Genomic DNA, 71,547 nt, shown 5'->3' with positions numbered 1-71,547 from the left:
TTTTAAATTCGTCTTTTACATTTATATGCTCGTGTATTTTTCCCGTGGTCCTGATTCCTTCTTGAATATATGTTAGAAAACTGGGATCTTTTCTCTTCATCCTGGAGAACTTCGGTAATTCTTACAGGGCAGCCCTTCTGGCCAGAATTTATTTTCGCTTTTATTTTTGGAAAATGTCTTTACTTCACCTTCATTTCTGAAAGACTTTTGGCTGGATTTAAGATTCCGCGTCTTCTTTCTTTTAACACTCTTCAGATGTCAGGCCCTTGTCCTGGGTCCTCTGCCGGTTCTGAGGAAAGCCATCATCTTTCTATTGTCCCCCTACACAAGTGTCTTTTTACTGCTCCTCTGAGTGTAGTTTCTTGATTTTTCTGCCTGCTTTCAAGACTTCTCTCTCCATGTTTGGTTCCCGTCATTTTGACTATAATGTGCCCAGATGTGCCTTCTCGGTCTTTGTGATTTTTCTGAGCGCACTGGCCTCTTGGGATCCCTGGGCTGACGTATTTCATCGGTTTCAGGAAATATTTGCCCATTAGTTCTTCAGGTGCTTCTCTGGTCTGTTGCTTCTCTTTTCTCCTTCAGGAAGGTCAGCTGTGCGTCCATTAGGTAATCTGATGCCGTCCTGTAGGTCCTCAGTCTCCTGTTCCCATGGCATGAGAGCTGCTCTTAATGAGGATATTCGGGATATGTGAAGTAGGCCTTTTGGGGTTTTAACTGAACGCCCAGAAGCGATGGTCACCAAGGTCTAGGTTGGCTGGAATTCTTCAGGACTGTGTGACCTCTGAAATCTCTGTCCCCTGGGAGCTGCTGTCTACTGGGCCTCATGGTATCTCGCCCTAAATGTGTCCAGTTGAGGATCTGGCCAGGGACCTGACAGGGACCTTCTCTAGCATTAAGGAATTCCCCTCCCATCTGGTACCAACCCATGGATTGCAGCTGTCTCAGCAGCCATGTTCTCTGCTCTGTTTCTGCTGCCCAGGAAGCTGGTCATCTTCACTGGACGTGGTCTCCCTGGGCTGTGTTTGCACACCACCCCCTCCAGCTAGAAGCCACGATAAACATGGAGGTCGCCCTGAGGGCGCCCCTGGGCTCGAGGATCATGGCCCCAAACGACCTTGCTGGGACTTCCCTGGTGGCCCAGTGGTTAAGACTCCGAGCTCGCAACATAGGGGGCCTGGGTTCAATCCCCGGTCAGGGAACTAAGACCGCATGTGCTGCATGCCACCCCGAAGACCCCATGTGCTCAATGAAGGCTCGGTACAGCCGAATAGACGCAAAACAAAGCAAAGCACACGTGCTGCCCACGTCCCGCTGGGCCCACCCTGAGCACACGTCCCAGCTTTCTTTCCCAGCAGCCAGTGACAGTCAGTCCCATTCAGGCTGACATTTCATCTGACGCCCCTTCTTCTTTCATTCTGAGCCCTCCCCAAGACTCAGGAATTACAAAATGGCCTTTGTTTGGAGGAAAGCAACATTCAATGAAAAGTCTCCAAAAAGGTCTCAAAATACAAAGATTATATAATATGACAACAAAAACAGGACAAAGGCTTCTAAACAGAGGAACGTATCCTGTTGAAGGCCTAATGCAACATGAGAAGTTAGAAACCCAGGAGGGCTGTTGGCTTGCATTGCAATTTAATAAGGCAGAAAACCCTCCGGACAATTGTGCCCGAGTGGAGCAATGGCAATAACAAATCGCAATTCAAAGCAACTCTGCAGTTCATAACAGAAAATATAGATATGTTTCAGCTGGAGACTGAGAGTGTGTGTGTGTGTGTGTAATATTCCCAATCTACAGCTCAAGTTAAGGCTGGGATTGAAGGTTTACCACAAAGAATCTATAAAATGGAAAGCGGTGAACATTTCACAGCTTTAACAATTTGTTGTGTGTGATTCTGGGGTTTGCCAGGTGGCTCCGTGGCTCATTGGCTCCACTGGCCAATGCAGGAGACCTGGGTTCGATCCCGGGGTCGGGAAGATCCCCTGGAGAAAGGAATGGCAACCCACTCCAGTATTCTCGCCTGGAGAATCCCATGGACAGAGGAGCCTGGCAGGCTGCAGTCCATGGGGTCGCAGAGAGTCAGACACGACTGAGAGTCAGGCGTGCAAATGCAATCTTAGACCCACTCTGGGTTCTCCCAGATATTTGTGAATGAGTGTGCATAACACAAATCTTTAAGCATCTCTCACAGCAGGCTTCCCTTCGTGCACCACACACACACTCTTCCCCGGCTCCCTTGCTGACCTGAGTTCTTATCCAGCCCATGTGTTGACTGTTTTCACAAACCTTGTTTAACTTGGAAAATGCCGCTGCGTCTCTAAGAAGCATTTTATCTTCACATCTGGCTTTGGGGACCATCAGCTTACCAAGTCCACTCACGCCTGCCAATGTTTCCGCAAGCTTTATTTCAGAAATTTGGTAATCTTTGGCTTCGAAACACGTGTAGAGAAGATCTTTAACATAAGAAGCCCTGCCCGCATTGTTATTTTTAAATAAATGTATGCCACTGTTAAATTTTGTGCTTCTGGGCTTTTTGTTTTCCACAGCTGCCTGGGCATCCTCCCAGTCAGGAAATAAGGTCAGTAAAACAGCTGCAATCATGGAAAAGGGGCCAACAGCCATGAGAGAGAAACAAAGAAAAGGTCTGCTGCTGCCCTAATGTGGTCTTGAGGAAGAAGCAACTCAAGTAAGATGTGAAGTGTGAGATTTCCACGCGATGCTCTTTTTTTTTAAGAGTTTTAATGTGGACCATTTTTTAAAGTCTTTATTTAATTCATTACAATAATGTTTCTGTGTAAAGTTCTGGTATTTTTCCCCTGAGGCATCTGGGATCTTAGCCCCCCTACCAGGGATTGAACCCCCACCCCCTGCACTGGGAGGTGAAGTCTTAACCACTGGACCACCAGGGAAGTCCCCAGAGTTCCTTCAAGGCTCAGAAAACCATAAACATGTTGGCAGCACTTCATGGGTATGTGTACACACGCAAAATGAGTCATGTGTAATGTAACATTTATCTTAAAACATGCTAAGTTCTGAGGCTAATGAACACTCAGGTGGCGGAGTGGAAGAAATTCAACATTTTTCTTCTTGGAAGGCAGCCAAAGTTAGTTGCTCAGTCGTGTCCGACTCTATGTGACCCCGTGGACTGCAGCCCACCAGGCTCCTCTCTCCATGGAATTCTCCAGATAAGAATACGGGAGAGGGTTGCCATTTCCTTCTCCAGGGGATCTTCCCAACCCAGGGATCGAACCCAGGTCTCTCCTGCATTGCAGGCAGATTCTTCACTATCTGCGCCACCAGGGAAGCCCTCATTTTGTTCTAATCTCAACCCTGCTCCTATCTGGTTGTGTAACCATAAGTAAATCTTTGAAATAACCCTCTGAGCTCCCAGCACAGGAGGCCTGATTTCCAATCCCGGTCAGGGATCTGGATACCACACGACACAACTAAGACCCAGCACAGCCAAAACAAAAAAGAAAAGAATAAAGAAATAACATGATTTGTCTTAGTTTCCTTGTTGGAAACCAAACAATTTCTCAGATTTCTGCTATTTTATCCACCCCCACCCCTAGAAGTCTGTAATTCTCTGGGAACTTGCTGTATTTCTTTCAGATAATTACATTCTTTTAGCTGAGTGCTGTAGACAGCAATGAAAGACTGGTTGGTAGGAAATACTCTTCCTGTGTCAAGGCTTATGTTTAGAGTATGCAAACAGCAGGCCAATGTCTGACTCAGTGTCACGGTTACATTCTTACTGTCAATCGAACATTTTAAATTTTCAGTCGGACGCTCTGAGGTTAGTCATATGATGACCTAATTTATAAATGACTTTATTTCATGTTTAAATGTTCCTATACAGACCCTCACGTGAGCAAGTATTGGCATCACTCAGTCATTTAGTCGTGTCTGACTGTTTGCAACCCCATGGACTGCAACCCGCCAGGCTCCTCTGTCCATGGGATTTTCCAGACAAGAATACTGGAGTGGGTTGCCATTTCTTCCTCCAGGGGATCTTCCTGACCCAGGGATCAAACCCATGTCTCCTGTATTGGCAGGTGGGTTCTTTACCCCTGAGCCATGAGGCATACTTTTCATTTAGAACTATATAATCTTCATTTATAACGGCTACACAATAGGCTGGTCAAAAACACCGTGAGTGTTTATCTTTTCACTCTTAAATATTCTTAAATGTGGACGGCACGATTTCTCAGCACTGAAGACAAGGCAGCCCCCACGCTTGTTCTGTTTCCCACTGCCTGGCGTAAGACGTTTATACTAGGCATCACTGTTGAACAAAGCACCTCTAAACGTGGTGGTTTTCAACAATGAACAGTCGTCTTTCATCACAGCTGAGCAGCAATGTGGGACCAGCTTGCCCGAGTCATCTAGTTATGAGGTTGGCAGTGGGGTTGGTCCCTAGAGGACCCACTGGCGGGTCTGGCAGTAAACTTGACATCAGCAAGGCTCCAGCCAGTTGCCCCTAATCACCCAGCTGGCCGGCCTGGACTTGTCCAGGTGCAGACAGAAGGGTGCTCGGCCACAAGACAGGGCAAGCCCAGCACAGGGCACCCTCCCTGTCTGTCTGCCCGCATCTCATGACTGTGCTCGCCCTCGACCAAAGGGGCACATGGCCAAGCCCACAGTCCGTGTGGGACAAGGGCCATCTTGCAGAGTCTGCCCCACGCTGTTCCATTTTCGCTTTGGCCTAACGTCTCTTGCAAAGGTGTTCAACACTCCAACCCTTTCTGAAGGTTCCTCTGTCATCTCGCGGTTGGATGGAGTTCATTCTCCAGAGCGTGGGGTGGGGGGACGAGCCTTCTTCTGACCTGGCCAGCGTGTGCTGGCTGCAGCCCTGAACTCCTGCTCTTCGGAACACAGGCCCCGAGTCCGTGGACAAGGAGGATGCGGCCAGAACACCCAGGCCGGGGCTCAACCCACTCACCTGGCCAAGCTCCATCCCTGGACTGCTGTGTCTAACTCAGAGTCAGCTGCCAGGCGTTCCCTGGTGGTCCGCTGGCTGAGACTCTGCACTCCCAGTGCAGAGGGCCCTGGTTCAACCCCAGGTCAGGCCTGTGCAGGCCACAACCAAAGGTCCCACATTGCAGATAAGGCCTGGCACGGCCAAAGAAAAACAAACAAAAACCAAAGGTCAGCCACCAGCCCCCAGTCTCACTAGATGAGAACAGAACTCTCGAGTCCAGGTGCACCCAGGTGAATCCAGGTGCGAGGGCAGGATCTACACCTCCTGACGGGAGCCAGCCTCGCCGTCCCAGGTCTCCTGCAGAGGCGGACTGCAGCATCGCTCCCACTTGTCCCTCACTACCCAGGTACAGCGAGAGCTGTCCACGCGCTTTTCTGAGTGCCGTCCACCTGTAACAGCGAGGTATTTCCTAGCCTCTGACGTGCTTTAGCTGATGAGATGTTAGCAGAGGAGATGCAGGCAGAGGCTTGGAAGTGCTTACGTGGTTGGGCTGCCGGCTCTGCCTCTGAACGGAGGAGAACACTCCTGGCCAGTCTGTTGGTCCAGGGAAGCCGAGGGGCCTGCGAAAAGAGCTGTCCTTAAAGGGGGGCTCTCAGCTGAGCCGGCCGGGCTAGGAGAGCCACCCTGCCGTGCTGGGCATCGTCTTAAGCCAGTGAGCCGTGAGGTGGTTTGTGGCACAGCAGCGTTGTAGTCATTAAAAACGGAGTTTGTGAGTGTTGGTGACCCTGGCAACACCCTCAAGGGCCCCAGTGAAAAGACGACCTACTTTCTGGCTTGGAACGCGCCCCTCTCAGCCCAGGCTGGAGCCTCTGGGGTCACAGCTGACCGCAGGGTTCCACCCGGGAGCAGCCAGGAGCCCCAGAAGGCTGCAGGCTTCCTTTATTCCCTCCACTCTCTCAGTCTCCATCACTCCCAGGCTCTAATAAAACACCCCTGCTTGGCACAGCGCTAAAGACACAGGAGTCCCTTCATACTTATTGTTTGAATAAATTAATCAGCGAATGCACTGCAAGGCCATTTTCTGAAAGTGTCACGTGAGTTAGAAGGTCCACCATTGATGGTATCTAATGCAGCTAAATATATCCCTGACATTATGGAAAAGAAACAAAATTATAATTTTCGGTGGAATCTGACTGTGATTGCATTTCACTTAACATCTAGCTCTAGAAGTCCAGCACTGACCCGAGCTGTGAGGGTGGCTGCACTGGGACCCTCAGTGCCCTCCAGCCCTTCTGAAGTCAGTACTAAGAGAAATCTGCTCGGCCCAAAAGAGTTTTGTGAGTTCACGTGTGCTCAGTCATGTCTGACTCTTTGCTGCCCCGTGGACTGTAGCCCACCAGGCTCCTCTGTCCATGGGATTCTCTGGGCAAGAACACTGGAGTGGGTAGCCATGCTCTCCTCCAGGGGATCTTCCCGACCCAGGGATCGAACCTGCATCTCCAGCACTGGCAGGGATTCTTTACCACTGAGCCATCTGGGGAGCCCAAAAGAACTCCGTTCCTGCACTAACACCCTCGCTGAATCCCTCAGCAGAGTTGACGCTGCTTGCTTCACTGCGGCGCTCCTCAGAACTTTTAAGATGCTGACTGACGCAGCACATTGTAATGCTCTGAGAGGGGGAACCAGTGCGCTGCCTTGCCTGGGCCAACTTGGCCCTAGGACGCTGAGAACCTCTTGTGCCTAGGGCATTGGTATGATTGACACCAGCCCAGGGACGGCTGGAGAATTTCTGGTAATTTTCAGCGACCTCCCCAGTAATGAATCATCCTGTCAGTTACATTTCAATTCCACCTTCCTGGCCCTGAACTGACCACCCTGGCTGCTGGGGGCCCTTTTTACGGCCGCTGCACACAGGAAGGGAGGAAAAAGATGGGGGAGGAATGGGTAAGAAGCCACCAAACAGGTCAGAAATAATTGCAGTGAAAACACTTCTTGAGCCGAACAAAGTCTCACAGGTCTGTAAGCAAACAGTCCATGGTTATGTGCTATCCACCCCGTGACACTGGGTCTTGGACTACGACCAGCGGCTGGAGCCACACTAACGAGGAAAGCTCTGAAGTGCTCAGGGGATTCGGGGGTTTGGCACAGGCTAAAGTTACAAGATACCCTTTCACTCCTGTTGGCGACAAGCTGTATCCTGCGTTTCACTGCCTGGTTGATGCTGCACACAGACTTGCTGCTGTTGCTGCTGCTGCTAAGTCGCTTCAGTCGTGTCCAACTCTGTGCGACTCCATAGACGGCAGCTCACCAGGCTCCGCTGTCCCTGGGACTCTCCAGCAAGAACACTGGAGTGGGTTGCCATTTCCTTCTCCAGTGCATGAAAGGGAAAAGTGAAAGTGAAGTCGCTCAGTCGTGTCCGACTCTTAGCGACCCCATGGACCGCAGCCCACCAGGCTCCTCCGTCCATGGGATTTCCCAGGCAAGAGTACTGGAGTGGGTTGCCATTGCCTTCTCCGCACACAGACTTAGGGCAAGACAAACGTGCACAGGTTCAACAGAGCACAGCACACCTGTCCCCAGAAGTCACAGAGTCACAGTAAGTTCCCTGCAAACCAGAGGGGGCCATGGAGCCAACGGTGGTAAATTACCCCCCCCCCACAAACTATTACACATTAACACCAGTGAGTAAATGATATCCAGACAGGTCCCTGTTTTTCTCAACTGTGCTCTGCTTAGAGTCATTTTAAAACAAACACAAAGATAAAAACAAGAATGAAAAACACCGGTAGCCCACTTGGTCCTCCAGAGATCACTAGAATAGCAGATGTGATCTTGGATCCAGGCGGGTTAGGTATTAAGCTTGCATGTATGGAAAAAGTCAAGACAGTCCAAACACACAGAAAACATCTTGTAAGTTTGTGAGTGCTCAGTCGTGTCTGACTCTCTGCGGCCCCATGGACTGTAGCCCGCCAGGCTCCTCTGTCCATGGAATTTTTCAGGCAAGAACACTGGAGTGGGTTGCCATTTCCTTCTCCAAGGGATCTTCCCAACTCAGGGCTTGAACCAGCATCTCTTGCATCTCCCGCATTGGCAGGTGGATTCTTTACCACTGAGCCAGCTGGGAAGCACGTTTTCTCCAAGGAGCATGACATAGCTTCTGCCTGCAGTGCCAGCCCCCAGTGACAACACACAGGCATCTTTCACCAAAAGAAAAGAAACCCTGCCAAGTGACACATCAGGTAACTCACCCAGACGGAAAGGCGCGTCTGGGTCTCAGACAGAATCCTCAGGATTGCAAGATGACTTGGGTTTCCCAAAACAGCATGTTGAGGCTTTTTGCAATTCTAGATAAAATTACCAGAGATTATCTTGGAAACCTGACAAAATGACTCTAAAATTGAAGTAAAATAGATATATAAGGATAGTCAAGAAATATTGAAAAACAAGAGAAACTTATCCCAACATGAGCTTGAAAAGTGAGAGCAGTCCTCACTGAGATTGCTTAAACTATAACCTATTATTATTGCTCAGTAAACCATCTCCTGTAGCCTGCCTTTACTACCTGCTCACCCTCCAAGAGGAGAAGGCAATGGCACCCCACTCCAGTACTCTTGCCTGGGAAATCCCATGGACGGAGGAGCCTGGTAGGCTGCAGTCCATGGGGTCTCTAAGAGTCGGACACGACTGAGCGACTTCACTTTCACTTTTCCCTTTCATGCACTGGAGAAGGAAATGGCAACCCACTCCAGTGTTCTTGCCTGGAGAATCCCAGGGACGGTGGAGCCTGGTGGGCTGTCGTCTGTGGGGTCGCACAGAGTCGGACACGACTGAAGCGACTTAGCAGCAGCAGCAGCAGCAGCAGCACCCTCCAAGGTTCATGTAGCTTTAGACAAGGCATGGCAAGACTCCTGAAAGGTAACACCTTGAACATACGGGTCACTATAGCAACAGTTGCTTCATTGGTTTCTCAGGAACAGGAAACTAGTCTTTCCCAGTTCGAATGGGTCAAGATCACAGACCACTCAACTTGGCCTGTGCGAGTGTTCGTCAGATGATGTTCTGACATCAAAGAGCCCAAGAGTCCACCCTCGGATCATGCTGCTGCTGCTGCTTTCTGAACCGCTTCCCATGGAGAAGCCTGCAACCCAGCTACACCTGCAGGGACCACTGATGACCCCCCCATTCCCTGCCTCTCCCTCTCTCCGCCCCCTGCCACCTTAGACTCTCCACCCAAAAGTATCCTGAACCCCTCGCCTTCAGGAACTCGTATCTGAGACTGGTTCTCCCGTCTTCTCACTTGCTGCCTTCCAAATAATCCCTTTCTCTGTGGCAAAACTCAGCATCTCAGCGTCTGACTTGCTGCCTGTTGAGCCAACAAAAAACCAGGTTCCGTAACAAGTTAAAGAGCGTTACGGGGACTTCCCCGGTGGTCCAGTGGCTAAGACTCCACGATACCAATGTGGGGGCCTGGGTTTAACCCCTGGTCAGGGAACGAGACCCCACATGCTGCACTAAGAGTTCACGCACTGCAAGGACAAGTTCACATGATGCAATGGAGACCAAAGATCACGCGCATCACAACTGAGACCCAGATCAGCCAAATAAATAGAAGGAGAGAGAGAGGGTGACGGGGGAGCGAGAGCAGAAGAAAGGATATTACAAAGTTACACGAATTAAAGCAGAACGTTACTAAGACAGGATAAACAGATAGCCTGGTAGGAAAAAAAAGAGTGTAGAGATGCACAGAAGTAAGTAAGGAGAGGTGGTACAGGAAGAAGTCAGAATTTCCAAGCAGACACTGCAGAGGGAGCGTTCAGTACAGGACTGGGACAACCAGCTCAACACTCAGAAGAAACAAAATAAACATGGATACCACATCACTCGTTACAGCAAAACAAATCCCGAGCAGGTTAACATCTAAAGATTTTGAAAGCAGACAAACCCATAAACACACAAGAAATACTGATGCAATTTTAAATAATCTTGCGACAGAAAAAACATTTCTAACCACATTGCAAAGCCCAGTAAAGAACAAAAAGCTCTTTTAACTTTCAGAGTCCATAACTCTGAAAGACAACAGGAGAGGGAGGGGGATGTTTGTAATGCATATTTGTGACATACTTTTCCTACAGGAAAAGTAATTTAATAGCATTTATATCTCAAACCTCAAATAATAAAGCAAACTTACAAAAAAGTTTTCTTTGAAAACAAAGAAGTTGAACAAGAAAAAAGAAAGGACTACAAACGGGCAATAGGAAAAGATGTTCAATTTTGGTAACTATCTCAGAAAATGAAAACAGGATAGTATTTCCTGCCTAACAAAATCGCACAGACGAGTGTCTGTCTCCAAGAGCACACTACCTTGGGTTCTAGGACAAGGCTTATTGAAAGGGTGCTGTGGTTGTTATCTGTTTGGCATACCTTGATTTAGTTAACTATGCTCACATACAAATTTTCCATAAACAACATTTTCCAAAGAGAAAAAAGTTAGGAATTAGCAGGTAAGAAAAGCCAGGCCAAACTTTGGACTGAGGATTTGAACAGGGAGCCCAGAAAGTGACGCAGTGAGAGGCAGGTGGCCCAGGCATGATTAGGGCAGCCTTTCAAGCAGTGGTGGGAGAGCCACCACCAAGCAGGGACGAGACGGCATTGCTCCTCTCACCACAACTGATTATTTGTGTTACCTTTCCTGACTTTCACAATCACGGTGTGGATGGTAAATAAATCCTGTCCTTCGGATCACATGAGTAACTGTTTAGGGGTGAAGGATATCTGGATATCGGGGATTTCCTCCCAAATATTCAGAAAAAAATAAAATCATATGTGACATAAAAAATATTATATATATATATATATATATATGCCTGTGTGCTAAGTTGCTCAGTCGTGTCTGACTCTTTGCCACCCCATTGACTGTAGCCCACCAGGCTCCTCTGTTCATGGGATTCTCCAGGCAAGAATACTGGAGTGGGTTGTCATGCCCGCCTCCAGGGGATTCTCCCAACCTAGAGATTGAACCCAAGTCTCCTGCAGCTCCTGTATTGCAGGCGGATTCTTTACCACTGAGTCACCGGGAAAGCCCCAAATTGTATATATATAAAAACATAATTGTGTATATTTTGGGCTTCCCTGGTGGCTCAGTGGTAAAGAATGTGTGTGAGTGTGTGGTGTGTGTATGTGTAAATCTCGACAGAGAGAAAGTAAATAGGACAAAAAATTAACAACTGGTGAACCTAGGTGAAAGGTAAACGAGAGTTCAATGCAGTATTCTTGTGACAATTTTGCATGCTTGAAGTTCTTTCAAAATAAAAGGAAAAACAGAAACAGTCCCCCAAGTAGAAAGCCAGTGGGATGAGAGTGCCCAGCCCTGCCAAGGAATTCAGGTCTGATAAGGCTCCTGATGATTCACAGAGAGTGGGCTATCGTCAGTACAGACTGTCATCTTGAAGTGATCCTGGCCAAACCTCTGGAATGTGTTTTCCAGCTGGATATATTACAAGTGCTTTTTAAGTGTGGTGAGGCTCCCTAGTGGTCAACTTGGGCTTCCCTCTCTAAGTAAATATATAAATGCAAATTAGATCAAACCAGCTTCATTTTCTTTTCTAAAATAAATTACAGAAATGGTCTGAAGTACAGATACTGTCAAACTGTCGTGCTAGAGAAGACTCTTGTGAGTCCCTTGGACTGCAAGGAGATCCAACCAGTCCGTCCTAAAGGAAATCAGTCCTGAATATTCATTGGAACGACTGAGGCTAAAGTTAAAGCTACAATACTTTGGCCACCTGATGCAAAGAGCCAACTCATTGGAAAAGACCCTGATTTGGGGAAAGATTGAAGGCAGGAGAAGAAGGGGACAACAGAGGACAAGATGGTAGGATGGCATCTTCAACTCAATGGACATGAGTTGGAACAAGCTCTGGCAGATGGTGAAGGACAGGGAAGGTTGGCATGCTTCAGTCTATGGGGTCTCAAGGAATCGGCCATGACTCAATGAGTGAGCGGCAACAAACTTCATTTTCTTTTCTAAAGTAAATTACAGAAATAGTCTTCAGCCCAGTGTATCTTGATTTTGGCAAAGTTTTGGAGAAAGCTTTTCATGACATAGGGGTTTCCCAGGTGGCTCAGTGGTAAAGAATCTGCCTGCCGATACAGGAGACGTAGGAGACACAGGTTCGATTCCTGGAGGAGGACATGGCAACCCACTCCAGTATTCTTGCCTGGAGAATCCCATGGACAGAGGAGCCTGGCAGGCTACAGTCCACAGGGATCACAAAGAGTCGGACAGGACTGAGTGACTAAACTGCTTTTTATACTGAAAGGGGAGGGAGTCAAGTCTTGGTTCCAGGCCTTTCGGAGGGAAATGTGTTCATGTCGCCCTCCCTGCAGCCATTCACCAGTCAGTCAGCTGGTGAGGATGTTTTCTAAGCTATACTACGTAATTTTAGCCTAATGCTCATTACCTGGCCAGGCAGGGCTCCCAGAGACAAGCCATGATGCATCATTTAAGCTTCGGGCAACATTCCCTCAGTGATTAACTTTTAGCCAAAGCGATAGAAAACAAAGGTTAACAGAAACAGACCCAGCATGGAGTCAGACCAGTCCTTCCCCATTACAGGCGCTGTCTTCATATTCACGTGGTGTCTCCAGCCTGTGTCTGTCTCCAAATTCCTCCTTCTTAAAAGGATGTCAGTCATGTTGGATGGGAGCCCACCCTAATGACCTCATCCTAACCGGATTGCCCCTGCACTGACCCTATCTCAGCGTTTGACGAGGCAGCTGGTATAGCAGTCGAGGAATGGGGGCGGGGGTGTCCAAGGCCGGCTCCCTCAAATGTCCATGTGCCACCTGGTCATTCAGCACCGGCCGGCCTGAGACTCAGTACACTCCCGAGTGGCGTGAGGGTTAGATGGGGAAACACGCAAAGGCTTCGTGCAAATGGCAAGCCCACAGCAGCCCCCTGAGCTCAGGCACCACCAGGCAAATCCCACGACTTCTTTTTATTAAACTTCTTACTTTGTATCAGAGTATAGCCAATTAACAACGTTATAATAGTTTCAGGTGGACAGCAAAGGGACTCAGCCATATATGCATCCATTCTCCCCCAGAACTGTTCGTTTTGATATAATTTCAAACTTACAGGAAAGTTCTAATAGAAGTAAAAAAACTCTCATAGACCCTTTACCAGATTCACTGTTTGTATTTACTTTGTCATGACACACCCTCTTCATTTACCCTATTAGAATATATTATACTGTTTTGCATATTTTAAACAAGACCCGGCCTGTGAGCTGGGGTGGGCAGGGTGGAGACAGGGTCTGGAGGCAGGCAAGACCTGACGTCACTTCTTCACAGTCGTCTTTATCATGTTTAGAAACAGGGGATTCAGTTCAGTTCAGTAGCTCAGTCGTGTCCGACTCTTTGAGACCCCATGGACTGAAGCACACCAGGCCTCCCTGTCCATCACTCAAATTCATGCCCATCAAGTCGGTGATGCCATCCAACCATCTCATCCTCTGTCATCTCCTTCTCCTCCTGCCTTCAATCTTTCCCAGCATCAGGGTCTTTTCCAGTGAGTCAGTTCTTTGCATCAGGTGGCCAAAGGATTGGAGTTTCAGCTTCAGCACCATTCCTTCCAATGAATATTCAGGACTGATTTCCTTTAGGATGGACTGGTTGGATCTCCTTGCAGTCCAAGGGACTCTCAGGAGTCTTCTCCAACACCACAGTTCAAAAGCCTCAATTCCTTGGTGCTCAGCTTTCTTTACAGCCCAACTCTCACATCCATACATAACTACTGGAAAAACCATAGCTTTAACTAGACTGACCTTTGTTGGCAAAGTAATGTCTCTGCTTTTTAATATGCTGTCTAGGTTGGTCATAACAGAGGATTACTCATTTACAAATCCAACTGTGTGCTAATTTAGTAAACATACTTAGGAGGTTTCCACCCACTTCCAGAGAAGTGGAGCCATGCAGTCCTTGAAGAGGTTCTCCATGGCTTCCTTCTAGAGTGTGTCTTTGCAGACCCCCAGCTACCCCTCAGTCAGGAGAAGGGCCTCACACTTACTTTCCAGGAAGAGCTGATTTCTCTGCATCCGGCAAAGATGGCCGGGCTCCTCTCTCCACGTTGGTTTCTGTGCCTTCCCGCATCTTCAGCCTTGATCCTGCGGTCCTCTCTCCCCTCTAACCTGTGGAATCTCCCCTTTGCAAGGGTGTCTTGGCTTGTGCTTTTATACAGACATAAAGCTTCTAGCCTAACACATCCTCATTTACCCTGAGGTCTCCCTTTGCCCATCAGCATTTCCCAGGTATGTCTCACAGGGACCATAGTCACATCACAGGCCCAGGGTCGCAAAGTCAAGTGCGGTTAGGAAATGCCTTGTCTCTTTCCTGCGGGAGTCATCAGAGCCTTTAAAGCTTCGTTTTGATTCTCCAAAAAAATGGGTCTGAAATGCAGCACTCCCCACACTGTTCTAACACAGGTTTAGAACTCTGTCTTCTAGACTAAAGTCTGCTTTCACAAGCGCTGGTTAGCACCCAGTGTCTCTGCGTCCAGCTGGTCTGAGATGGACACGGCCGTCTGTCCAGCAAATCCTCTTCCCTTCCTCTTGGTCACAGGGCTGGACTCGGTTTCCCAGCCTCCCTCTCAGCGAGGTGTGACCACATGCTCTCCATCCTCCCAGCATGAGATGTGCCTTTTCCAGCGCCGATCCCCCAAACCTGCTGTGTGCTCGTTCCCACACGCTGTCCCTCTGGCTGGAGATGGACCCCAGCGGACTCAACTCAGCACCGTTGCCACAGAGCAAGTGTCTGAACAGCCAACGGGCAGAGGAGCCCCTGGACGATGCAAACGCCTGCAGGGCCACCGCAGAAATGGGAGGTGCACATGCCCATCTGCGCCAAGCCCTGGGCTGCTGCGGCCGGTTCTCACCATCGCCCAGCCCCCACGCTGCCCATCCTCATCTTCCTGTTATCCAGCCTCCGCTCCCCACCTGCCACGAGATGACCACGACGCACCCGTGATGTTTCAGCCAGGTCCTGGGGTCCGATCTGGGTTCTTAATTCTTCCTGTAACCCGACCCTGCTCCCAGCACTTCCTCCTTGCTGGCCCAACTCCGTTTCGATTGCTGGGATCCTCAGAATATTCTTCTCCTGTTCCTCCATCTCCACCCCCACCTTGGGCGTGTCCCTGGTCCCCGGCTTCTCTCTCTGATGCAGCTTCAGCTCTGATCTCGTGGTATCTACCATCTCATCCAAGAAAAAAGAGGCAGAAAGGAGAGCTTAGAGGTTACCTGTCACCTCACCAGGGTATATTCTTCCAGGAAACAAGCTTGTTTTAGTCACAGCTGTTTATTAGCCTCTAGTTATGTCTTGCACAAAATAGATGCTCAATGAACACATTCATTTTTCTTAATTTATGTATTTATTTTTATTTATGGCTGTGCAGGGTCTTTGTTGTTGCCCGGGGCTTCCTCTAGCCACAGCGAGCGGGGGTTTCTCTTCGCTGCGGTGACCTTTCTGGTTTCGGAGCACAGGCTCTGGGCGTGTGGGCTTCAGCAGCTGTGGCGCCGCAGGTGGGATCTTAGGTGCTCCGCAGGTGGGATCTTCCCGGACCAGGGATTGAACTCGCATCTTCTGCAGTGGCAGGCGGGTCCCTGTTTACTGCATCACCCAGGAAGTCCAGTGTCTGTTAAATGACTAGACAAATGTCGACCCTATGGACTCTACCCCGCCGGTCTCCTCTGTCCTTGGGATTCTTTAGGCAGGAATAGTTAAGTGGGTTGCCATTTCCCACTCCAGGGCATCTTCCTGCCCCAGGGATCACAGCTGCGTCCCTTAAGTCCCCTTCATTGGCAGGCAGGTTCTTTACCACTAGCGCCACCTGGGAAGCTCGACTAGACAAAGGGATGGACGTAAAGGGAGGCATTACTTTTCCAGTGTCAAAGCCCAGTTACCCCCAGAGATAGGGAAGGACAAAATCCAGAGTTCAGCTGGGAGTTTAGAGAGGAATCGAGATCCTGGAGTGTCACTGGGGGGTCAGGGTGCTGCACCACACCCCTTTCGCATGCAATGTGGCATGAGGGTCTCTGCCGCCTGTGTGCACCAGCAGGTGGAAGGAAAGGGCTGGGGCACAAGTACGGAAGAATGTTTCTGGAGAGGAGCCACATGAGCGGTGGGCGGGGCAAGGGCACAGAACAGGAAAGCAAAAGCCCTGCTCTCTGTACAAGCCGACTGTTTCTGAGAAAATCCCACATCTGGGCCTCCTGGTAGCTGAGGGTCTGCTGTGCACCAGCCACTGCTGTGCTCTGGGGACTCAGGGCTGAGAGCTGCCACTCTCTGCCCAGAGAAGCCCACCGTCCAGCAGCACGTCTGACCCAACCCATGGTCATGAGGTCATGCGCTAAATGCCACCCACCAACAGCAGGGCAGGAGAGCCCTGGGCACAGACGGTGGCGTCAGTCACCCTGCCGGAGATGGGCACTAGGACAGGCACACAGAGGAGCTGGCGCCTGGACTCCTCTTGGGTGAAAATCCCCTTACTAAGGGCATCCGTTTACTCTGCAACTGGCACTGAGCTCTGACTCTATGCCAGGCTCTGGGCCACAAGGGTGGGCAGAAACAGACACAGCCCTGCCCTGGCTTCCCCGGGGAGAAGTGCCATCAGCCTCACAATCACACCAACAAATGCACAACCTAAATCCGAAACCAAGGCTAAGATGGAGTGGTGCCAGGCTTTCCTGGAAGAGAAATAAACCGGGTGTGCACCAATGGATCTATGGAGAACGTGGAGGGCAGAGACTGCAGGCTGGACCAGAATGTGAATAACAGAGCTACCGGCCGCCCAAGGGAGACCAGACTATCCAGGTCCACCCTTGGGGGCGAGGTTTGACCACGTGACCAAGTCACGGCCTACAGTATCTGGGATGTGAGTCCTGAGTGTGTCCCTAAAGAAGAGACTTCTTTCCCCTCCTCTTTTTTCACCTTCCTCCCCCACTGGACACGGTGGTGAGTCGTCTTGGAGCCTATGGACCAAGGTGATGCTCTAGGGAAGCTGGAAGTGAGGGGCCCCAGGGCTCTGGTGCTGGAGCTGCCGTAGGAGCCCAGGAACCCTTCCCCAGGTAGGCGTGTGAAAGAGAAACAGACTTCTCCCTTCTTAGGCAGCTATCACTGGAGTGCTTTGTTGGAGCAACTAAACTCATACATCTTGTTTTTTAGAATGAGCCTTATTTATTTGTCTAGGTCAAGTCTTAGCTGCAGCACACAGAATCCTCATTGCATCATGCAAGATTTTTCTTCATGGTACACAAACTCTAGTTGCGGCATGCAGACTCAATAACTGTGATGTGTGGGCTTAGTTGTCCCTTGGAGTGTGGTAAAGAACCTGCCAGCCAATGCAGGAGACATAAGAGATGTGGGTTCGTTGTCTGGGTCAGGAAGATCCCCTGGAGGAGGGCATGGCAATCCTCTCCAGTGTTCTTGCTGGGGAGTCCCCTGGACAGAGGCGCCTGACAGGCTACAGTCCATGAGGTCACAAAGAGTTGGACACGACTGAAGTGACTTCGGAGAGGGCAGTGGCACCCCACTCCACTACTCTTGCCTAGAATCCCATGGACGGAGGAGCCTGGTAGGCTGCAGTCTATGGGGTCGCTAAGAGTCGGACACGACGGAGCAACTTCACTTTCCCTTTTCCCTTTCATGCACTGGAGAAGGAAATGGCAACCCACTCCAGTGTTCTTGCCTGGAGAATCCCAGGGATGGCAGGGACTGGTGGGCTGCCATCTATGGGGTCGCACAGAGTCGGACACGACTGAAGCGACTTAGCAGCAGCAGCAGCGGAAGCGACTTAGTACACATGTGGGGTTTCAGTTCCCCGATCAGGGATTGAACCCATGTCTCCAGATTCTTAACCACCAGAGCGCCCAGGAAGTCCCTGAAATAATACCTCTAAATGCACACATTTGGAAGATACTAATGATCACTTAGCTTTCTTTCGCCAAAGAATTGATGCTTTTGAGCTGTGGTGTTAGAGAAGACTCTTGAGAGTCCCTTGGACTGCAAGGAGATCCAACCAGTCCATCCTAAAGGAAATCAGTCCTGAATATTCATTGGAAGGACTGATGCTGCAGCTGAAACTTCAATACGCTGGCCACCTGATGGGAAGAGCTGACTCATTGGAGAAGACCCTGACGCTGGGAAAGGTTGAAGGAAGGAGGAGAAGGGGACAACAGAGGATGAGATGGTTGGATGGCATCACCGACTCGATGGACATGAGTTTGAGTAAACTCCGGGAGTTGGTGATGGACAGGGAGGCCTGGTGTGCTGCAGTCCATGGGGTGGCAAAGAGTTGGACACGACTGAGTGACTGAACTGAACTGAACAGTCGCTTAATAATCCCACAGACAGTAACAATTAGTCAGGCCTATTGAGAAACGACTTGGACTCTGCCTCAAGAGAGATTTGATTATTCGTGCACTCAGGATCTGAGGAGCTCATTGCTGGGGAAATGAAATCATCTCGGGATGTGGAGAGAAGTTCGGCTTCTAGAAGGTTCGTGACCTTTCAAAACCCCCTCACATCTATTAGATTAAGCTGTGTGCAGCCCCGGCCGCCCCTAGGCCAGGCTGTGTAAGGGGCTCATCATCCCAGGAGTGGGAAGGCAAAGCTTAGCAGACAGACGACACCTCCCTTCTCCACGCTTCCCCGTGACAGGTTCTTACAGCAGGAGAGGCTTTGAAAGAAACGTGGTTCCTGCCTCTGGCTTAGGACACGACAGGGTCAGTATTATCAGTGAGAGGTGACCGTGGCCCAATTTCAAGACCCGTGGGGAGAGGAGTCTGCATTTTTTTTTTAAAGGTTTAATTAATTTATTGATTTTAATTGGAGGATAGTTGCAATATTGTGACGGTTTTTGCCATACATCAACATGAATCGGCCACACACACATGGGTACCCCCCATCCCATCTTCAACCCCCCTCACTTCCCTCCCCACCCCATACCTCTAGGTTGTCCCAGAGCACCGACTTTGGGTGCCTTGCTTCATGCTTCTTTGACGTTGCACTGGTCATCTATTTTATATACGGTCCTGTATACATTTCAATGCTATTCTCTCAAATCCTCCCACCCTCTCCTTTAATGACACCTGCCTCCTCAGGAGAAAACCACGTGGGGAACTGGCTGGCTATCACAGCACCTTCAAGCATCACCTCCCTAATAACATGGGTGTGAGCCGGATGTGTTAGCGGCCAGTCTGCTGTCTCCGGGGCATCCCTGGGGCTTCCCTGGTGGCTCAGACGGTAAAGAATCTGCCTGCGATGCAGGAGCCTGCAGGTTCGAGCCCTGGGTCGGGAAGATCCCCTGGAGGAGGGCATGGTGACCCCACTCCAGTATTCTTGCCTGGAAAAATCCCATAGAGAAGCCTGGCGGGCTGCAGTCAAGGGGGTGGCAAAGAGTCGGACACGACTTAGTGACTGAACAGCAACAACTGCTGTCCCCCAAGAGTCTGAGCTCTCATGGAAGGTCCCGGGGCCTCCGGGAGCCGAGGCCAGCCAGGACACCAGGTAAGCCCTGCTTCCTGCGTCTCCCCAGCTCTGCCCCACCATCACCACCATCAGTGCCCACCCCCTGACCATGTGCTCTCTGCAGGGCCAGCATGCCAAGGTGGACAGGACAGAGCTCGAGGCCTCTGCGGAGGTGTTCGCACCTGGCTGCAGTGTGGCTCTAGGGTGAGCACCGTGTGCCCGGCCGGACCGCAGGGCTCCCAGCGCTTCAGGCCGGAACAGCCAAAAAGGACAAAGAAACGACTGCGTGGCGACGGCTGGGACCTCCCGCGCTCACCACGAGGCTCGGGCACGAGGCCCCCGGGCGCGTGCAACACGCGTGTACACACACACACATGCACACACGCACGCAAGCAGGCACGACCGCGCGCGGTGCCTGCGCCCCGGGGGCGGCCGCGGGCGCGGAGGGCGAGCACCTGCCCGCGCGTAGCTGCCAGGTCGGTTCCCTGCCCGCGGGCCCCGCGCGCCCTCCCTGCGCCGTCTATTTATATGCGCCCCGCCTCGGTCCGTATTGGTCAGGCGCCCGGCCGGTCAGGCGCCATCGCGACGGCCCCAGCGGAGTGAGTGCGGCCGCGCCTCCAGCCGGGCAGCCCCGTGAGTAGCGCGACCCTCCTCGGGGCGGGAGGACCACCTGCGCGTCCCGGGGGCCCTCCGCCCCCTGCGCCTCCGCCGCGCGCGCGCGCGCAGCCCCGCGCCCGGGACCCGCCCGGTCGTGGGGCGCCCTCCTCGCCTGCCCGTGAGCGCCGGGGAGGGGGCGGCTGTGCCTGCCGGTCCTGGGGGTCCTCCTGGAACCCGAGGACAGTGCCCGGCACAGCACACGGTCCAGAGTCTTCACTGCAGATTGAAGATTCTGACCGCCCTGCGTCTCCCTCCCGCCCCGACCCCCGGGGGATTCTTGAGGAGCTCTGTGCCAGCTAAAGGCTCTGGGGAGAATGCAGAGGCCGCAAAGGAAGGAGCAAAGGAGACTCGTCTTATGTAGCTTATATCCATCCTGCTCGGCCTTGAGGCCCCGGTGTGGGGGGCGGTTTATTCCCATGCAGTAAATCCAGGGTTGTCAATACCCCTGGGAGACTCAGTGCACTCAGGCCAGCCCGGAGCCATTTCTGCCAGGCTCTGAACAAGATGGTGATGCTGAAAGGCAATAGGGTTGGGGACTAGTGGGGGAAGCCAGGGGTCGCCAAGGTAACGGGGGTAGGGGTGAGAAAAGCAAAAGCAGCCGAGGAGTTAGAAATGAGGGCGGAAGCGGGTCCAGGGAGGAGGGGGCAGGCAATGGGGAGGCATGTCCCCTATGAGAGGCGGGGTTACTAAAGGCCTGCTGGTGGTCTGAGAGGTGTGTGTGTGTGTGTTAGTCCCTCAGTCGTGTCCAACTCTTGCGACCCCATGGACTGAGCCCACCAGGCTCCTCTGTCCATGGGATTCTTCAGGCAAAAATACTGCAGTGGGTCGCCATTCCCTTCTCCATGGGATTTTCCCAACCCAGGGATCAAACCCGGGTCTCATGCATTGTAGGCAGATTCTTTACCACTGAGGCACCAGGGAAGCTCTGTCTGAGAGGTGGGGTTACTAAGTCCTGCTGGTGGTTGTCGCCATACAAATTAAGAACCCCCTGTTGCCCTGTCTTCCTTTTTTTTTTTTCAATGGATCCTGGAATATATCAGCTTTGCATGTTGACAAGTTACCAAATAAAGTCTGTGAGCTGCCAATTTGCTATCTCTGGCTTCAGGCCCCTAAGAACAGGACCGGGGCCAAGTTCCTGAGCACATGGTGACTGGGAACTGATTTTGAGGGCCGGAGACCTGGATGTCAGAATGTGTCAAGCTGTAGGCAAGGAAATCGAGGTAATGATTCTGCAGGATTTATTTGCCTTGGACAAAGGGATAGTAACTTAAAGAATCAAGCGCCACTTTTGTATGTAGAAAGAAAACATCTTCAAGATATTGGTTAATAACATGCATAAAAGCTATGAACTTGTCATTTAGGGCTAAGCAAAGCACTCATTTAACTGCACAAACCATGTTCAGCAACTCTTCTGTGCCAGGTAATGTCACAGACAGATGTTAATAATACAAAAGGAGAGACTTCCCAGGTGGTCCAGTAGCTAAGAGTTTGCTCTCCCAATGCAGGGGGCCCAGGTTTGATCCCTGGTCAGGGAACTAGACCCCACATGCCGCAGCTAAGACCCAGCACAGCCAAATAAGTAAATAAATAAACAATGTTTTTTAAAAAGAATACAAAAGGGTTAAGATCGGAACGGTGCTCTCCAGTGAAAAGGGAGGAGGGTGCATGCATAAATAAATTGAAGTAACAGCAGTGCTTTTGAACTGTGGTGTTGGAGAAGATTCTTGAGAGTCCCTTGGACTGCAAGGAGATCCAACCAGTCCATCCTAAAGGAGATCAGCCTAGGTGTTCATTGGAAGGACTGATGTTGAAGCTGAAACTCCAATATTTTGGCCACCTGATGTGAAGAGCTGACTTGTTGGAAAAGACCCTGATGCTGGGAAAGATTGAAGGCGGGAGGAGAAGGGGACAACAGAGGATGAGATGGTTGCGTGGCATCACTGACTCGATGGACATGAGTTTGGGTAAACTCCGGGAGTTGGTGATGGACAGGGAGGCCTGGCGTGCTGCAGTCCATGGGGTCGCAGAGAGTCAGACAGGACTGAGCGACTGAACTGCACTGAACTGAACAAGAGTGCAGTCACTGTTGTACTCTCGAGGTAAGAAGCAAGGATGGGCACTGAAGGCTTCTCGGAGAGGCTGATGTCTGGGCTGGATTTTGAAGAGCCAGTTCCATTTTTTGAGGCGGAAGCGGATGAAGGGTGCTCCAGACACAGAGAACAACATGTGAGGCTGACAGCCCTGGAACAGCCAGTGGTTCACTGGCACGAAGCGCCTGGTAACACAAGGAGGCGAAGTCAGCCCGTGAGGCAGGCAGGGCTGGGAGGGGCCGCTCGGAGAGCGCCTTCTGATGCCTGGAGGACGCTGGTGCTGGTGAAAATAGGCTCGAGATAATTTCTGCGAATGTGGGGAAACTGATCTCATGCACAGAGTCACCAGCTCACAGAAGGGCTGTGTGGTAACTCTGGAACTCAGACATCACTTTCTGATGTCATGTTGACCTTCCTGGGCTTGCCAACCGAAATCTGTTCAAAGGGGTTTTAGGCTGCAATTTGGGACCCTAACCACGTAATTTCCTAGGTCTTCAGTCTTTTTCATCAATAAAATTCAAGGCTTTGCTGTTGACCAACTCTATCATTTCAGATTATAACCTCCTCACATACTGAACATTTCTATGGGAAAAAAATATATATATATACACTAATTCAGGAATCCAGTAACTTCTTTTCCCACCAAAGCAGATGTAGGAAGACATGGTTCCTGCCTTTCTCCCAAAGCAGTTCTCATTCAGACTGGAGAAGTAGGGTGTAAGCTTTTGGATTTTCCAGTGACTCGTAAGTTAGGTTGCCTACACCGTGACAGGTTTAAAAGGAGATTCATAATGTATCTATATATCCTGTTTGTCTCTCTATATATACACACACTAATGTGGTTTATAATGTAGGTTCAATTTTCAAAGTTTGTAAGTTTCTCTAATGTTAGTACAAATTTTAATTTTAAACTTAGTTTTTGCAATATTTAAGACATGCAAAAGGCATAAGGAATAATAGTAAAATGCGTGGGGTGCCCCCTATGCAGCTGATGAAATTAAACATGGGTTATTCAGCTGAAGCTCCTTGCACCCCTCTCCAGCCATGCCCCCTCCTGCCTTCTGGAGGCAGCTGCTGTCCTGAGAGTGGTGTTTATTGTTACCTCTCATTTCTTCATATTCCGCTACAGCTGTATGTATCCTTAGAGAATATGCAATTCTTCTAACTTTCCTCTTTTTGTTTATTTTCTGGTCACACCCTGTGGTGGCATGTGGGATCTTATTTCCCCGACCAGGGATTGAACCTACGCCCTCTGCAGTGGGAACACAGAGTTCCAACCACTGGACAGCCAGGGAAGTCCGTGACTCCTCGTTTTAATATAATGTCAGACTTACAGGACAGTTCTAATAATAGTACAAAAAACTCCCTAAACCCTTTACCACAGTCACCAAAGGTTTGTATTTACTTTGTCATAATATACCCTCTGTGTTTACTCTATGAGAGTATATAATGTTGTTTTGCATATTTTAAACAAGATGTCAATGGCACGCAGCCCCTATTCTTTTACAGTCTTTTTCACACACTGAGGTTTGTGAAATTCATCCATGTTGATACATGTAGCCCTAGTTCATTCTTTTCTGAAGCTTCTACAATGTCTTTTTAAATACTGTACAATATTCTCTTGAGTGAATATGCTCTAGTCTATCTGTTCTCCCGTTATTGGCTATTTAGGCTCTTCCCAAAGTTTTGCTAATTCAAACAGTGCTGCTATGAATTCAAAGTACTTTTAACTGCAGCAAAATATGGAGGCATGGTCACGTATGAATCATTATTCAGAGATGGCTGGATGGCATCGCCGACTCAATGGACATGAGCTTGAATAAACTCTGGGAGTTGGTGATGGACAGGGAGGCCTGGTGTGCTGCAGTCCTTGGGGTCACAAAGAATTGGACTCGACTGAGCGACTGATCTGAACTGAACTGAGCAACTTTAAAGATAATATAAAGATTATAAAACTAAACATGGTAAAAGCACAACGTTGGCAGTTTAAGTAAATTAACATTTTTATGTCCCATTAAACTTTATAGCAATCCACTTCTTAAAACTAAGCATTCTGGACGTGGGTGAAACTGCATGTTGGATTTGCAGAGTAATTAGGCTTTATTCTTGTGACATATTTATCTTTGCTACTCATTTTTCCCCATTGTTATGGGCACTATTAATATGGGTGCACCAATTCAGTCCTCTATAAATTGGAGCAGAGAATAACTTCCCATTGATATCATTGAGAGCATTTGTACAGTTTTATTTTGCCGATGAAAGGAGAATGCCCTCTGTGCCCGCCTTACAAGGAAACGTTGCTGTCGGTTCTTTCACTTGTGAGCCGTGTCTGTGCCCACAAGCAGTCTGTCTAGGAGCCCAAACATTTTTATTGTTCAAAAATTATTTGCCCAGGTATATTCAGCTTCACCAAGCAAATTACATATTGGAGATGCATGGCTTTATTTAACTCTCCCAACTATTCTTATATAATTCTCGACACTAATCTCAGGTCAGGAATCAGAAAGAGGCTAAGAAACTTGCTCGTGTTGTAAATGGCACAGAACCCAGGTCTCAGGAACCCAACAGAAAGCCCGTGTTCCTCACCTCTGAGCCACACTGCTACTCTCCCCACCATGAGTACCTGGACCCAAAGGACTGATCCAACTGTGAATACTTTATTTATATACAGCACCCCCCCCCCATTTTACTGACGCAGAAACCAGCGTGCAGAAAGGTCCCATCGTTCTAGGATGACAGCAAGTAAGTGGCTCAACTCAGACCCAGGATTGTGGTGTGTGTGTGTGTGTGTGTGTGAGTCGCTCAGTCATGTCCGACTCTTTGTGACTCCATGGACTGTAGCACGCCAGGCTCCTCTGTCCATGGAACTCTCCGGGCAAGAATACTGGAGTGGGTTGCCATTCTCTTCTCTAGGGGTTCTTCCCAGCCCAAGGATCGAACCCAGGTCTCCCACACTGGGGGCAGATTCTTTGCCGTCTGAGCCACCAGGGAATCCCAGACCCAGGACCACCTCAATTTAAAGCCCCCGTCTGCAATATCAGTGTCTGCTGTGCAGCTTATGTGTACAAGGAACAACGCTGGGAATGCTTATCGAAGTATTTAACTGCCCAAGCATTTTCCAGGATCTCCAGCAGGAAAGTCATTTGGTCTGTAAATCCATGGCAATTAGAGTAGCTTTCAGGAATTGTATAAAAGGTGCTTAGAAGGAAAGTGAACCAGTGAAGTTGCTCAGCCATGTCCGACTCTTTGCGACCCCATGGACTGTAGCCCACAAGGCTCCTCCATCCATGGGATTTTCCAGGCAAGAGTACTGGAGTGGGTTGCCATTTCCTTCTCCAGGGAATCTTCCCATCCCAGGGATTGAACCCAGGTCTCCCACATTGCAGTCAGATGGTTTACTGTCTGAGCCACCAGGGAAGCCCCACGGTTAGAAGGAACACATACTTAAATATATGTGCCCATCTAAAAAAGTCATAAATGCTTCTTCTGGATGTGAAAAGTATTATTTGTTGTTGTTGTTGAAGCCAGTGTTTGGGGCAGAGAAACTGAATCCAAACATTTATTTAGAAAATTGATTTATCTTCGGGAATCTCGGGGAGACAACCAGATGATCTTTTTAAAAGAGGAATCTGACCCTTCCGCGTCTCAAAACTCTCCAGCTGGATTTAAGCAGAGATTTGGAGACTGGGCACCAGACAGGGTCTGGACGGTGGATTTCCTTATGACAGTGGTGCAGGCTTGTTGTCCTGCGGCCTGTTTTGTATTGCCCATGAGCTCAGAATGAATTTCATCATCTTAAATGGCTTTTTAAAACCAAAAGAAGAACAATATTTCATGATGTGAAAATGTACGAAATGTAAGTTTCAGTGTCTGAAAAACATTTATTTTTGGCACAGAGCCATGCTCCTCTGTTACATACTATCTATGGCTATGCCTGCATTGCAGTGGCAGCGCTGAACTCAGACAGAAACCCACGAAGCCTGAGAGATTTCCGTCCTGGTTTTTGTCGGGTGCTTGCATTAGAGGGCTGATTAAGAGAGCAGACTCTGGAGTCTGGGTTCAAGACTCAGTTCCTCTGCTTATAAGATGTTGTGGTCACTGAATGTGAAGAGGTAAATTCAGAAGAGTTGACTTAGTGATTTCCACCTTCTGTCAAGGAGAAATGAGCAACTGTGGAAATTTCTACAATTCTTTTGCTCCACAGTGCAGTAACAGAGAACGTAAGGATAAACCCAGAATGAAACTGTAAAATATGTATTTGCAATTCCTTATGCAACGTTGTCTCATGTTCACACATATGCCACTTGTACTAGTGAGGCCTCCTGAGTGCCAACAGCAGCACCCACCAGCTCAAGCTTGCTTAGACATCGAAGGGAGTGGGATTTCCCCTGAACTGAAACACACAGATATGAGGCATGTCTCAAGCGCCGCCGCTCTGGAAGCGCCGCCTCCTTTCCTGTCCTGGCTCCGTCCTCCTGCTGGCTGTGGGGACACGGCAGCAGAGGGTCAGACCCCTGATCTGTGTAGCACGTGGACGCCCCCCAACCACTGCACCAGAGGCTGAGAGCCACTGCAATCCGCCCAGTCTCAGGGTCCCGCCAGCCCCTGAAGCAGCCTCAGGGCGAGGGCCGTGGGGGGAGAGTCCCACCCGCTCTGCCCCAAGGGAGTCAGGCTGAGTGCCAAGAGAACGCTGGCACTGTCCATACAGAGCTGAGTGTAAGACATTACCTGTGACATGTTTATCAAGAAAACCGGCCCAGGGGCTTCCCTGGTGGTCCGGTGGCTAAGACTCAGCGGTCCCAATCCAGGGCGCCCTGGTTCCACCCCCAGGCAACAAACTGGATCCCACACGCCGCAACTAAGGGTTCCCACGCCACCCAAAGATCGAAGCGCCCACGTTCCACAGCGGGACAGCCAAATGCATAAATAAATAAGATAGAGGTTTAAAAAAAGAAAACTCGTCCATCATGGACCAAGGATTCCGTTTTTAACCTCTTTGAAATGAATGCCACTTCTGTTTTTATGAAACTAGGCCTAAGCCAAAAAGTTCAACAAGGGTGGCTTGGTTCCTGCCTGAAAGATACAAAATCCCAGGCTGCAGTCGTAACACTTGGATCCCCAGTACCTCATTTCCCTCCAGCATCATCAAGATAAGCGCTTTAGGAACTAGCAAGGCTGAACTGCCTGTGTTGTGTTAGATTCTGTAATCCCACCGGGAAGCTTGCTTGTGGCCTTCTAGCACTGTGGGGGTAGGTGCCCTTTGAAAGAGTCTTATATATCAGTAAATGGAATGGAAATCTTCAAACATTTATTTCCTTATAAGACCGGTTTTATACTTCTTAGGTTGAGGCAACAGCTGTCATCTGTAAAGCTGACTGATGTGTTTATGTATAAAGAAGCTTACATAATATGGTTCAGACCACTCATAATGTGTCGCAGGAGAGCTCAGAAAGATAATGACTGCCTAATTACCCATAACTGGATTCTCTTTGAAAATCTACAAAAAAGCAAAAAAGAAAAGGTTCACTTTTAGCCTGAAAACTCTTACATAGGAAGTTTAACCTCTTACTGAAATATAACTGAGCCATTGTGCTGTTCTTATTGTTGTTTTATCGGTAAGTCATATCTGACTCTTTGCAACCCTGTGGGCTGTAACCTGCCAGGCTCCTCTGTCTGAGGGATTTCCCAGGCAAGAAGACAGGAGTGGGTTGCCATCTTCTCCTCCAGGGGATCTTCCCGACTCAGAGGTCGAACCTGCGTCTCATGCATTGGCAGGGAGGCTGTTTACCACTGAACCATCAGGGAAGCCAGCTGAGCCATTCCTGCCAGAAGATCCGATGAGGAGGGCTGTATTCTCATTTCGAATGTACGGATTCTAGGACTGGCTAGTCACTATGATTCCACACCCTTGAGCACAGTGATTTTTTAGGTCTTATAGTTGCTATTACATCATTAAACATTCCTCTTATGCTTAACGCTTGTTTCCTGAAATGAACTTTAATTCAACACCAAAAACATGCCATGTCTCATTGAGACATATGAGATTTCTAACGCTTTACCAGATTATAGAAATTTAGAAAGCTTATAACCTTGACAGCTGACGTTGAAATTATCACCTCCCCTATGGATCCAATCAATCCATCCTAAAAGAGATCAATCCTGGGTGTTCATTGGAAGGTCTGATGTTGAAGCTGAAACTCCAATACTTTGGGCACCTCATGCGAAGTGTTGACTCATTGGAAAAGACCCTAATGCTGGGTAGGATTGGGGGCGGGAGGAGAAGGGGACGACAGAGGAAGAGATGGTTGGATGGCATCACCGACTCGATGGACATGGGTTTGGGTGGACTCCGGGAGTTGGTGATGGACAGAGAGGCCTGGCGTGCTGCGATTGATGGGGTTGCAAAGAGTCGGACATGACTGAGCGACTGAACTGAACTTCTTTCTTAGCTCCTCTGCTGAGACTTTTCTGCCATTGATGTTAGTTCTTGCTGTGTACAACTTTAGCCACGTTACACCTGGACAGAGTGACAGAGACTTGAGATCCACTCCTCCCATCCGGCTTCCGACTCGAGGAATGTCCTACTTCAGCGCAAAATGGCTAATTAGCTTCCTTGAAACATCCTGTTTCCGTTTGCCTGGGGAAGGTGAAGCTGAGGCAAGCTTGAAGAGATTTTTAAATAGACTTGTGCCTTTTCAGGCAAGAAGTAATTCCGCCTCTGCCTCTGGGAGATAGGGAAGAGCCTATCATAGGGAGGGTCAGAGAAAGGGGTGATTCTTGTGGGTTTTGTAAATTTAGGACTATTTAGTTGTAAGTTTCAAGTGCTCTGAGTCCTCACATCAATGGACACTTGATTGTGCTTTGTTTTCCCAAGCCCTGTTTCGAAGTATTTACTCCACAGCAAAATCTGAGCAGAATTTTAGTGGACTGTTTATCCAGCCAGCCTATAAGGCCCCTTGCGATTTTGCAGAGTGGCCGTGATCACATCTGGGTGCGTTTTGGGGGACAGCGTGCGTAACCTTTGGGGTAGTGGGGTTGCATCTCCACAGAGAGACTGTCTCCTGATGACCCCGGTCCTGCACCTGCGGGTCAGCTGAATCTGGTAACAAGAAGTGGACACACAAAAGGTGCCCATCTCGACTCCCTGCTGGTCCAGTGGTTGAGAGTCTGCCTGCCAATGCGGGGGACACAGGTTTGATCCCCGGTCTGGGAAGATTCCACGTGCCTCGGGGCAATGAAGCCCGTGTGCCACAGTTACTGAAGCCCCCACACCCTAGAGCCTGTGCGGCAGGGGAGGCCCTGGAGTGGGAAGCCGGCTCACCGCAAGCGGAGAGCAGCCCAGCCCGTAGCTGGGGAAGGTGGCCCAGCACCCAAGACCCAGTGCGCCGCAGATAGAGAAAGTCATGTTTAAAAAGGTGCCCATCTATTCTCTCTTCATTCACCTTGGCAGGGAGGTCTTTCCAGCCCTCCTAGAAAAATCTCTGCCATTAGTTAGAGAAATATTATTTGTGGTTAATAATGTATTGGTTTTTCTTTTTCTTTTTTTTTTTTTTTTTTACAATCAATGCCATTATTTTAGATACCACAGTAGTTGTCTTTTGTTGGTTTTTTGTTGTTGTTTAGTCACTAAGTCGTGTCTGACTCTTTGCAACCCTGTGGACTATAGCCCACCAGGCTCCTCTGTCTATGGGATTTCCTGGGCAAGAATACTAGAGTGGGTTCCCAGTTCCTTCTCCAGGGGATCTTCCCGAACCAGGGATCGAACCCGAGTCTCCTGCTTGGCAGGTGGGTTCTTCACTGCTGAGCCACTAGGGAAGCCCCCAGATGGTTGTCTTAATATAAAAAGTCTCTGCTTGGAATGAATAAATATTTACTTATAAATTCCTCTTAGAACTAATGCTGCGTGTTTAAATTTCAGACACTCTTTTTCTTAGAAGAAACCTGCCTCTTTTCTTCCCCTCAGGAATGTTTCATGACATCTCTGTTGCTTGATGAGTAATCAGACATGAAAACAGGCCCTCAAGAACCAAGCTACGTTTAAAGAAGACTTCCTTAGAGACGTTGGAGAGGACACCATGGAGTGCAAGTCTGAGGGGAAAGAAAAATACCAGCACAGCTTGAACTTACTGAATAAAATTAAGAACATGAAAGATTTAGCAGAAATGATTGATGTTGTAATCATCGCAGAAGGGGAGAAGTTCCCTTGCCACAGACTGGTCCTGGCTGCCTTTAGCCCTTATTTCAAAGCCATGTTTACCTGTGGGCTCCTCGAGTGCACCCAGAGAGAGGTGGTGCTTTATGACATCACGGCGGAAAGTGTGTCGGTGATATTACATTACATGTACCACGCAGCTTTGGAGATCAGTAACGCCAATGTGCAGACTGTGGCCATGGCTGCCTACTTCATGCAGATGGAGGAAGTCTTCCAGGTGTGTCAGAAGTACATGATGGCCCACATGGATGCCTCGAACTGTGTCGGCATCTATTATTTTGCAAAGCAGATCGGAGCGGAAGACTTAGCCGATCAGTCGAGGAAATATTTGTATCAGCACTTTGCCGAGGTGAGCTCACATGAAGAGATCCTGGAAGTGGAGGCGCACCAGTTCCTGACGCTTATTCAGTCGGACGACCTGAACGTGTCCAGAGAGGAGAGCATTCTGGACCTCGTTCTGAGGTGGGTCAATCATCTCCCGGACCGACGCACGGAGCACCTCGTGGACCTTTTGAAGCAGGTTAGGTTGCAACTGGTCAGCCCTTCCTTTCTGAGACAAGCCCTGAGGAGGAACACGGTGCTTCTGTGTGATGCAAAGTGCATCGACCTCATTCAGAACGCGTTCAAAGCCATCAAGACGCCCCAGTCGCAGGCCCTGAATCTTCGTTACGGCATGGAGACCACCAGTCTCTTGCTGTGCATTGGCACCAATGCTTCAGGGATCAGGTCAAGACATAGGAACTACGGGGACGCCAGCTTTTGCTATGACCCTGCATCGCGGAAGACCTATTTCATCTCGTCTCCCAAGTACGGGGAGGGTTTGGGCACCGTGTGTACTGGTGTCGTCATGGAAGACAACACTATCATCGTGGCTGGGGAAGCCAGCGCCTCTAAACTCTCCAGACAAAAGAGCAAGAACATTGAAATCTACAGGTTTGTATCCAGCGATGTGCTTGTAAGTTTGTTTCCATTATCTTGCTTTGACATTGGCAGCAGAAGTTACTGCTGAGAGATCATGTTTTAAATCACACCTATTCTGAATTACCCTGTGATCATGTATTTTACATAGAAGTAAAATTCATAATGAAAGCATCCACATTATTTTCCCTCTCCCTTTCATTGTTAAGAATCCGCCTGCGATGCGGGAGACCTGGGTTCAATCCCTGGGTTGGGAAGATCCCCTGGAGAAGGGAAAGGCTCCCCACTCCAGTATTCTGGCCTGGAGAATTCCATGGACTGTATGGTCCATGGGGTCACAGAGAGTTGGACACAACTGAGTGACTTTCACTTCACTTTCATTGTTAAGAAGATATAGATGGAGTTGCTGAGTTAAATGTGTATATTTCACAATCCCTCTGTATGTTTTCATTCAGTTTTCACTGTTTATCCATGCGCTATAATCGCTTTGATTTTGAATAGCTGCATATAACTTTTAACAAGAAGAAAAGTTTACTAACAGTGACTCCTCTGAGCTGACACTTTCTAGTTCACAATTCAGAGTAATAAGTGATTTTTTTCATGACCAAAATGTACTATGTAGCCTGTCAGTTTTCTTTCTGTGCCCTTAATGAATGGGTCTTTCCTAAACCTCTTGGAGGAGGAAATGGCAGCCCACTCCAGTGTTCTTGCCTGGAGAATCCCATGGGCAGAGGAGCCTGGTGGGCTACAGTTCATGGGGTTGCAAAGAGTCAGACATGACTGAGCGACTAACACCCGCTTCCTAAACCTCTAATAGTGTAGAACGTTGGCAGCCAAAGAATGCTTCAACTTGGAACTGTAGGAGGAGAGGAGGGTCTGCTTAGAAGTCTCATCTGTCTAGGTCTCGTGTGTGAAGACAGCAGGAATTCAGCCCTGAAATGGACCTGGGTGGCTAAGAGCTGTGCACGTAGGTCCTCAAGCTCTCCTTACACACTATCCCCTCTCGGGGCCCTCAAGCCAGAGTTTCTCAGACTTTTCGCTCGGGAAGTGCTTCTCGACAGCAGAGTGGGGACAGAGAAAGGAGAGGTCTCTCCTTAGCTGTCATCTCCTCGCATGGCAGGACCCGCTTCAGACTCTGGCGGGGCGCCCCTCACCTCCTCACATTGAAGGCATGTCGCTTCTGCCCAGCAGTGGGGGCAGGCATGGAAACCCAGCTCATTGATTGCCCCTCTAGCCTCTACCCAAGGCGACAGAGCCGCCCCTGAGTGGGGGTGGGTACAGACCCCAGGTCCCTGGGGGAAGGGGGCCTGGGTCTCCTGAGGGGAGTCTCTGGGCCCCTGACACTCGCTTCCTGTTGCTCTTCCCCTTGGAGCCTCAGGTTCTTTTGGTCTCTGCTTTGTTCCTCAAAGAGGTGCAATTCTGCCATCAGACTTCACTCTTTACAATCTCCAATCCTCTCAAAGTGTGTGTTTTGATCCTTAAATGTCTCACCTCCTAACTGTCTTCAAAAGCCCACTCTCTATTTGTCTAACTACACACCCTGCGTTCCCTTTCTTCTCTGTCTTGAACTCACCCTGTTTCACGTCACCCACAGGCTCTCCCACGTTGGGCAGAATTAGAGTATCAGTTTCCCTCCTCACTTCCCCCAGTGATGAACTTCCCCCAGTGATGAAACTGTCAGCAAGGCAAATAAAGAGATAATCAGAAGTGTTTGCTGTTATTGTTGCTCAGTTGCTACATCGTGTCTCCTTGGGACCCCATGGACTGCAGCACACCTGGCCTCCCTGTCCTTCACCAACTCCCGGAACTTGCTCAAACTCATGTCCATTGAGTCACTGATGGTATCCAACCATCTCATCCTCTGCTGCCCCTTTCTCCTGCCTTCAGTTTTTCCCAGCAACAGGTCTTTTCTAATGAGTCGGCTCTTCGCATCAGATGGCCAAAGTATTTGACCTTCAGCTTCAGCATCAGTCCTTCAACTGAATATTCAGGGTTGATTTCTTTTAGGATTGACTGGGTGGATCTCCTTGCAGTCCAGGGACTCTCAAGGGTCTTCTCCAACAGCAGAGTTCAAAAGTATCAGTTCTTTGGTGCTCAGTCTTCTTTATGGTCCAACTCTCACATCCATGCATGACTACTGGAAAAACCATAGCTTTGACTATATGGACATTTGTCAGCAAAGTAATGTCTCTGCTTTTTAATACTTTGTCTAGGTTTGTCATAGCGTTTCTTCCAAGGAGCAAGCGTCTTTTAATTGCAAGGCTGCAGTCACTGTCCACACTGATTTTGGAGCCCAAGAAAACAGAGTCTGTCCCTATTTCCACTGTTTCCCCATCTATTTGCCGTGAAGTGATGTGACTGGATGCCATGATCTTAGTTTTTTTGAATGTTGAGTTTTAAGCCAGCTTTTTCACTCTCTTCTTTCACTTTCATCAAGAAGCTCTTTAATTCCTCTTCGCTTTTTGCCATTAGGGCAATATCATCTGGATACCTGAGGTTACTGATATTTCTCCTGGCAATCTTGATTCCAGCTTGTGCTTCATCCAGCCCAGCATTTCCCATGATGTACTCTGCATATAAGTTAAATAAGCAGGGTGACAATATACAGCCTTGACGTACTCCTTTCCCTATTTGGAACCAGTCTGCTGTTCCATGTGCAGTTCTAACTGTTGCTTCCTGACCTGCATACAGGTTTCTCGGGAGGCAGGACAGGTGGTCTGGTATTCCATCTCACCAAGGGAACATTTCATGCAAAGATAGGCGCAATAAAGGACAGAACTGGTGTGGACTTGACAGAGGTTTGTGGTAAGAGGGCGCAGTCTTTGTCTGTTTACATTTCTGCGGTATCGTGTCTGCTGCTTACGCTGTTTATCTTTGCCAAGATGCTCTTCAGTCTGCCTCTACTCTGTAGTTCACAGATTCCCATGCAGACATCCTTCTTCTTGACTTAAAAGAGGAGGTAGATTATTCGCACTGTAGTAGGTTGTTTCTTTTTTAAAAATGCACCTTCCATCTCTTTCATCGCTCACGCTTTGGTAGACAAGCAGCTGAGGACGTGTCGTCTTTAGACCGACAGCCTCTGAAAGGACACCGCGTGCTTTCCCACCGTTGTTGTCTTCTTTGTGACGCATCCAAAACAGTAAGCTTTACAGCTTCATCTGGGCGTTCTAGCTCCTCATTCTTAGTTCAAAATGCTGAATCAATTACCAGGTCGCCCAGCAAACATGTACTTCCCAGCCTCCAAGGGATATATTTTTGTTCTTGGCCTCTTAAACCATGTCTCAGAAAACAAAAACTCAGCTTTTGAAGATTTTTTTCTTTTACGTGGACTATTTTTAAGATCCTTTATTGGATTTGGTACAATGTTGTTTCTGTTTTATGTATTGGCGTTTTGGCGTAAGGCGTGTGGGGGTCTTAGCTCCCCCACCAGGGATGGAACCCACACTCCCTGCGTTGGAAGGTGAAATCCTAACCACTTCCCAGGGAAGTCCCCCAGACCCCAAAACCCACGTTTTCATTCTATTGACATATTCACCGTCTGTTTCAGCAGCCCCCACCTGTAGACATCTGATCCTCCCTTCTCTAAACTACTATACAGTACAGAGTAGTGGTGAAAATATTGTCTCTGCTGCTAGGAACTCTGGTTTCCTGCCTAGAATCACTGAGAAGACAGCTGTTCTGAGGTTTGATGAATGTTGACGTTCAGTTTGTGACCAGTCAGACAAACCTGAAGGAAAAGAGCAATCTTCTGGTGGAAAAGAACAATCTTCCATCTTCCCTGTCCAACCCAAAGTAAAATGTCGTCCTAGGGAAGAATGTAAGAATTGGTCTAGAACAACTGGGGAAAATGCTTGTAATATGTTCAACTGTCAAATGTTTGATGCAAAATAAGTAACCTATGCGTAGAAGCTGTACTCTCTATAGAACACACATAATTTTTTCATCTGTTTCCAAACAGAACCTTTTATTCTTATTTTCCATAATTTTCCTGGGGTTTTTCAGGCACGACTTAGCGATCAAACAATAGCAACGCGTATCACTATCTTATATTGATGTTTTTTACCTCTCCAACTAGAAGAACCAAATCATGTTGTTTCGGTTTGGAAAAGAAACTTGTGTTTCTTTGGCAGGTTGTTTTCATGTAAATCTAATCCTGGTTCTCTCTCTTGTTAATTCACAGGTACCACGACAGAGGAAGCCAGTTTTGGGAGAAGTTATGTATGGCAGAATTTCGAGAGCTCTATGCTCTGGGTGCCGTCCGTAACGACCTCTATGTGATAGGAGGACAGATGAAGGTTAAAAACCAGTATCTTATCACAAACTGTGTTGACAGGTACTCCGTGGAACGGGACACCTGGAAAAGGGTGTCTCCGCTTCCTCTGCAGCTGGCGTGTCATGCGGTAGTAACGGTGAACAATAAACTCTACGTGATTGGAGGCTGGACCCCTCAGGTTAAGAAAGCTCCTGTGTGCCTACTCGGCATGGCTGCGCTGAGCCTGGCTGCTCTGTTGAAAAACGCTGCAGTTGTTGAATGCTAAAAGAGGGTGGCTCACGTTTTTGGTAACATGCTTTTGATGTTATAGAATATTAAACAGAAGATTTTAAAGTGTGAAAGCAGCTTTGTTGTTGTTCAGTCACTAAGTCATGTCCGACTCTTTGCAACCCCATGGACCATAACCCACCAGGCTCCTCTGTCCATGGGATTTCCCAGGCAAGATACTGGTGTGGGTGGCCATTTCCTCCTCCAGGGGGTCTTCCTGGATCAGGGTTCGAATTGCATCTACTGCATTAGCAGGCGGGTTCTTTACCAATGAGCCACCTGGGAAGCCTGATAAAGCAGCTTAGGGGAATGAATTTTAAAGTGAGTTATTCTAGACCTGACTTCAGTCAGCATTTGTGCTGCGTTCCTCAAAACCTGCCCCATTCTTGCAGACGATGAAGGAGGCCTGCACTGAGGGCTTATGTGTGGGAAACATCTAAGCTCGAGGCAGAGAAGCCGGAGGCCCACCCTGGTTCTGTCTGCACTACAGCTGTGTGACTGGTCTTAGGTCTTTTTCATATGAAACTTCTCACTCTGAGTGGGAAGTTGAAATACTTATCTGTGATGTCATAGCCATTTTCTCAAGAGGGTACTGTGATTTTAAACCCCTGTGTCCCTGCTGGGCATCAGCAGAAGAAGAGACCAGAGGCCAGACTGAAGTGCGGCGAGGCAGGGCCGCAGGATGAAGGAGCCCATGGGCTGGGACCACGGTGGTCCGTTCCTTGCGCTGTGGTGTCCCTGCCAGCACCTGGCGCTGTCACAGAAGTCCCACCCGGCTGCCTTCTGCCCCGGCCATCAGTGTTTGTAAAAAGATTAATCTCACTAGCTCACTGTCTGTCCCCACGACATTGTCACTGTTGTTCAGTCGCTAAGTCGTGTCTGGCTCTTTGCAACCCCCAGGACTGCAGCACGCCAGGCCTCCCTGTCTATCACTATCTCCCAGAGCTTGCTCAAACTCTTGGCCATTGAGTTGGTGATGCCATCCAGCCATCTCATCCTCTGTCGTCCTCCTCTCCTCCTGCCCTCAATCTTTCCCAGCATCAGGGTCTTTTCCAATGAGTCGGCTCTTTGCATCAGGTGGCCAAAGGACTGGGGCTTCACACAACACATACTAGTTTTATTTTTGCCTGTATGAGTTCTCCTTTCTCCAGATTTGCTTCATGATACATCAGTTGTCTGACACGTCTTTTTGTAATCATTTCATGAGCTTCCATTTTGCCTTTTAGGATATATCATACTTGTTTTTAAAGTTTTGAACATCATGTTTAATACATGTTTTAAGTTCACGCATCAAAAATTAACTTAGATTTAATCACAGCTAGTAGCTGAAACCTGACATAGTATTTGTAATTAAGCTTTTCAGAGCTATTCATTACATAGTTAATTTTGCATGAATATGCTCCAAATAAAAGCTTTCCTTCGATTTTTTTTAACGCTAAAATAGAGATTAAACACTTAAATTATAAGGAACATTAAAACAGTAAAGTCAGTATTTCCTGATTTATAATGTCTTTAAACATGTGACTATTTCCCAGATAATGAAAGCCTTTGCTAATCTGTACAGAATACAATGCATTAAATTGCAAGGTAGCCTGGGGCTGTGATTGCAGTATAGTGATTATAACCCTGAGCCAAAACTAATTGCATGACTTTCATAAGCAAGAAAATTATTTCTGTGTTGAACACCTGCACGAAAACAAAAAGCAGAAGACACTTAGTCGTCTTTAGCCTGACGTCCTAGAAGTTCCTAACACGTCGCAGACAGAAAACAGTACTTCACCTGAGGTTTGTTACTATTGTTGTTGCTGGAAATTTAGGAGTAGGGAAAGCCACATACATCTATGTGTGTTTAGCTTCGAATGTCTCTACACATTTTATATATATATATATATATATATGTATACATACACACATTTATTATATATATATTTATATACATTTATTATACATATATAATAAATGGGGCTTCCCTGGTGGCTCAGTGACAAAGAATCCACCTGCCAATGCAGGACACATGGGTTTGATCCCTGATCCAGGAAGATCCCCTGGAGAAGGCAGTGGCAACCCACTCCAGTATTCTTGCCTCGAAAATCCCATGGGCAGAGGAGCTTGGCAGGCTACAGTCCATGGGATCTCAAAGAATTGGATATGACTCAGCAACTGAACAACAAACGTGAAATAAATACATAAAAATAACTCCAAATAATTTCTACTAATCCCTATACCTTTAAAATTAAATTCAAACCATTCCTATACTATGGTATAAAAATACTCTCATTACTAAAACACTCAATTGTTTTTGTAGCTTTGCTCTATTTGGATTATAGAAAGGTTATAAAAAAAAACGCCTTATAAATTATTAAAGTTAGTTTCTCACAAGTATTATTTAATCAACCACTATAAAGTTTGGTAAAATAAAATTACACTTTAAATACTGTTCAATAAACCTTGGCTTCATTTTTTAAGGCTTTGCAATGCTTCATTTAAAAAAAAACCACTGTATTGTCTCCCTGCTAAAATCACAGGTTCTTTGCTAAAACCAACACCTTAGCCCCATTAGCACAGAATATAAATCCCTCCGCTATTGACAGTGTACTTATAATCCCAAGCCTTGGGATTTGGAGTGTCTGTGAATATAAGTCACTGTAGTTAACCTCTATTTATCTTGTTGGCTGTCTGCTTTGATTAATTGCACTCATGCGCTCACAAAGATGTCTAAATGGGCTGTTATTATATTGGCTGTCATATTTCATATAGATGGATCTTCCTGACGAAGAACCTGATCGATTAAGCAACAAGCTGTTGAGATACGACCCCAGCCAAGACCAATGGACGGAGCGGGCGCCCATGAAGTACTCAAAGTACCGGTTCAGCACAGCCGTGGTCAACAGTGAGATTTATGTTTTGGGTAAGGAGAAGCTAAATGACTCCTTTTATTTTTCTCAGCAGTTTGCCTCCATGAAAATGAAATATTCTTCCTTCTCGCATCCCAGTTCAACTATACACACGACTAGCCCCCGATTTTCTTTTATTTTCTAGAGCACAGTCAGATAAGATTACATGAAAGTCCATTGATGTGCTGAAAGCAGTTACTTTTATAGAATTTTTAAGTCATCTGGAATCCAAGAACAGTAGTGATACATCCTTATATATACCCACCAGGTAAAATGCTGTGAAAAGGCAATAAGCCTTTGACCACCTCACATGGATCAAACATAGGCTTTTACAACCAACTGGTTCTCCGCACTAATTAAAGAGGTAGGTAGAGGGTAAAAAAAATACCACAGGTTATGCCAATCCCCTCCACTTTGCCTCACTCACCAGAATTCTACTAAGGTGTTATCAAATGATGTTTTATCTGAATGCATTTGTCCCTTATTTCTGGAATGAGTGTGTGTGGTCTTGTGTTGCCCAATAGGGGTTGGTGAGAGGCTGGTTCCTTCCCACTGAGGTGGATCCAAGCGACTCCAGAGCATCATTGGTGCCTCCCTGCCCCTCCTAGTCCTCACCTAAGCTGCTTCCCTCCTCCTAACGTCACCCTCCGCCAGTCTGCCTTTCCTCTCCCATGAGCATGGGAAGAGGCTGAGATAGGCTGAGTGCACTGGTAAAATGATGCTGATTCTTTATTTCAACCCCTTCTGCAAAGCTGGCCAACTGGCAAAAATGATGGGTAACACAAAAGTGGCAAAAAAAAAGAAATATAGGCTGAAAGCAAACCAAGTCTTTGAGTAGTTTCTTTCTCTTTTTTTTTTAAGCTAAATGGAAGCCATTATCTCTTGGCTGCGTGCACAGTATGAAGCAAAATAATTAATGCACTGCAACATTAATAGTTGTGTGATTTTAAGAACAAGAACATTATGCCACATGATTTATGACTGCCTCAGTTAGGAGACTCACTTGAGATTATAATTAAGCTTTTCCTCTGGGTATACATTTGTTGCTTTTGTTATAACCATATGCAGTGCCATCGCCCAGTAGAGATAGCATCTAAACTAGGATCAATCTCCTGGGGTTGTTGTATATGGAACTCAAGGAGCAAAGGGCTGATCTACTGATTATATTAAAGTTGGAGGCAGTGAAAGTGGGATAGAAGTGATTGTCGATGGAAACACAATCAGATTCCCAGCCCCTCCGCAACATGGAAACACAACAAGGTTAAACATGAAGTGAAACCAACAGTGTCATTTTTGTAAATTGTATAGAAAGGACCAGATGGTCAATACAGAAATCAGATTGATTATATTCTTTGCTGCTAAAGATGGAGAAGCTCTATACAGTCAGCAAAAATAAGACCTGGAGCTGACTGTGGCCCAGATCATGAGCTCCTTATTACAAAATTCAGACTTAAACTGAAGAAAGTAAGGAAAACCACTAGGCCATTCAGGTATGACCTAAACCAAATCCTTTATGATTATATAGTGGAGGTGATGAATAGATTCAAGGGATTAGATCTGATAGACAGAGCGCCTGAAGAACTATGGACAGAGGTTCCTAACATTGTACAGGAGGCAGTGACCAAAACCATCCCAAAGAAAAAGAAATGCAAAAAGGCAAAATGGTTGTCTGAGGAGTTTTTACAAACAGCTGAGAAAAGAAGAGAAACAAAAGGCAGAGGAGAAAGGGAAAGATGTACCCAACTGAAGGCAGAGTTCCAAAGAATAGCTAGGAGAGATAAGAAAGCCTTCTTACGTGATCAATGCAAAGAAATAGAGGAAAACAACAGAATGGGAAAAACAAGAGTTCTCTTCAAGAAAATTAGAAGTACCAAGGGAACATTTCACGGAAGATGGGCACAATAAATGACAGAAATGGCAAGGACCTAAAGAAGCAGACAAGATTAAGAAGAGATGACAAGAATACACAGAAGAGCTATACAAAAAAGGTCTTAATGACCTGGATCACCACGACGGTGTGATCACTCACCTAGAGCCAGACATCCTGGAGTGTGAAATCAAGTGGGCCTTAGGAAGAATCACTACGAACAAAGCTAGTGAAGGTGATGGAATTCCACCTGAGCTACTTCAAATCCTAAAAGAAGATGCTGTTAAAGCGCTGCACTCAGTATGCCAGCAAATTTGGAAAACTCAGCAGTGATGACAGGACTGGAAAAGGGCAGTTTTCATTCCAATCCCAAAGAAAGGCAATGCCAAAGAATGTTCCAAGTACTGCACAATTGCGCTCATTTCACATGCTAACAAGGTAATCCTTAACATCTTTCAAGCTAGGCTTCAACAGTACTTGAAGCAAGAACTTCTAGATGTACAAGCAGGATTTAGAAAAGGCAGAGGAACCAGAGATCAAACTGCCAACATCCATTGGATCATAGAAAAAGCAAGGGAATTCCAAAAAAAATCTACTTCTGCTTCATTGACTATGCTAAAGCTTTTGACTGTGTGGATCACAACAAACTGTGGAAAATTCTTAAAGAGATGGAAATACCAGACCATTTTACCTGCCTCCGGAGAAACCTGTATGCAACAGTTAGAAAAAAAGCAACAGCTAGAACCAGACATGGAGCAACAGACTTGTTCAAAATTGGGAAAGGAGTGCGTCTTCTGTATATTGTCACCCTGCTTATTTAACTTCTGTGCAGAGTACATCATGTGAAATGCCAGGCCAGATGAATCACAAGCTGGAATCAAGAGTGCTGGGAGAAATATCAACAGTCTCAGATATGCAGATGATACCACTCTAATGGCAGAAAGAGAAGAGGAACTAAAGAGCCTTTGGATGAAGGTGAAAGAAGAGAGTGAAAAAGCTGGCTTAAGAATCAACATTTAAAAAACTTAAGACAATGGCATCCAGTCCCATCACTTCATAGCAAATAGATGAGGGAAAAAACAGAAACAGTGACAGATTTTATTTCCTTGGGCTCCAAAATCACTGCGGACAGTGACTGCAGCCATGAAATTAAAAGACGTTTGCTCCCTGGAAGAAAAGCTATGACAAACCTAGACAGCGTATAACAAAGCAGAGATGTCACCTTACCAACAAAGGTTCATATAGTCAAAGCTATGGTTTTTCCAGTAATCATGTATGGACGTGAGAGCTGGACCATAAAGAAGGCTGAGCGCCAAAGAATTGATGCTTTCAAACTGTGGTGCTGAAGAAGACTCTTTAGGGTCCCTTGGACAACAAGGAGATCAAAACCGTCAATCCTAAAGGAAATCAACCCTGAATATTCAGTGGAAGGATGGATGCTGAAGCTCCAATTCTTTGGCCACCTGATGCAAAGAGCCGATTCATTGGAAAAGACCCTGATGCTGGGAAAGACTGAGGGCAGGAAGAGAAAGGGATGACAGAGGCTGAGATGCTTGGATGGCATCTCTGACTCAATGGACATGAATTTGAGCAAGCTCCAGGAGATAGTGAAGGACAGGGAAGCCTGATGTGCTGCAGTCCATGGTGTCCCAAAGAGTCAGACATGACTTAGCAACTGAACACACTCTCCTTAGTTCAAGGATTGTCCATGGACCAGATGCTTCTGGAGGTCAGTTTAAGATCCCTCATGGGTGTGTGTCCAGTTCTGTTTACTTTCTGAAACTCTTTGAAAATGTTCATCCCACGTTAGATCTAAATCAGCAATCTTCCATTCCACTGTATTTTTTCTGAGACTCGTTTTTCAGATTAGAGTCCATTTACAAAAAGAATTGTTGTTTGTTGTTCAGTTGCGAAGTAGTGTCTGACTCTTTGCAGTTCCATGGACTGTAGCCCGCCAGGCTCCTCTGTCCATGGTATTATCCCAGCAAGAATATTGGAGTGTGTTGTCATTTCTTTCTCCAGGGGATCTTCCTGACCCAAGGATCGAACCCAGGTCTCTTGCGTTGGCAGGCAAATTCTTTACCACTAAGCCACCAGGGTATAGTACAAAAAAAGAGTACAAAGTTTTCTGTACCTTAACTCTTGGGTGCATCCAAGAAAACTGAAAGTTTCCTAAAGTCTATGTTTAAATTCTCCTACTGATTCACCTTTATGGGTGTTTGCATTTTGAATCTTTGTATTATTGGTATTTGTCCAGCACCACCTAGATGATCACACAGATAAGGTCTTTGTCTGCAAAAGGTTTATCATCTTACTTACAGGATAAAACTACCTTTAAGTGAGTAGACAATCCAGCTTTGCAGTCTGAGTTCACAGTATTGCAGAAACTTCCTGGCGTTGGAAATTGAGAGAGTCTGTATAGTGACATTTTCCAAACAACTGATGCCAGCATCTTTACCATTTTCTTTATTTGGCTGTGTTGGGTCTTAGTTGCATCATTTGGGATCTTTCGTTGAGGTGTGTGGACTCTCTAGTTGTGGCGCGCAGACTCAGTAGTTACAACGCATGGGCTTAGTTGTCCCACGACAGGTGGGATCTTAGTTCCCCGACCAAAGATTGAACCTGCATTCCCTTGCAATGCATGGTGGATTCTTTTTGTTTGTTTGTTTTTCAGAGTTTTCAAAATTATTTTCTTTCATGTATATTTCCATGGTATTTATATGTTTTCCATTTCATTTTTCAGGAGATATTTATGCAAAACTTGGTAAGATTCTCTGAGAAATCTTTATTCCTTTCTTTTTAAAAAATTAATTAATTTTGATTGAAGGATAATTACTTTACAATATGGTGGTGGTTTTTGCCATCCATCAACACGAATCAGTCACGGGTACACGTGTGTCGACTGGATCAGCAGGGACGTCCCAATGCCAGCAGCTTTAAGTGTCAAATTTTGACCAACATTTTTAACTAGAAAAAAAATTTTTAAGTTATCACATTCTTCTCTATCTCATGAGAAATTACTTTGAAGGAAAGTAATAATTACTGAAGAATTACTAAATGCTAGGTGCTGTTTCCATGTACAGTCTCAGTTCTCACAATAGCCTAGAAGGGAAGGTCTTTGTTTACTTTTATCACCCAAACGGTGTGATTAAATCTGGGATTCAGGCCCAAATCTGTTCCATTTCAAAGCTAAAATAACTTTTAAAAGTGGCTCAGGAGGTTTGATTTGCATTGTAAAGATATAAGTTAAAACCGTGGTAAATGTTTATCGTGAAAATGCCTGTATTGGAAAACCGCATCATCACAGACACCAGGAATAATTTGAATTTAGATGAAAATGACTCCAGAAGTTATGACAGACCAGCAAACAGTGCCTTAGTAAGCTATTGGATGGTTGTCCCTGGAAAACTGTACATTTCCTTCTTAACATACAAACACAGGCACTTCCCTGGTGGTCCTGTGGCTAAGACTCTGCACCTCCAACGCATGGGCTCTGGGTTCGATCCCTGGTCAGGGAACTAGATCCCGTATGGTGCAACTAAGACTTGGCATGGCCAAATAAATAAATAAACGTTCAAAAATAAAATAAAAATTCAGGAAAGCATCTGTCTCAGTTCTTGCTAAAGTGATTCCAAGGTTCATGCAGTTACATGTGTATTTTACCAGCTTCTCTACACAGTAACTGATTTTTCTGGTGGGTAGCTTTCTGGAACACTTAAAATAATTTAAATAGTCTCCATGGAGCCTTATGAGTGAAGTGCGTGTGTGCTCAGTCGTGTCCAACTCTTTGCGACCCTAGGGACTGTAGCCCATCAGGCTCCTATGTCCATGGGATTCTCCAGGCAAGAATATTGGAGTGGGTTGCCTTTTCCTCCTGCAGGGGATCTTCCCGACCCAGGGATCAAACTCGAATCTCCTGCATTGCAGGCAGATTCTTTGCCACTGAGCCAATGATGCCCTTATTAAAAACTCCAGGTATTTAAAACGAGCTGATTTCCACGCAGACTTTTTCCTGAGAGCTCCCTTGAGCAGCCCGTTCTCAGGAAGAGCAGGGAAGAGGGGCTGTGTCTTGACGACAGGACCCTTTGAAATCCTCTGGGAGGAGACCCGTGGAAGGGTGCTGCTTGAGGCCATGCATTTTAAGATGCTTTATATTTTTTTTAAGAAAACTCTTTTGTCATCTGTAGTGAGAGCTCATTATAAGAGACAGTTAAGCTACTTTAATACAAAATATGGCTTAATCCTCTAAAAAAAAGTTGTGAGTGTGCACTGTCATTTCAGAAGCAAGCATACTGTATTCAAAAGTATAACTGTAATCCTCTAAAAAAAGTTATCAGTCCAGTAATTTTAGGTTAAGATATCCTATTGATAGGAGAACATGTTATTAATTCCTTGTTTTCAAGGCTTTCAATCCTACTTTTATGAAGAATAAAGTAGAAAAGAAATTACATGAAGACTCCTTTGTAAAGATTTTTTTTTTATGTAGACCACTTTTAAACTCTTTGCTGAATGTGATACAATACTGCCTCTGTTTTATGTTCTGATTTTTTGGCTGTGAGGCATGTCAGATCTTAGGTCCCCATTGCTGTTCAGTCACTATGTTCGACCCTGTGACCCTCATGGATTTCAGCTCGCCAGGCCTCCCTGTCCATCACTATCTCCCTGAGCTTGCTCAAACTCATGTCCTTTGAGTTGGTGATGCCATCCAACCGTCTCATCCCCTGTCATCCCCTTCTCCTCCTGCCCTCAATCTTTCCCAGAATCAGGATCTTTTCCAATGAGTCAGCTCTTCGCATCAGGTGGCCAAAGGATTGGAGTTTCAGCTTCAACACCAGTCCTTCCAATAAACACCCAGGACTGATCTCCTTTAGGATGGACTGGTTAGATCTCCTTGCAGTTTCCAAGGGACTCTCAGGAGTCTTCTCCAACACCACAGTTCAAAAGCATCAATTCTTTGGTGCTCAGCTTTCTTTATAGTCCAACTCTCACATCCATACATGACCACTGGAAAAACCATAGCCTGGACTAGATGGACCTTTGTTGGCAAAGTAATGTCTCTGCTTTTAAATATGCTGTCTAGGTTGGTCATGGCTTTCCTTCCAAGGAGCAAGAGTCTTTTCATTTCATGGCTGCAGTCACCATCCACAGTGATTTTGGAGCCCAAGAAAATAGAATCTGTCACTGTTTCCAGTTTTTACCCTTATATTTCCATGAAGTGATGGGACCGTTTGCCATGATCTTAGCTCCCCAACCAGGGATCAAACCTACACCCCCTACATTGGAAGGTGAAGTCTTAACCCCTGGACCGCCAGAGAAGTCCTCTGTACACTCTTATTAGTAAAGTTTTGAGAAAGATAAAACCTTCTGGGCTCCACCTCATTAAACCCAACTCTGATGCTCTGTTATAAAACACTGATGGAATGTGGTACCAGGGGTTTTCTCTCTGAGAAAAGTTTTTGTGAGATAAAATTCAGATTTCATAGTATCAGTTACAGTTTTGAGTGCAGTATGCTTTCTTCTGAAACAACAGTGCACACTCATAAATATACCTGGGGTTTTCCTCAAGTGTTTTTAAAAAGCCAAATTGGATTCCGAAGTTCCTTTAACTTGATGGGTCAGGTGAAGTCAAATATAGGAAGTGAGCCGCGAGATCTATTTATGGAAACGCTGAGACCTGCTGCGAGATCTATTTATGGAAACGCTGAGACCTGTCCCAGGCTGGCCCCAGCGGCCACTCAGCCACGTCCCTCTCCACTGCACCACGGGCCCCGGGGGTCACCCCTGAACAAGCCTCCCTTCTGCGGCCGGGTTTCCGCTCTTCCCTCTGCCTTTAAGCCTCTGCGTCTAGACCAGTGCTTCCTTCAGGGTCTGCAGGATGCCACCCCTTGAGGTGGTTTGTATGAACTGGGGGTGCTGCTCTCAGCAGGGCTCTGGCCAGGCTCCTCGGACACCCAGGGGCAGAGACCTGCCTCGCTCATCTGTCCGCATCTGATCTGACTGCCGGCCTGGCTGTTGCACGTGACCGGTGCTCACAAACATCAGTCGATGGAACTGACCTTTCTCTCCTACTCCTCCATCAGGGCAGAAAGCCTCAAACAGCGTCTGAGTTCCAGGCATTGTAGGGAATTTTGCAAAGCACAGATTTTTCACTTTCCTGTCCAGGGAGCCAGCTAACACCAAGTCTCCCCACGTGGCCACGGGGGTCGTTTTCACTGGTGATGGTTCACCACGAGGCGAGCAGTTACACAGAAGGTTCCAGTTGCTGTAGTAAATGCGTGTCAGTGAGCAGTCCAGAGGTGAATTACATATGAGAGGACCAAGCTTCATCATCATTCTGATTTTTCCTTTTTATGTCTTTTGAGAAAATTTGAAGCAATATTTTTTTAAATGTTTTACAAAGTAAGCTTAAAAAAAATTTTTTTCAATTTATTTTTACTTTTTTTTTTTTCTGCTGCACCAAGCGGCATGTGAACTCTTAGTTTCTGCTCCAGGGTTTGAACCTGTGCCCCCTGAATTGGAAGCACAGAGGCTTAACCACTGGACCACCAGGGAAGTCCTCCCTGAAGCAGTTTTTTAAAAATATAAACGTGTCTCACATCACCCAGGCTATTCATTAAAATGGCAGATTCCTGGCCCCAACCTGTGGCGAATTCTGGGCTCGCAGGTCTGAAGTGGGGCCTGGAGTCTGTTCTGTGGGAAGCACCAGGTGACTCTGGTATGAATGCCCCCAGGACTGCACGTGGCAAAGTTCAGATGCTGGGTGAGGAAGGGAAGACGGGACGCCGTGTTCATGGAGGTTTTTTTTTAATATGCTCACAACACTGACTAAGCCTCTGGTGCATTAGCCCACCCCAGGCTGGTTTTTAGGAGAGACCAGCGGTGAAGGGGACAGGGTGTCTCCCCTGGACAGCGTGTGTCCCAGGAAGACAGGTCGGGCGCTGGCTGGGGCTTCCTGTGTCCACAGGTCCTCAGAGCAGGCTCCTGGGTGTGCTCTGATCCCGTTCCAAGAGTCTTCTGGGCCTAGAGATACACTTCTTAGGCTCATGCTGAACAAGAAAAGAAGGTGCTTTTTCAACGGCCAAAGCAGTTCAGTGAGGAGTCCCAGGGCCCCCTTTATTCTGAGGGCAGACTTGAGTTTAGAGACATAACAGCTGAAGTGGCTTTGGACCAGAGAGAATGGCTCGCCGTATTTTTGCAGCCAGTACCCATGAGAAGTCTTTCCAGGGGACCCTGTGAAGGGTTTCCGCCTTGATTACCTGGCCCCTCACTGGGGAACCCAGAATCCAGGGCTCCCAGAGGCCACAGTTCGCCTGAGGTTTTCGCTGGTGAGCTGCAGTCCACGGGGCTGCAAAGAGTCCATGTGACTGAGCGTCACAGCTTAGCTGTAGTCACTTTAATCACGGATATCCTGCAGATCCACAGAGTCGGCAGTTCCACATTTCAGTGTGGCAATTAGTGAGAACCTGTCCTCTGTTGGATCGATATATAATTGTAATGCTGCATTATAAGGATTTCATATTTGCCTTCAATTTCCCAAGACTGAGTTTTAGGCACAAAAAACCCAAAACACACACACAAACAAAAACCTTAAACTTGTTCTCTAGCACCCAGTAGAGACATGAAGTAAATATCCAAAATATACACACAGATGGCTTAAAAATAACTGGAGGGGCTTCCCTGGCGGCCCAGAGGTGAAGAGTCTGCCTGCCCGTGCAGGAGACCCAGCTCTGATCCCCCATCTGGGAAGACCCCACAGGCCTCGGAGGAACTGAGCCCCGGAGCCACAGCTGCTGAAGCTCACACACCCTGGAGCCCGCGCTCCAAAGCAGGAGAGGACACCGCAGCCAGAGAACAGCCGGCCCGGCAGCTAAGACCAGCACAGCCAAAAATAAACATGCAAAAGTATATGTAGATAAAAAGCCAACTAGAAGTTCACAGTGATTTTGACGCTGAAAGCAGAGAATGTCAGAAGCTGCTCCAGTGTGAAAGCTCCGGATGGACAGGGATGAGACCGTTAACGAGAACAGATGAGAAATGTCTGGCGGACGCTGTCTGGGTCTCTGACTGTGTCTGCAGAGGAGCATAAGGAGGCAGACAAAACCTTGAGCAAGTACAGTTTCTATGCTTTACTTTCATGAGAAGAGATAAATTGCTCAAAGCCACACCAACAGCAAGAATTCGTTCAGCCAAGCAAACCTAGGTGTGCTTTCACGCAGCCTGGTGTACAGACCCGTCTGTGTCTGCAGCATGTTGTGGAAACAGTGTATAGTTACTTCTCAGTCCTTAAGAAAACCTTGACTCTGGTATCATCAGTTCACTAAGGCAGGGATAACCTAATGTATGTTTTAAAACAGCGTGAAGAGTTGAAATGGAAAAATTTTAATGCTTTAAAGGAGAAGATATCTATTTTAAAATCCTGTCATTTTGAGTACAATGTATTCTCTTCAACTGATTTATCCTGACTCATGTTCGTGATCATTTTTTAGATACCCCCTTCCTTTCCCCCTTCTTGGGTAGATATAGGAATGAGCACAAATAATCACTTTCTATAAATCATTTTATTTACACACAAGGTCAATAGGCCAGATTTGTTAAGACTTTTTTTTTTTTTTTAGCTGTTCTGTGTAGCTTGTGGGATCCTAGTTCCTGGATCAGGGATCAAACCTGGACCCCAGCTGTGAAAACCCTAGAGTCCTAACCACTGGGCCACCAGGGAAGCCCCGAGATCTTTTCTCTACAGTAATTATTTACCACACACTATCAAGCCCCCTTTAGAAGAACCTCAGGGAACAGAATGATGCATACTCTGCCTTCATACTTTACGTCTTGTGTGTCTAGGTTTGCAAGCTGTGGAGTACATCTGACTAATGCACCTTTGTTGGTTGCCGGAGAGAATTATTAGTATAAACTCAGCCTGTGTCCTGTTAGGTTACGTCCAGCCCAAATTAGGAGAGGTCAGTGACTTTTCAGGCAGGCAGACCTGGGGGAAAAGATGAGCCCAACAGCAGACACCAGCAAGGTCCATACCTGCGCTGGGAGTCCTATATCCTTAAGCAGATTGTGTTTATAATCTGACAGGAAGTGAGTGTTCAGCTGTTTGGACTTAGGGCTTGACCAATTCTAGAAAGCTAGTCATCACTTTGTGTTTTGACAGAAGAGTGGAAGAAGAAGAAAACAGTACCCGCGATGTGGTTAAGGGACTGGACGACTCATGCACTCAGTTTTGTTTTTCGACTGCCCCAGTGAGGAGCGTGGGGTGCACAGGTGTGAACCAGGCACCCTTCTGCCATCCAGGGGCCTGCAGCCCAGTTGCATAGAAAGATACACAAAAGCAGTGTCTTTATAGGAACCTTGATCTCTGCTCAGAGAGCAGCAGGCGCCTGAAGGAGGGAATGGCTGCTTGCAGAGACACAACGCCTTTCTTCGGGGTGATGGTTGAGCTGAGCCTTAAAATAGGGATTTGTCTTCCTGGGGAGGAGAGACCCCTCCAGGCGGAGACCAGCCTACACAGAGGCCTAGATGGGAAATAACTCACTGTTTGGTGACCAGGCTGAGCCAGCCTGGAGCACAGGGTGCCCGGAACAGGGCAGCCTGGGGAGACAGGCAGGAAGGGGAGGACTGGGCAGAGGGGTGGCTGAAACCCAGGCACGCCTTGGGAGATGGACAGACCTGAGACAGAGGGTTCCTGTCTGAGGGTGGCGAGGTGACGGGAGGGCAGTGTGACACCCGCCCAAGGTTCTCACCTCTGCAGGCGCTCCCTGCATCCCCGCTGCGGGCTCGGCAAGGGACCTGCTGGGACCTGCAGGACAAGCTGGTGAGGACGGCCAGGGAAGAAAGGAGGCAGAGATGGGTCAGAGTTTGCAGAAACAGGGGTGAGGCGGGCTGAAGTCCACGGAGGACCAGGCCGGAGGGAAGCCCGGCGGTTGTCCGGAATCAGCCACAGATAAGACTGCAGCTTCTTTGGTGCCTGGGACTTGGAGCCAGAACTTCTGTCAACCATCTGCGTTCCCACTTGACAACTGTCAGACAATTCACACCCTTGAGTTTCCCTCCAAAATCAAGCAAAGTCAAGCGCTAACCAGTGGAACTCGGTCTTTCCTTTCAGCTCCTTTATTTGATTTTTCCCGGTCATCTGTTTTGAAGAGCAAGCAGAATGGATGCACATGGTTATTTTCTTAACAAGAAAAGCTGGTGGTGGACGGGCAGGGGTCAGCGGGTGAGCAGGACGCCGCACAGAGAGAGCGACACCGCCTGGATGGTGAGCTGGACACTCCTGGGCACGGTCAGGGAGTTTGTAAAGGCAGGTGACCCTACCTTTCACCTTGTGCTGAAGGGCTTTTTTTCTTTTACTGAAAATACCCATTAGAGCCCTGCGTTAGCTAACAAGGGACGAGAAGCAAGGGTGTGTCTTCTAGGGGTTCAGGCTTCACATGTGTAACTCCTAAATGAGAGCCGAAGCAAAGCAGAGCTCTTCCCTGGCAGCTCAGTGGCAAAGAATCTGTCTGCCAGTGTGGGTTTGATTCCTGACCCGGGAAGATGCCATAAGCCATGGGACAACTAAGCCCGTGAGCCACAGCTACTGAAGCCCGCACGCCCTAGGGCCGGTGCCCTGCGCCAAGAGACGCCGCCTCGATGAGAAGCCCGTGGACACGAGTACAGAAAAACCCTGCACAGCAGTGAAGACCCAGCACAGCCACACAATCATAAATAAATATGATTAAAAGAGAGAGAGAGAGAGAGCAGACACTGCCCTGGGTGTCATATTGTCAGGAAGAGACTGCACCCCACACGTGAGTCAGAACAGCCCCTCAAGCCAACTCGGGGCAGCCTCACTCCTGGATGCCCCCCCCAAACAGGATCCTCTCACCTGTCTCCCATGTGGCCACCTGACAGCTCCCACCCCCTGAAACGCTTGACCTGATCCACCGTGTCAGGGAGCCTGTCTCCCTGCCCGGAGGTTCAGCTTATCGCTCAGCCCTTCAGCCTCCGATCGCCCTCATCCAACCTCAAAGGAAGCAAGATTCACCCTTACAGTTAGTAAGCCCTTAATCATAGACACACAGATAATTAAGTTGAGAGCAAGCAAACCGAAGACTGCAGTGGCTCCCGTGAACACTGGCTTACTAACACGGCGTCCTGGGACATGGAGGAGGGATGACCATCCCCCCGATGAACACTGGCTTACCAACACAGCACCCTGGGACATGGAGGAGGGATGACCATCCCCCCGGACCTGCTACGTGCTGGCCGCTTGCTCACATGGGTGCGTGGGAAGAAATCAAACTCCTATCCTAGTGGTGATACCTGGGTTTGCAACACACGTCTGCTCCTTACCACTCTCCTCCTTCACCTATAAGTTAATCTTTGCAACGCTTTATGAAACCGAAATTATTACCCAAAACTTACAGATGAGAAAATTTAGACTTAGAGAAATCATGTTGCCCAAAGCTGTCCTGGTGGCTCAGACAGTAAACAATCTGTCTGCCATGGGGGAGACCTGGGTTCAGTGCCTGGGTGGGGAAGATCCCCTGGAGGAGGGCATGGCAACCCACTCCAGTGTTCTTGCCTGGAGAATCCCATGGACAGAGGAGCCTGGCGGGATGCAGTCCATGGGGTGGCAAAGAGTAAGACACAACTGAGCAACCAATGCTTTCACTTTCATTTTCCATTTTCAAAAGCCCACAGGTTTTTTCCGAGGCCCATGGGAGCCGGCAGCAGTGAATATATTTACTAAAGTTGCTAAGGGACTTCCCTGGAGGTCCAGGGGCTAAGACTCCTAGCTCCCAATGCAGGAGACATGGGTTCAATGCTTGATCAGGGAACATGATCTCACATGCTGCAACTGAGACCTAAAACAACCAAATAAATATTTTTTTTAAAAAAAGGAAAAAAAAAAAAAAAGCTTGTTCAGGCATGGAAGCAACTCTGGGAGCTTGTCAGAAGTGCTCCAGAATCACCCCTCCTTTGGGGTCCAGCCCAGAGCAGGACAGAATAAGCCTCCTGATGGCAGCCTGCAGGGGAGGGACACAGGAGCAACCCCCACACTGTGGTCAAGCCCCCATGGACAGCAGGTCCTAGCAGAAGTCAGGGAAGGACCACACCCTGCTGTCTCCAGAACCTAGCCAAGGCTCTGTGTGGAGAGACATTTCAGCTCCAAACAGGGAAAGACCATGATGACCAAACACACAAAGAGTAGGTCTTCATCTTGGTAGAAATAAAAGAGGAGAGAGAGGCACCCTCTTCTGTAATCTACCTCCTCCCACCTCACCCGAAAGACCTAAGGTTTGTGTGTTGCACCGGAGGTCCGCTGACGTAGGACTTGCAAAGATAACTTCTGTTCTCCTGTTTCTGAATACAGCAGGCAAGTCAGGCTCTGGTGGCACATAAATGAGAGATCCGGGTCATCTCACTGAAACTCTAAAGATGCTCTGATCCCATTGCAGGATCAGAAGACTTCTCTCGTAGTGCCGGTGCTGGCTTATTAATAAAGACCATGCTTTCATGGGATGGTTTATCTAACCAGCCTCCACTTTCAGGTTAAGCTCATTAAGTCGCTGGTACTAGAGGGTCATCGAGAGTGTGCTTGGTGGTGGAATTACATCCAGGGGAAACAGGGGGTGCGTTCAGGGGCCGACGGTCAGAAACAAAGGCAGAGCCCGTGTCACCCGAGTGGAGCCTGTGAACTATCTGCCAGCCGAGCAGAAGGCACAGCTACGCAAAAGGGCTGAACAGCACCATGCAAGACAGCGACAGGGAGACGAAAGTGGCAAGCACTCTAATTATCCCAGCAACCTCCAGCATAAGCCCCGTGCTTCTTATACATTATGCTGGGAGAGCTTCCCTGACGGGCTTTATGTGAACTTCTGATCACATCCACGGCACTGGCTGCTGGCTATGCCAGCCTGACGACCAGTGACTTGCATGCCCTCTGCTCGTTTCCACTGACCAGTCTTCCCAAGCGCTCGTGTTAATAATAGGAACCAGCCCAGTAACCTCTCTCTGCATCTCAGGGAGCAGGTAGGTAAGCAGTCTCGTTCTTACCTGATGGGTGGTTGCCAGGGTCAGCGGCTACGGATAAAGCCTCTTCTTTAAGGCCGTCCTGCCCCTCAGACAGAGACTCCCCGATTTGTTGGACGAAGCAGCCTCTGGCCACGCCAGCGCCAGGGGGAAGTGGGTCTGTGAGCGTCAGAGAGCGCAGTTGACTGAGGCCAGAGTGGCCCCTCCTTGGAAGCGCAGCCACTCAGACTTGGCACGGTAATGGGCTAAATTATTCATCCAGGCGGAAAAGAGAGAAAGCGCTAAGAGCTTCCTGTGTTTACAGCCTTCATCCCTGGATTTGTCCTGAGACAGGAAATCAGCCGGGCTCCATCAGCAAAAAGGGGGAAGAAAAGGCTTCACCCCACACTCTCTTCCATCGCCTCTTATGTCTGGGTGGGCCCGACCCGGGTGAGAACAAGCCATTCCCATCAGTTCTCTCACATTCACTCAGGGCCGAGCATCATGCACTGTGAGGTATGACTCGAGTATGGATGTGAGAGCTGGACCGTGAGGAAGGCTGAGTGTCGAGGAATTGGTGTTTTCACACTGTGGTGCTGGAGAAGACTCTTGAGAGTCCCTTGGACTGCAAGGAGATCCAACCAGTCCATCCTAAATGAGATCAGTCCTGGGTGTTCATCGGAATGACTGATGTTGAAGCTGAAACTCCAATACTTTGGCCACCTGATGCGAAGAGCTGACTCATCTGCAAAGACCCTGATGCTGGGAAGGATTGGGGGCAGGAGGAGAAGGGGGCGACAGAGGATGAGATGGTTGGATGGCATCACCGACTCGATGGTCATGAGTTTGGGTAAACTCTGGGAGTTGGTGACGGACAGGGAGGCCTGGCGTGCTGCAGTCCACGGGGTCGCAAGGTGTCGGACATGACTGAGCGACTGAACAACAACAAAGGAAGGAAGACTGAAAACCGCGTGGTGGTGGATGGAAGGGTCATCGGCAGCACACGGATGGGCAAAGGGTTAAACGACAGAAGAAACGCCATGACCGTCCTGCGATTAATCTCTAAGTGACACGACTCGTTGGGCAAAGGCTGTGAGAGCCGAGAGGTCTCAGCTCTGGTCTCGGAGTTGCTGTAAGCACGAGGGCCAAGTCCCACCCACACCCACTGTAGTGACCCTTCTGGGACCCTCTGGGGCAGCTGAGGCTGGCACTGTCCCGACTCAGATGGGCCGAGCAGAGCAGCTCATCCGATGGGGTGTGCGTGCAGTGAGGTCACCGAAGAGAGGACTGCCTTCCCCTCCAGGGACCTCACCTGCTTCCCAGGAGCCGCGCTTCAGACAGCCTTTCATTGTGGGGCAAGCTCCTGCTTCTTATTACAGTGGACTGGAAATCCGTATGCCATCACTGCCCCGGTGGAGGGTGGGTCTTAAAGTCATAATTATGCACACGGTGTTTCTGTTAACTTGTCGCAGTCTCTGGCCTTCCGAGCATAAGCCGTGTCTCCTATGAGGTGCCTGTCACGATGCCTGCTCTCTGTTTATTTATCCATGTGGCTTTCCACCCCGTCAACTTCCTACCAGCAGGAAACATGCGTCACTCCTTTCTCAGCTCATCACGAGCACTCTGCCTGGTGTGTAACAGGCAGTCAGAGAGCGCTTGTTGAATGCACTGTGTCGCTCAAAAACGGAAGACACACCGAGCATTTGGGTTTGGGGTCTCCTTTTGAACCCCAAAGCTAAAATTTACCAAAGACTGGCCCTGCCCTAAGGGGGGAAGATTCCTGCCCCTGAGAAGAGAGGGAGAGGGGACCCAGTGGTTAGGACTCTGCCCTTGCATTGCACCAGGGACAGGTTCCATACTTCATCAGGGACTTAAGATCCCACAAGCTGGGAGTCAGCGCCGCCAGAAATAAAATAAAAACAGGAAGAGAGGGAGAAATGGGCTGGCGACAATGAGGAGGGGAAAGGACCTTTGCTCGATAGCCAGGTGCGTGGAATCATAATGATCATAGGATGGCAGATGTTGGAACTGGGTCACCCTCACACTCAGACCGCAAAGTCTTCCTCTCAAGGGAGGGTCCCTGAGACAGCCAGTGCGGGTCTGCCCCACGTGTGAGCATAAACCGTGGGCACCATGGGTCAATGAGGCTGGACTTGGCTGTGTGCACAGTAGGCCTTACCACTGCTTAGACAGCATCTTGGGATAGAGGCATGGAGAGAGTACCGTGGAAGCTTCCATTACCATATGGAAACTAGACAACCAACGGGAATTTGCTGTAAGTCTCAGGAAACTCAAACAGGGGCTCTGTATCAACCTAGAGGGATGAGATGGGGAGGAGATGGGAGGGAGCTTCAAAAGGAAGGGGACATATGTATACCTACGGCTGATTCATGCTGACGTTTGACAGAAAACAGCAAAATTCTGCAAAGCAGTTATCCTTCAATAAAAAAAATTAATTAATTAAAAAAAAAAGAAAGCATCCCGGGAGAAGCACCAGGTGCATGAGAACCCCAAGGCCGTGAGCCTGGGGTACAGGCTGGGTGGGAAGGGGGCATGCCTGCGGGCACGGCTCTGCCCCGGTCACTCTGTCGTGTGTGCCCCTCTGCAGGTGGAATCGGGTGTGTCGGCCGGGACAAGGGCCAGGTCCGGAAGTGCCTGGACGCGGTGGAGATCTACAACCCGGACGGGGACTTCTGGAGAGAGGGGCCCCCCATGCCCACACCCCTGCTCTCGCTGCGCTCCAACTCCAGCAGCGCAGGCGCCGTGGACGGGAGGCTCTATGTCTGCGGGGGCTTCCACGGAGCAGGTACCCACTGGGCTGGAAACACTATGGCACCGCCCTTAACTGACCCAACTGGCAATCCTGAGAGCGAGGTGGGCTGAAAGGTTGTCGCTGAGCTGTGAAAGGCACCGGGATTCTTGGCCCCGGGAGGAGAGAAATTCAATCCAGGCCAGTGACATGGCTTGATTGCTCAGAGCTTTTGTGTGATAAAGTTTTATTAAAGTATAAAAGAGATAGAGAGAGCTTCTGACACAGACATCAGAAGGGGGCAGAGAGAGTCTGCTAGTCTTTGGCCGGACGTTATACAGCTACCAGCAGTCTACTAATTAGAGAAAGGAAATGTCTCAAAACTCAGAGACTGGCACCAGGCCCCTCACCCACAACATGCATTTTGAGATAACCTTGGCACCAGGTGAGTCATCCCGGGCCATAAAACGATTGACATGAATCTTGAAGAAAGGCAGGTTTCCAAGCAAATATATACTTTCATCAACATAGATTAGGAGAACAGTGTATGAGTAAAACATACTGGTTTGTCAAGTCAGTTCTGAGTCTTAGGTGGAACCGACTTGCAGACGGAGTCTAGGGTAAATGCATAGTTCATTCACATAGCTTAAGACAAACATTTCCATATGCAAACCACACTGGCTAGCTCCAGGTTTGAGAAAAGTGAAGTCCAGGGGGAGCCAGGTGTGGTCATGGCGACACAGAATTTTAAGAGAAACCTTTTTAAGTTTGTACAGAGAAGGGGAAAGCCTTAACCCTTGTAGTGTGTTTCCTCCTGCCGCTTAAGAGAGAGAGGAAGCATGTCTGACCCTTGCAGCCTGTTTCCTCTGTGTGGAGACCCCCGGCCTTCCTGCCTGTCACCCTCTCAGGTGACCGACTCAAAGTTGATGACCTCGAGGGACCTGCCGACCTCTGACCTTGGGTCTTCACACCCTCGGAGTGGGGGCTGCTCCCTCCTCTGTGGGTAGCAGGAATTAGGTGCGGAAGGGTCTGTAATGTGTCTGACACACGGCGGACACGCAACCAATAGGAGTTGAACACGAGGAGAGGAGGAATGGGGAAGGGAGGGCTGATGCCTGACTGTAGAACTGAAACACGTGAGGAGCACAGGAAACAGGAATAACCGGAAGTGCTGGGTGCTATCCATGCCTTTATCGGTCTTTATAAAAACCCTGCCCTCCGAAAACTCTTACTCCTGCACTGCTGCCACTTACTTGTGATAGACTGCTTGAAAGCACTTCTAAGATAATACCTAATCCATGCATTCATCACCAAACTCAGTCTCCATAAATCTAATTGCTTCCGTTGTTGCAATCTACATTATGGATTTATAATTTTTAATGCAACAGGGAGAATCTTAAATATGCATAAATCTAATAAGTGGCTGTCTCCAAAGTTTGATTAGTTGCCCTGGTAACTAAGGTGGAAAGCACTTACAGTAAAATGACTAGATGTTCCATCCTAACCTCCTTAATGGAGCTCGAGGCCAGGACCGATCCAGGGAAAACACGCCTCACGCAATCACAACTCTGGACGCACTCCAGATAAAAATGGCAGAGCTCCTGAAGGAAGCCAAGCCCACGATATGCCTGCCTTCGTGTTGAAAGCAAATAAATATGTTTAAGTTAAAGAATAAAGTTTTCATTAGGAACTAAGAGGCTTTGGAGATATGTGAACCTGATACAATGAGTGTGCCTTATTAGGCTCTTGATTCAAACAAATCTTCTGCAGAAAGATATTTTTTCAGATAGTCTGGGGAATTTGAATGTGAACTGGAGTGTTAAATGGACTGCAGTATTAATACCATCTAATACTAGATGGTATTAAGGAATTGGTAATTTTGTTAGGTCGTGATAATAAGGGTGTTTTAAGGGCTTCCCTGGTGGTTCAGACAGTAAAGAATCTGCCCACAATGCGGGAGACCCGAGTTTGGTCCCCAGGAGGAAGGCATGGCAACCCACTCCAGTATTCTTGCCTGGAAAACCCCATGAACAGAGGAGCCTTGTGGGATATAGTCCATGGGTTCTCAAAGAGTTGGACACATCCAAGGGACTAACACTTTCACTTTTTTCACTGTAGTTTTACATAAGAGAGGAAGAAAAAGGAAAGACGTTATGAATGATTAGAGATTGTGTAGAAGTTTTTATAGATGAAAATGATATGCAGTCTGAGATTTGTGTTAATCTACTCTAGCAAATATTTTTTTTAATTGAATGGGGCCTGGGTGCTGGGGGTGCCAAGAATAGATTTTACAACATTGGTAAACTGCTGGCCATTTGTACAGCTGGAGAATGGCTACAGGGGCTTTACTTACTACTTTTTTGTTTTCATTTTGGCCACATGGCTTATGGGATCTTAGTTCCCCAACCAGGGATCAGACCTGAGCCCTTGGTGGTGAGAGCATTGAACTCTAACCACTGGACTGCCAAAAGTCCATATTTACTAGTTTCTGTATGCTTGAAAGTCCCGGTACTAAGAAGCTTCAATTTTCCTTTCTCTATTTGTTCTTCATAGAATTTTCCAAAATGTATTTCTAATGGTTCTAATAGCTTTTATTATACTTTGGCCACCTAATGTGAAGAGCTGACTCATTGGAGAAGACCCTGATGCTGGGAAAGATTGAAGGCAGGAGGAGAAGGGAATGACAGAGGATGAGATGGTTGGATAACATCACCGACTCAAAGGATGTGAAACTCTGGGAGACAGTGAAGGACAGGGAAGCCTGGCGTGCTGCAGTCCATGGGGTCTCAGAGTCAGACAAGACCTACAGGCTGAACAACAAAATACCTTTTATATTAAACATCAGACACTCACATAAAGGTGGTACTTGTCACAGTAGCAAGAACCCTGGCAGGGCAAGGAGATCTTGTCAGGATCCTCGTTGGAGCCACGAGTGTAAGGTGGCCTGGGAGGGGGCAGGAGAGAGCCCAGGTGCCCAACCCCCCCCACCTCTAGGGCTCCCCTCCATCACTGACAGAGCTCAGCGCTAACCGGGCAACAGGAAAAGGAAGAACAAAGCACAGAAGTCCTGCTGGTCATGGCCCTGCTCTCTGTCCTCTGGCTGCAGGCTTTCTCTGGACCAGAAGAGACGGGCAGACAAGACGCAGGCAGCCTCGGAACCTCCGGAGCAGTGGGTGGTAATCAGTGTCTAAGGATCCAGGAGATACACTGCTTCATCGTGTTCCTTGTCTTATCTTCCTTTGTATCATATTGAGTTAGAGAATTGATATCCTGTTTTTCAAGGCTGTCAGAGCCAACCTCTTCTCCTGGAACAGTAATGGACTAATAATGCTTCCAGCCAGAGGGAAACGGATTTACCATGCAAGCTCTCAAAGTCCATTTTAATTATTTGCTTCGAAGGCAGTAGATTGTCTGGGACTGGCTGAGTGAATCGTCACAGGGGTTTTATGGAAAATAGAACTGTATTATTACAATAGCATGCTCATGATGAACTAGGGATCTCAGGGTCGGACCTGAAAACAAGCACTGAATTTTCTCTTTTTATGCGACACAAGCCTACACGTCCCACTTATTTACTCAGAAAACCACAGTCAAGAAATTTCTCTGGGCTTCTTTGGTGGCTCAGTGGTACACAACCCGCCTGCATTGCAGAAGACACAGACCGAGATGTGCGGCGGACTGCAGTCTACGGGGTCGCAAGGGTCGGACGTGACTGAGCAAATGAGCTCAGCTTGATGGATACCAAAGCATACAGTAAATACAGTGATAGGGTTTTGGTTAAAATGGTAGGTGGAACACCTCTGTTTTCTCCCACACCCCATGAAAAGGACAGTACGTGGAATGAACACAGTCAGACAAAGAGAAGGGGACAGGGCACAACAGCAATACAGTTTTGGAAGCACACAAGTGGGTGGGTGAGTAACTGCCCAGACACGAGAGCTCAGTGCTAACCTGGCAACAGGAAAAGGAAGCACAAACCACAGAACCCCGGGAGCGGACCAGCGACTGTGCAGGAGGGAAGTGGGGTGATGCCGAACACGTGGGCACAGAAGGCAGGAGGCCCCAACTCCTGCCCTCCCACCACACTGAGATAAAGCCCTTCCTACACCCCAACAAAGACAGCAGCTGAGGACAGGGCGGGAGTAGGGAGGTGATCAGCGATACAAACAGGGAACTTAAGAGAACAGCTATATCCCGAACCTCGAGAGCATCAGCTTTGTTCCTTCTCTGGCTCCCAGACGTGGGCCATACCCTCTAGGCAGGAGACTGGACGATTCTCCCCTGGGGATCTACCAGCGCCCCCCCCCAAGAAAGGGAAAGCAAACTCACCCCCTAAAGAACCTCACAGAAAAGGCTTCCGTGGTGTCCATTACAGATGAGCAAACAGCTGGGAATCATCAGACCTCTGCGGAAAGCGTGTACATGCCAGACAGAAATCAAAACACAGAAACGAAAAAACAGGCTATGCCAGGAGGAGAGGCGTCCTTGGAGAGAAGAGAGAATGTGTGTCGGTGCCAAAGCATTCCTGGAGGTTAAGAACACGATGGAAAGAAATCTTCAGCAGAAAACCTGGGGTGCAGGGTGGAAGGAACATCTCAGCAACTGGGCAGGAAACGAGAGAAAGACAGGGTATGTCTGTGATGTCCAATATTTGAATAACAGGAGATTCAGTAAAAAAAAAAAAAAAGAGAGAGAGAGAAAGGAATAGAGACAATGGTTGGATGAAACATCCCTGAAGTAAATGAGGAAAGTTTCCTCGAACTGAAGTCCCCCGTTGAAACGAAACGGCCATCCCAGCGGAGCGGGAGAAAACAGACGTGAAGTGAAGCACGTCCCTGCGACAACACGGATACCAGGGACACAGGAGGGTCCCGAGAGTCCCGGAGAGAAAGGGCTCGTCTCGTACAAAGTGTCAGGAATCAGAGGAGCACACTTAGGAAACAGGACGCCGGGAGCGAGAAGAAAGGGAAGCTAATGCCTTCAAATGCCTACGGGAAAGTCACCTTCTCCCTGCGCCGCTGTACCTCCCGAACCTCCTAGTGGGGGGTGCGTTTTCAGACGTGAGACACGCTATGTCTCCCAAAATCTGTCTCCCCCCTTCCCTTTCCTTAGGTTTTCCTTCACCAAAAACAAGCGTCCAAGCCAAGTAAGAGTAGGAAGTGGGGGCTTCCCTGGCGGTCCAGTGGCTAAGACTCCAAGCACCCAGTGTAGGGGGCCCAGGTTCGATCCCTTGTCAGGGAACTAGACCCTGCAAGCTGCAGTGGAGATTGACGATCCACGTGCCACACACAGCTAAGGCCCAGTGCAGCCAAACAAATGCATAGAAATAAAATATTTTTAAAAAGCGTAGATGGGGACCAGGAGACAGAGTTGAACACTGCAAGGGCAGGCATGCTTCCTGGCCATTATAAAGGCTCCCCGTTCCCGAGCCTGGGGCTCCCCTCCTACAGGGCAGCCCACTGGCTGTGCAGGTGCCGCCTGGCACTCTCCATGCTGCCGTGGGGCTTGGGACTCAAGTTACTGGCAGCTTTAAAAGCAGGGGCACTTGGTCCTTCCTCCAGACCCAGGAGTTTCAGACCATCTGCCAGTACCCGTGGAGCTGCAGCAAGCTCACCGGCAGAGTCTCAGACTCTTCACAGTTCTTTCCCAGAGTCCTGGGACTCACCAGGGTAAAAGACAGACTCACAACCTCTGCTGTCCACCTCAAGCACCGACTGAGGAAGCCAAGGTTACATTTCAGAAAGATGAGCGCTCGTGACACCAATGCTTCACAAACTCACAGTATACAGGAGAGGAGGGAACATTTCCAGCACTTCTGATGAGGCCAGTATCTCCCTGATACCAAAATTGGACAGACATTGCAAGAAAACTACAGGCCACTAATGCTGCATGAATACAGATGCCAAAATTCTCAATAAAAGACTGGCAAACTGAATGCAGCAATGTGGAGAGTTACACACTATGACCAAGCAGGATTTATCCCAGGCCTGAAAAGTTGGTTTACAAAGATTAATCAATGTGATATACTATCAGTATATTTGTAGAATCAGGTTGATCATCTCAATAGATGTAGAAAAAGAATCTGACAAAATCCAACACCTTCCACAGTATAACACCCAAAACAGGGGGTAGAAGTGGACTTGCACAACCCGATAAAGGGCATCTGTGAAAATCCACAGGTAGCATCAGACTTACTGCTGGACTAAAAGCTCTCCCCCAAGATCGGTAACAAGACAAAAATGCCCCCCCTTGCACTTCTAGTCAACATTGTACTAATCAGGGCAGTTAGGAAAGAAAATAAATAAATAAAAGGCGTCCAGATTGGAGAGGAATAGGTAACTGCCTATGACATGATATTTTATTTGGAAAATCTGAAGGGACCCACCAGAAAAGCTCCGAGAGGGACTTCCCTGGTGGCCCATCGTTTGAGAACTCACCTTGTGGTGCAGGAGACGTGGGTTCAATCCCTGATCGTCGGGGAACTAAGATCCCACACGCCTCAGCTGCAGAGCAACCAGGCTGCTGCAGAGAGGACCCCATGTGCTGCAACCGAGGACGGATGCAGGAAAACAGATAAATATTCACAAAAGAAAAAAGCCACCAGAGCTAACACGTGACTTCAACAAGGTTGTAGGACACGAGGCGAACGTACAAAAATTAACTGTATTTCCATACGCTCACAACAACTACTCCAAAAATAACACTGAGAGAGAAACTCCAGGACTGCCTTGGTGGTCCGGTGGCTCAGCCTCTGTGCTCCCAGCGCAGGAGGCCTGGGTTCGATTCCTGGTCAGGGAACTCAGTCCCACATGCCGCAACTAAAGCTCCCGAGTGCTGTAACTAAGCACAGCCAAATAATTACTAAATAAATAGATTTTTAAAAAGAAAAAAAATCCATTTATAATAGTATCAGAAATAATAAGGGGCTTCCCTAGTGGCTCAGACAGTAGCGAATCTGCCTGCAGTGTAGGAGACCAGGGTCTGATCCCTGGGTTGGGGTGATCCCCTGGAGAGGTGAATGGCACCCCCTCCAGTATCCTTGCCTGGAAAATCCCATGGACAGAGGAGCCTGGTGGGCTCAGTCCCTGGGGTTGCAAACAGTGACACACACACACACACACACACACACACAATGTGACTCCAAAACCCTCAGCACTTGTACAATGAAAAGTGCGCATCATTAAAGACATTGAAAACCCAAATAAATGATAAGACATCACACCCAGAGATTGGCAAACTGATCCCAAATTTACATGGAGATGCAAGAGACTCAGAATACTCAAAACAATCTTGTAAAAGAACAAAGAAGATTCACACTTCCTAATCTCAACACTTCCTTCACAGCTATAATAATCAATGACTGTGTGGTAGGGGCACCATGATAGACATGGAGATCAATGGAATATATTTGAGAGTCCAGAAATGATCCCTTATTTTAATGGTGAATTTATTTTCAATAATAGTGCTAGACAATTCAACGGGGAAACAATCCCCTTTTCAGCAAGTGGTGCAGGAATAATTGGATATCCACGTGCGATAATTGGATATTCATTCACGTGCAAATGAGTGAAGTTTGGACCTCACACAAGCACAAAAATGAACTCAAAATGAATCAAAAACCTAATCCCAAGAGGTAAAACTATACACTTTCAGAAGAAAACATAGGTGTAAATCTTTGTGATCCTGAGTTAGGCAATGGTTTCTTATATAAACTTAGAGCACAACTAAGAAAAAATAGATGCGTTGTACATCAAATTTAAACTTCCATGCTCCAAAGGTCAATGTCAAGAGAGTGAAAGTACAACCCACAGGATGGGCGAAAACATCACACATCTAGCAAGAAACTTGTATCTCGAATCTGTTAAAAGTCTTACAACTTAATAATACAAAGAAAACTATTAGTAACACTCTTTAAAAAACTGGCAAAGGACCTGCATAGATATGTATCCAATGAAAATAAAGAAATGGCCAAGGGGTCACATGACCAGCCAGTAGGAAAATGCAAATCAAAACCACAGTGAGATAATCCTTTACACCTACTAAGGCGACTGTAAGAAAAAGAAACAGGTAATAACAAGTGTTGACAAGGGCTGGAGAAACCCGACCCTCATACGTGGCTGGAGGGAATGTAAACTGGAGCAGCTGCTGTGGAGTTTGAAACCTGAGGTTTTTGGAGTCACAGTGTGTGTGTGTCTATGTTACTCTTTGTAACACCACGGACAGCAGCAATTCCCTTCCAAAGCATATACACCAGAGAGATGAAAACATCTGTCCACACAAAAGCAGCGTGCAAGTGTGCAGAGCTGCAGTACTTGTAACCCGCAAAACACAAACAACCTAAGTGTTTACCAACTAAGGATGGATAAATGAAATACGGTCCATCCATACAATGTTACCTGGCGATAAAGGAACGAAGGCTAACACAGGTTACAACGGGAATGAACCTTGAAAACGCTGTGCTCGGTGAAAGACGGCAGTCACAGAAGACCCCAAATGAGTCCATTTATACGAAATGTCCAGAAAAGGCAAGTGTGTGGAGATGGAATGTCAGGGGCTGGGGGGAGTGTGAACAGGAACGTAATGCTAATGGGGACAGGGTTGCTTTCTGGGAGTGATGAAAATGTCTTCAAACCAGATGGTGGCGATGGTTGAAACAGTTCTGTGAATATACTAAGAACCACTGAATTGTTCATTAAAAAAAGACAACACTGTGAGAGTTGGACTCTAAAGAAAGCTGAGCGCCAAAGAATTGATGCTTTTGAACTGTGGTGTTGGAGAAGACTCCTGAGAGTCCCTTGGACTGCAAGGAGATCCAGCCAGGCCATCCTAAAGGAAATCAGTCCTAAATGTTCATTGGAAGGACTGATGTTGAAGCTGAAACTCCAATCCTTTGACCACCTGATGGGAAGAACTAACTCATTGGAAAAGACCCTGATGCTGGGAAAGATTGAAGGCGGGAGGAGAAGGGGACGACAGGGGATGAGATGGTTGGATGGCATCACCGCCTCAATGGACATGAATTTGAGTAAACTCCGGGAGTTGGTGACGGACAGGGAGGCCTGGCGTGCTGCAGTCCATGGGGTTTCGAAGAGTCAGACATGACTGAGCGACTGAACAACAACAACGAGTTTCTTTATTGGCTGCACCAGGTCTTAGCTGTGGCACACAGGATCCTCAATCTTCCCGGCAGCATGCAAGATCTTAGCTACAGTATGCGGGCTGTAGTTCCCTAACTAGGGATCGAGCCCGGGTCCCCTGCATTGGGAGCTCAGAGTCCTAGACTTTGGACCACCGGAGACGCCCCTGAACTGTTCACTTTTAAAAGATGGATTTTATGACATGTGGATGATACCTCAATAAGATGTTATTAGAGAAAAATGTCAACCCTCCTCCCCTTCTCGCTCCCCACCCTACAAGCAACCAGCTTTTGTGGGGGACCCTAGCGAGGAGAATTAAGCTGGCCTGACATGGGGAGCGTGGATGCAGATGGAGTCTTTGAGTGGGAGAGGCAGAAATGGCTCCTTCCGGAGGGTGGGGGGGATTTGGTTCCCAGAGGCAAAGAGAGAAGACAGTGGGGCAGCTGACACCTTGAAGCAGGGACCTACTCCCTGCTCAGAGAAACCTCCAAGAGGTGACACCGCGGCCCTAGGAACTTGCAAAAGATTCCGTGTCCATGCCTGGCCACAGAAATGCCACCTTCCCAGGGACCAGGTGGGCTTGGCCAGCAAGCATCCTGGCGACAACCATGATGAACTGAGGCCAAAGACCTGCGCCATGTCTGGCAGCTCGGGTGTGACCTCCACATCCTTGTATGTCCACCAGGAGGCTGCTTCCAGAGGGAGCCGCAAACTGAAAATGGATAAACTTCAAAAACCCACATCCAGACACCTGGTAGTCAAACTTTTAAAACTAGAGATATTACTTTGCCAACAAAGGTCCGTCTCATCAAGGCTATGGTTTTTCCAGTGGTCATGTATGGATGTGAAAATTGGACTATAAAGAAAGCTGAGCACCAAAGAATTGATGCTTTTGAACTGTGGTGTTGGAGAAGACTCTTGAGAGTCCCTTGGACTGCAAGGAGATCCAACCAGTCCATCCTAAAGGAGATCAGTCCTGGGTGTTCATTGGAAGGACTGATGCTGAAGCTGAAACTCCAAAACTTTGGCCACCTGATGTGAAGAACTGACTCATTGGAAAACATCCTGATGCTGGGAAAGATTGAAGGCCGGAGGAGAAGGGGACGATAGAGGATGAGATGGTTGGATGGCATTACCGACTCAATGGACATGAGTTTGAGTAAACTCTGGGAATTGGTGGTGAACAGGGAGGCCTGGCGTGCTGCCATCCACAGGGTCGCAAAGAGTTGGACATGACTGAGCAACTGAATTGAACTGAACTGAATGTTTAAGAGCCAGAGAAAAATAAGAGATAAAGTATGAGGGAAAATTATTAGAATCACTGCAGGTTTCTGCAATCAAAGAGACCAGAAGCCAACGGAGCAGAATCTGAGCACAGAAAACACAGACACACACACACACACACACACACGGCCGGCTGCCTGGAGTTACAGACCCAGCACAAACAGCCTCCAGAATCGAGGGCAAAATGATGATCATGTGGGCTCAGGTGGTCTCAGGCGGAGGAAAGCTAAGAGAATGCATTGCCAGAAGACCTGCTTTAAAAAGAGAGAGAGAGAAGGAGAATTCTCTAAACGAAGGGAAACGGTATCGCTGAGAAAGTATCCTGGAGGAGAAAGAGAAAGAGAGGGAAACAGTGAAGAGCGGGCTGAATGTAACAGACCATGGTTCCTCCTCTTCCACTCCTGCACACATGAATGGCCGTTGACAGGAAAAAAAGTTAGCATTGTCTGAGGGGAGCTCCCGCCTCCACTTAGGTGATGAAGTGTAAATGCAAACAGTTTGTTCAAAGGTACTGTAATCCTTAGAACAACTACTGAAAAATAGCTGTACAAAGAAGTATGCTTAATAAAAAAAATTAGAAAAAAAAAGGAGGCTTAAAAGCTCAAGATAAATTGAAATGGGATATTTGAAATATTCAAGCAATCCAGGGTCTTCCCTGGTGGTCCAGTGGCTGAGAATCTGCCTTCCAGGGCAGGGGACACGGATTTGATCCCTGATCAGGAAACTAAGATCCCATGTGCCTCAGGGCAGTTAAGCCCGTGAGCTGCAACTACGCAGCCTGCTGGTGTAGATTCTGTGTTCCGAAAGAGGGCAACTAGACAAGCCCCCATACCACAACAAAGACCCAGGGAAGCAAAAAAAGAGAGAGAGAAGGAAAAATTCAAGTAATCCGAAAATAAGAAGGGGAAACGGAGGAGAGCAGAAATCAGAGTTCGGTGGCTTGGGAAGGTCCCCTGGAGGAGGAGACAGCAGCCTGGAGAATCCCACGGACAGAGGAGCCTGGCGGGCTACCGTCCACGGGGTCACAGAGAGCCAGTTGTGACTGCCACATGAGGGTGAACCTGGGGGACATGGCGCTAAGCAGGGGAATCCAGACCAAAAAGCCATCCCCCTGTGGTCTCACTGAGACGCAGACTCCAGAAAAGCCAAACTCACAGAAGCAGACAGTGGAGACGTGTGTGACAGGGACTCTGCAGGGGGGAGACGAGGAGATGCTGGTTGGAAGGGCCAGGCCTCCAGCTCCAAGGTGAGGGCATTCTGGGGATCTAAGGCCTGGCTGGGAACTACAGCTGACAGTACTGGGAGCCCCTGGCAGGCCAGTGGTCAGGACTGGGCGCTTTCCCAGCCGCGGCCCAGGTTCAATCTCTGGTCAGGGAACTAAGATCCTACAAGCCGTTTGGCAAAAAAAAAACACACAAAAAAACAAAAAACAGAAAAGAACACTGTATTGTGTACCTGAGATTTGCTGAGTGTTCTCAGCACACACAGGTGCCATGGGGGTGAGGGGGGTGTGAATAGCTCGGCTGTGGTGGCCATTGCACAGTGTGTGTGCAGCTCAATCACCGCACATCTGAACAGCGCCCGAACGTGAGGTCTCACGCAGCCCTGCTTAGTTCCTAAGTGTCAGGAGCACCGTGTCTTCTGCAGCGCCGTGGGCATGCTTCTTGCCTGACTTGGTGCACGGTGCCTCCTAGAGGAAGCTGTGTGATGGTGATGACGACCTCTGGGTTCAGTGCCGTCCGACTCTGTTGCTTTTCAGATCGCCACGAGGTTATCTGCAAGGAGATCCTGGAGCTGGACCCCTGGGAGAACCAGTGGAACGTTGTAGCCGTCGACGTCCTCATGCACGACAGCTACGACGTCTGCCTGGTGGCCAGGATGAACCCCCGCGACCTTATCCCCCCGCCATCGGATCTGCTGGAGGAGGGCGCGGGGCGTTGAGGTCAGCGTCGCTGGGGGGGCCTCCCGTGGTGTCTGCGGAGGAGGCGCTGGGGATGGAGGGTCCACACGTACATCCGTCACCAGGGACACGTGCGTTGCATGCGTAGTGGCCCCCAAGCAGAGCTGCGCGTGCTGGGCCCTGCAGGGGATGTAGGTTATGCAGACAGAGGGGACCCAGCCTTTGCAATGTCTTCCCCAAGGTCGGAGGGGAAGGACGGAGCTGCCCGCTTGAGTCACAGATGAGCAGCTTCGGGAAACAGCTTTCTCCCAATATAATTTAGGAATGATGTTTGAATATCCCGTGCAAACCTGTCTATTTCACTTGTCATCTCTGCTTCTGGAAGCCTACTGCATCCAAAGAGTGCATTCTGGTAGCTGTCCTTCACCAATTTCCCAAGAGTTTCACATGCACAAGACTCTTACTTAAGCAGGAACAGTCAGTGGATCCCCTCTGACTTCCCCAGGGGAGACCAGCCTTGGAGCAGAGCCATGTGACTCTGTTGTTGGTATTCAGTCGCTCAGTCGTGTCTGACTCTTTGCAATCCCATGGACTGCAGCACACCAGGCCTCCCTGTCTATCACTATCTCCCAGAGTTTGCTCAAACTCATGTCCATCGAGTCAGTGATGCCATCCAACCATCTCATCCTCTGTCGTCCCCGTCTCCTCCTGCCCCCAATCCTTCCCAGCATCAGGGTCTTTTCCAAGGTGTCAGTTCTTTGTATCAGGTGGCCAAAGTACTGGAGCTTCAGCTTCAGTCCTTCCAATGAATATTCAGGACTGATCTCCTTTAGGATGGACTGGTTGGATCTCCTTGCAGTCCAAGGAGCTCTCAGGAGTCTTCTCCAACACCACAGTTCAAAAGCATCAGTTCTTTGGTGCTCAGCTTTCTTTATGGTCCAAATCTCACATCCGTACATGATGACTGGAAAAACCATAGCTCTGACTATACAGACCTTTGTTGGCAAAGTGATGTCTCTGCTTTTTAATACACTGTCTAGATTTATCATAGCCTTTCTTCCCAGGAGCAAGTGTCTTTTAATATCATGGCTGCAGTCACGGTCCACGGTGATTTTGGAGCCCAAGACTGGGCGGCCTGTACCCCACGTCCCCACATTCCATCTGCTGATCCAGGCAGGAGGGGCTGGTCCATGGAAGCTGGAGCTAGCTGGAAACCCACTTCTGTCACCATGAAAGGGGGCCAGTCAGACCCAGGGTAGGTTGTCCTGAGTAGGCCAGACTCTCGGAGGGCGAGGTCATACCTATCTCCTTGCAGGTGTACCCCAGGTGGCCATGGCAGCCCCCAGCACGCACGTGGAGATGTCCCTGCTCCAGCCACGTGACCACAGTGGAAGCTGCCAGGTTCCCCTGGATCGGGGCGGGGGGCCCTGTGGGCAGGTCGCGCACTTTTCTAGAGGCGCTGGGTTTGGCATCTAGGCTCTGGTCCCAGCCCTGCTTCTCAGCACGCTGTGTGCTCCTGGCAGCATAACCTTTCTGAAGCCTTGTTCCCCTTCCTGTGCAGGAAGGGAAGGAAAGTGCCCTGTAGGGCTGGTGAGAAGTGAGTGACAAAGCGCCGAGCACAGCGCCTGCGAGACAGCACCACGGGCTGCACTCTGCGGCTGCTTCTCCTTTCAGTATCACGTCATCAGCATCCGCCAAAGCAGGGTGCCCAGAACACCCCCCATGGAGGGGAACTTGGGGTTCCAGGGAGAGAGGGGCATCAGCTTTGAGATGCCCTGGCCCCAGTCCCCCTGCCACTCTGGGTCCAGGTGGGGGGCTGATAACCCAGTCCTGGTGCGGCTCCTCTGGCCCACATTTGTAACTCCGCCCTCCGGTTGTTTGCTCAAACTTATGTCCATTGAGAGTCGGTGATGCCTTCCAACCACCTCATCTTCTGCCGTCCCCTTCTCCTCCCGCCTTCAATCTTTCCCAGCATCAGGGTCTTTTCTAATGAGTCAGTTCTTCACATTAAGTGGTCAAAGGATTGGAGCTTCAGCATCAGTCCTTCCAATGAATATTTACAGTTGATTTCCTTTAGGATGGAATGGTTGGATCTAGATGTGACTTTGAACTCTGGGAGACAGTGGAGGACTGGGGAGCCTGGCGGCTGCAGTCTATGGGATCGCAGAGAGTGGGACGCACTTAGAGACCCAACAGCAGCAGCCTCCTGTTGTTGGACAGAGTTAGCAATCCGGCCTCAAATGTTTCCCTGTCTGCCCTGTCCTCACCTGAGATGAAGGTTGTCCCAGTGTGGGGTGGGGGGGTAGTGGGGGGACTCATAAAACTGGGACCGTTGCTGGTTCTCTTCCTCGTGAGACAGGATGGTTGGGGGCTGAGCACGGGGCATGGGGTGGGGCTGGGGGGAGTGATCCGGGCGCTGAAGCATCATGGTTCTCACTGACTGACTTTGTAGTGAGCACGTGCTTTAAACTGAATCATTAAATAAGGTCTCACTGATAAACCTTGCTCTCAGTTCGTTTCTCCTGCTGCGGTTTAGGGTGGCTCCCATTTGAGGAGGGGGCACTCAGCACTCCCCAGGTGAGAATCAGAGTCGGGGAGGACCATCTTCAGGGACATCAGGAGACAGGCCCAGAGGCCAGGACATGGCTGGGTGGCCAAGGACAGGATGTGCTCCTGTTCCCAGGGCAGCTGAAGCCCCAGAGGAGATGGGACCGATCACAGAAGACCCCCAGCAAGTAGAGGGAGAGACAGGCCGCTCTCCGGGCTGAGGCCCCAGAGCTGCAGAGACTGCGGGTACCTGAGAGGAGCGGCTGCTGCGGCCAGTGCCCAGAGGCGGGGCCGGGGGGGGGTGCAGCCTGGAC

The 71,547-nt window shown here is 48.4% G+C and overlaps 1 protein-coding gene across 1 annotated transcript; it reads left to right on the top strand.

Annotated features, from left to right (window-relative positions):
- The first annotated feature begins 20,038 nt into the window (after positions 1–20,038).
- Positions 20,039–71,186, top strand: KBTBD12 (kelch repeat and BTB domain containing 12). Its single transcript, XM_081526602.1, has 6 exons — positions 20,039–20,075; positions 30,153–31,334; positions 35,500–35,770; positions 38,617–38,767; positions 56,225–56,422; positions 68,546–71,186. Exons 2-6 carry the CDS (start codon positions 30,265–30,267, stop codon positions 68,725–68,727), a joined length of 1,872 nt encoding a protein of 623 aa, XP_081382728.1. The 5' UTR covers positions 20,039–20,075; positions 30,153–30,264; the 3' UTR covers positions 68,728–71,186.
- Positions 71,187–71,547: the final 361 nt, after the last annotated feature.

This window comes from Giraffa tippelskirchi, chromosome 9 (assembly GCF_054371585.1).
Source record: "Giraffa tippelskirchi isolate mGirTip1 chromosome 9, T2T-mGirTip1v1.2.pri, whole genome shotgun sequence".
NCBI classification, from domain to species: domain Eukaryota; kingdom Metazoa; phylum Chordata; class Mammalia; order Artiodactyla; family Giraffidae; genus Giraffa; species Giraffa tippelskirchi.
This window is presented reverse-complemented; position numbering and strand designations above follow the sequence as displayed.

Bases quoted from the DNA above. Each gene is read 5' to 3' on its own strand.
- KBTBD12 (XM_081526602.1), top strand. From the start codon at position 30,265: ATGGAGTGCAAGTCTGAGGGGAAAGAAAAATACCAGCACAGCTTGAAC. The intron at 31,335-35,499 runs GTTTGTATCCAG...GTTAATTCACAG, and splicing joins AAGAACATTGAAATCTACAG to GTACCACGACAGAGGAAGCC. The intron at 35,771-38,616 runs GTTAAGAAAGCT...TATTTCATATAG, and splicing joins TTGGAGGCTGGACCCCTCAG to ATGGATCTTCCTGACGAAGA.